General features: G+C 37.0%; 2 pseudogenes; one reads left to right on the top strand and one right to left on the bottom strand.

Annotated features, from left to right (window-relative positions):
- Nucleotides 1–33,808: 33,808 nt before the first annotated feature.
- LOC111761858 (alpha-internexin pseudogene) lies at nucleotides 33,809–34,452 on the bottom strand (annotated as a pseudogene).
- Nucleotides 34,453–38,128: 3,676 nt separating this feature from the next.
- LOC101446290 (NADH dehydrogenase [ubiquinone] flavoprotein 2, mitochondrial pseudogene) lies at nucleotides 38,129–65,852 on the top strand (annotated as a pseudogene).
- Nucleotides 65,853–72,089: the final 6,237 nt, after the last annotated feature.

Below are 72,089 nucleotides of genomic sequence, written 5' to 3'. Positions count from 1 at the left end.
TGGCCCTTACCTAATCTAACATAATCAAATGGTCACAATATGTTCAATTTAAGAATATAATTTTGTGGGTCCACATAAAAGTCTCAAACCAACACAAAAGGAATATTAACCCTTCTATGAAATGAGCAAACTCATAAAGTTATAGTTCAAAATTCTGGAATATTTATGGTAGAATATTAGTCCACTCATACATCTTTGATATCATTTTAAGTTGATGGAGCTCTTTTGACAAGCAAGTGTCTAGAAAAAGTGTCTAGTGTCATTTCTGGGATGCTCTCTTAAGGAAATAACTCAAATAAGGCTAAAATATTCAAAGCATGGAAATTATCATTAAAATATAACTCAAATAAGCATAAAATACTCAAAGCATGGAAATTATCATTAAAATATTAGTAAGTATTAATAGGAAAATGGTGAAGAAAAGTGTTAAAATATTCACTTAAGGAAATATATCACAGATATTAAATAAAAATTAAGACTGAATAATGACATAAGAGTATTTGACATAATGCTAAATGAGAAGCAAACTGTATAAATGTACAGAGTTCATAAGTGAGTTAAAATTGCTTGTACACATTGACAAGGATTAGACCAACAAAAATGGAAGTAATTCATCTGGGAAGGGTGTATGATTATGGGTGAATTTATTTTCAGTTTATTTCTTATTAACCTTAGTAATTCTATAACAGAGATTTGTTTGTGTACTGTGTCATGCACAATATCTCATTTATAGGTTGCAAGGCTTTCATTGTATTTGCCATAACCACATTTATTGCCTCGATACTCCTAACCACACACTCTGGTTACTGCAAAAATCCACCTACTGATTCTAAAGTTTCAATTCCCTTCACTTTCACTTCTTACATTAATCATGCCCTTAGACATCTTTAAGGCAGTTCAGAAATGCTTCCCCACAGAACATCTACTCTGCAAACTAACTTAAAACTTCTGCCACATTCTACCAAATTATTTTCACCGCAATGAGCCAACGGTGGATCTGCTAACCAGATTTCTGGTCCACATGTCCATTGAAGGACAGCCCAAAAGAGTCATGAGGATTTGCATTTATTTCATAAGAAAATAGAGATCCAATGTCTTCTCTTTAAATCAAGACAGTAGAACTCAGTTTTATTATGTTGTGTTAATTCTTCCATACATTGCCTTTCATTTCCTAGTTTTTCTAACAATGAAAGTTTATTGGCTTCAAAGTCGTCTTGCATAAATAAGACACATTTATTGGAATGGCATTTCGAAGCATTAATAATGCTACTGCCTAGATTATCTTTATTTTTCAGTAACAATTGAGCTCCGTATTTGTTCTATTTCACAGTGCACTAAGATTTGTGGAGTTTTTTGTTCTGTTTTGTTTTATTTTGTTTGTTTTTTAGGAAGTACCTAGGATTGAACCCAGGACCTCACATATGCAAAGCAGGTGCTCAAGCACTGAGCTTGCTAGATTTGTTTTGGACAAGATATAGAGAAAGAAAAGAAAGAAATGTACTTTTATGTATTGTCTGGACAGAGTAAATATAATTTGTTATCTAGGCAATCTATATCTTTTACATACCGTCTATTTTTACTATAATTTCTCTTATGTGTATTTTTCAGTCTTCTCTAATGGAAACTTGTTGAGGGATAGGACTGAGTCTTGCCAAAACTGTAAACAATATCTGATCATCTGGTGTTGAGATCAGATATATTTTTTTTAATTACTGGGGCCTTTCATAAACTGAGTACTAAGCCTGTTGCAATGAATACAAAGATGATTAAAACTCTACCCATAAGGATTTAAAATCTAGATAGGTAATTAGACGATAAAAATATAATACCTAAAAAGATGCTAAAGCAGGATGCTGTGGGAATACAAACAAAGGATATTTCCAGGAGAAACAAGAAAAATGTATTAGAAGTGAAAATTTTTAAACCAAATCTCTGCAGGGACCTCTCTTGCATGATCAAGTATAATGAATAATCATATTTCATCTTCTACATTGATTTAGGAGTTATTTTTATTATACATATTTAGAAACACATTGTTCTTCTGCAAATATTAGACAGCTATTTGTCTGTTGTGGTCTTAATTCAGAAAGTGAGTACAGAAGTTTCATCTTGGTTATGTGTGACCTAAAATGTATGTTGATAAATGATCCAGCTTAATCAGTAGCACCATTTAGATAATATAAATATCTTTTTTTTAATACATGAAGTAGCTGCACTGGCCATAGTCACACAGGGTTCAAGGATTGGCCAGCATTAAATACTACTAAAATAATAATGAGAGGAAAGCATGCCAAATAAAATTCCTCCTCTGAGTGCTTCAATTCATAAGAGAGAGAAAATTACTTATGTCACAAAAATTCCTATGGAAAACTTTTAATTCAAAAAAATATTTGTAAATGAGAATTTAAAAAAAAAAGTGAAAGGCACTAAACTCAAAGTCTAAATTTATTATTGATTAAAATACTGGGCCAGCTCATCCACCCACCTGTACTACAAAAGGAGTGAAAACTGATTTGCAGGAAGTCATTTATGATCTTCACAATAAATACCTGAAATTTCTTGCTTACTCTATTTTTCAAATTTTTATTTTTTCCAGATTACATGAAACATAGATTCAAGACTGAAGTAGGCAAAGCTTACAGTACCTACTTGACAGTACATGTAAAATGATGCAGCAGATTAAAAGTCACAATAACTCTGAAAGCAGCTAAATGTACCAGAGAAGAAAGAAAGAGAAAAAAATGATTAAATCATTCAGAAAGAACCTTAAAGTAGAGCTCATTATGCAAAGCCACAGGGTCCAGTGATCACCATGGGCATTTTTTTTATTCATTACCTTGATTTCTTTAAAAAAAAAAATTGTCTTTTTTTGAAAGATACATAGATTACAAAAAATGCTACATTAAAAAATATAAGAGGTTCCCATATACCACACACCCCACTCTACCCATTCCTCCTACATCAACAACCTCTTTCATCATTGTGGCACATTCATTGCATTTGGTGAATACATTTTGAAGCACTGCTGCACTGCATGGATTATAGTTTACATTGTAGTTTACACTCTCTCCAGTCTATTCAGTGGGTTATGGCAGGATATATAATGTTCTGCATCTGACCCTGCAATATCATTTAGGACAGCCCCAAGTCCAGAAAATACCCCACATCACATCTCTTCTTCCCTCTCCCTGCCCTCAGCAACTACTGTGGTCACTTTCTCCACATCAATGATACAATTTCTTCCATTGCTAGAGTCACAATAGTTCTAGAATACCAGCAAGTCCACTCTAACCCATATTTTCTTTCTCCATCCTGTGAACCTTGGGATGGTGATATCCCCTCCACCTCTAAATCGAGAAGGGCTTAGATCCCACATGGCTGATGGATGAGATTCTCCTGCTTACACTTGTTGGCACTCTTGGGTCCCTGGTTTGGTGGTTGACCATCTTCACCTCCCTGTTTAGGTGATCTAGGCAAGTCCAACAAACCAGAGAGCAGGATTTGCAACTCTGCTGAGGCTCAGGGCCCAGCTGGCACATGGCCAGTCCAGAGATTCAAGCCCCCTGAGTATACACCAACTCTAGTGCCAACCATAATATCAGTAAAAGTGACAGAAGAGGCATATGTAGAAAGGTCACATCTGAATTCAACTCCATCACACCCAGGAGCACAAATTCCAAAGTAAGGCCCACTGACAAGGCACTGAACTCCAGAACCATTGCTTCCACAAATAAAATTCTGTCATTTTCAACAGTCTTCCCTTCTAAACAGGATGAATACCAAAAAAGTTACATCAAAAATATAGGGGGGAGACAGCAAGATGGCAGTGGAGTAAGGAGCTCCTAGAGTCAGCTCCTGCTACACGGCAGTTAGTAAACACCCAGAGCTCTCTGGAGCTAGCTGAAGCACCTGTTTGGGGGCTTCAGGAGACCAGAAGAGCATCCTGCAACATCCCTGAAGGAAAGGAAGAAGGAGGTTGCCCATCTGCAGAGAATACTCATAAGTAAAACACTCCAAGCTGCAGAGGCTGTTGCCCATCCTCCACCAGAGGCCGCCTCGGGAGCTGTTTCATGGCTGGAATTGAAAGCTCCACTTCCCAAAAATGGGGAGGAAGAGACAGTTGGGCATTATCTTCAGCTACTGATGAGTAAATTCAGTGGGCTAAAGTATAACCCTGAGAACAGCTAAAATTTGAGCCTGTCCAAGTCAGAAAAAGGCAAGGAGCCACCATCTTAACTCCAAACCTGGCATGAGGCAAAGCAGGGTGGACTGAAAATCCCAGTGCTGGTGGCAATCTGCTTCTTTCAATCCAGATCTAGCCTAAGACCCAGTGCCACCTCCAATAGGGAGGAAGCTGCAGGGACCTGAGTCAGTCTCTCTGGGAAACAAGCCACAGAGGCTGGTGATTGTCCTACTCTGGTGATGCAAGCCACCCCAGGGACTGTTCTGTGACCAGAAGTGGAAGCTCCCTTTCCCAAAAACTGGGGAGAAGGAGACGGTTGGCTGCCAATTTTCAGTTACTGATTGGTAGATTCAGATGGCTAAGAAATAACCCTAGAAACAGTTGGGGTGTGAATTTGTACAAGTCAGAAAAAGGCCAGTGTCCACCATTTTGACCCTGTCCCAAGCCTGAGGGGAAGCCAGCCTGACAAAATATCACAGTGATGGTATGAACCGGTTTCTTTAACCTGGATCATTCTGTAGCCCTAGCCTGGGCTTCAGTCCCACCTCAGCAGGGAGGAGGCTGACTAGCTCAGCACCAGTCTATCCAGATGACTGAGGGTACCTTTGGCAGGTACAAAGTGAATAATTTAAAGTCTACTGGGGCAACTGCAGTCATCTCGGACCTGCACTGCATAGATTGCTCCCCACACCTGCAGCTCCATCCATGCCCCAGGCAGGGGAGAAAGGGACATGAAGTTTCATCAGTCTCTCTGGGTAACTACAGTCTAGACCTGCACAACTTGGATTATTCCATGCAACTGTAACTCTGTCCCTATCTCTGGGAAAGGAGAAAGTTGGGAGAAGCTTCATCTGTCCCTGGGGCAATGAGGACAGCTTCAGCCTCCATGGTTTATAACACCAGTTACATCCTTGGCTCCTACTGCACAACCAGCAAGGGAGAAAGGGCAGGAAGCCCTAAACTAAAGAGAAAACTGTACCCAGAATAAATACTCTAGTAAGCCAGATGCCAAGACACCAACCAAAAATTACAATCCACAACAAGGAACAGGAAGCTATGGCCCAGTTAAAGGAACAAGATAAGCCTCCAGATGACACAAAGGAGTTGAGAAAATTCATTATAGATGTTCAAACAAATCTTCTTAATAAATTCAGTGAGATAGCTAAGGAGACTAAGGATATTAAGAAGACATTGATTAGCACAAAGAAGTATTTGAAAGCATGCATAGAAAAAAAGCAAGATCTTATGGTAGTGAAAGGCACAATAAATGAAATTTTAAAAAAGCATTGGAATCATATAATAGTAGATTTGAGAACTCAGAAGAAAGGATTGGTGAGCTTGAAAAAAATGGCCTCTGAAAGTGAACATACAAAAGAACAGATGAAGAAAAAATTGGAAAAAATTGAACCAGGTGTCAGGGAACTAAACAACAGCCAGAGATATACAAACATACATGTCATGGATGTCCCAGAAGGAGAAGAGAAGGGAAAAGGAGCAGAAGGAATATTTAAAGAAATGATGGTAGAAAATTTCCCAACCCTATTGAAGGACATAGATATCCATGTCCAAGAAGCACAACATACTCCCACCTGAAAAAATCCAAATAGACCAACTCTGAGACACATGCTAATCATAATGTCAAATGCCAAAGACAAAGAGAGAATTCTGAGAACAGCAAGAGAAAAGCAATGCATAACATATAAGGGATACCCAATAAGATTAAGTGCTGATTTCTTACCAGAAACCATGGAGACAAGAAGACAGTGGTGTGATATATTTACGATACCATGAGTAAAAAACTTCCACCCAAGAATTCTGTATTCAGCAAGACTGTCTTTCAAAATTGAGGTCAAGATTAGAATATTCACAGATAAACAGAAAATGAGAGAATTTCTAAGCAAGAGACCAGATTTTCAGGAAATACTAAAGGGTGTGCTAGAGCCTGAAAAAAAAAAAAAAAAAAGACAGGAGAGAGAGGCCTGGAAGAAAGTCTAGAAATGATGATTATATCAATTAAAGTAACTAATAAGTATCAAAAGAGTGGTGAAAATAAAATATGACAGATAAAACACAGGTAGTCAGGAATAAACATAACCAACAATGTAAAGCACTTGTATTCAGAAAACTGCAACCCGATGTCAAAAGGAATCAAACAAGTCCTAAATAACTGGAAGAACATTCCATGCTCATGGATTGGAAGACTAAATATTATTAAGATATCAGTTCTACTCAAATTGATATAAAGATTCAATGCAACCCTGATAAAAATTCCACCAGCATTTAACAAAAAGTGAAAACACGATTAGCAAATTTATTTGGAAGAGTAAGTGGTCCTGAATAGTCAGAAACATAATAAAAGGAACAGCAAACCCTCATCTCTGAACTTTAAATCATACTACCAAGCTACAGTGGTTAAAAACGGCATGGTACTAGCATGAAGACAGATACATAGGCCAATGGAACCAAAGTGATGGTTCAGAAACAGGCCCTCATATGTATGATCAAGTGAATTTTGACTAACCTGTCAAACCCACACAGCTCGGGCAGAACAGTCCATTCAGCAAAATGGTGCTGAATGAATTTGGATATCTATAGCCAAAAGAAGGAAAGAGAACCTTGATCTCACAACTTATCCAAAAATTAATTCAAAATGGATCAAAAACCTAAAAAAAAAGCAAGAGCCATAAAACTTCTAGAAGAAATTGTAGGAAAATATCTTCAAGACCTGGTGATAGCGAAGCAGATTTGGCCCAATGGATAAGGCATCCGCCTACCACATGGGAGGTCCAAGGTTCAAACCCAGGGCCTCCTGACCCATGTGATGAGCTGGTCCATGCATAGTGCCGATGCGAGCAAGGAGTGCCATACCACGCAAGGGTGCTCCCCGCACAGGGGAGCCCCATGCGCAAGGAGTGTGCCACATAAGGAGAGCTGCTCAGCATGAAAAAAAAAGTGCAGCCTGCCCAGGAATGGCACCACACACATGGAGAGCTGATGCAGCAAGATGACGCAACAAAATCAAGACACAGATTCTGGATGCCACTGACAAGCATACAAGTGGACACAAAAGAACACACAGCAAATGGTCACAGAGAGCAGACAACTGCGGGGGTGTAGAAGGGGAAAGAAATAAATAAAAAATAAATGTTAAAAAAAAAAAGACCTAGTGGTAGGTGGTGGGTTCTAAATGGAGGTAAGAGAAGGACTGAAATGGACTACTGATGTTTAATGTATGTAGAAGTTTTAATTAGCTTTACTGTAAAAGTGTGGAAATGTATAGAAAGGATGGTAAAAATGGTAACAGCTAGTTTATAAATAAGGATCTGGCTGAAAATGGTGTTTAGGGATGTAAGTGCCAATTGAAAGAATGCTAGAGAATAATCTAGGAACTGAATAGCACAATAAACCAAGAGGAAGATGAGAACTGTGGTTGATGGTACTGATGCAAGAGAGTCCTTTGTGAGCTACAGCAAATGTATATCACTACTGCAGGGTGTTGGGAACACATGGGAAAAATACAACCGAAATGACCTATGGAGTGTGGTTAGCAGTAATGATATAATATTCTTACATCAATGACAAAGGTATACTGTGTTGATAATGGAGCGGTATGGAAAATGTGAGCCAAATGTATACTGTGGACATGGTAACAATCAAATGATATTTTCTTATCTGTAACAAACATTCCACCACAGTGTGGTGTGTTGATATAGGGGTGTTGTTTGGGAATTCTGCATATGTGCATGATTGTTTTATAAGTTTACAACTTCTGTCATAAAAAATATATTTTAAAAAAATAATAAGGTGTGTTGGGGGAAAAACACACCAAATGTAAGATAAGAACTATAATTAGTAGTTAGATTTTGATAATATTCTTTCATAATTTGTAACAAATTTCTCACAACAATGCAAGGTGTTGATGGATGGTTGATGTATGGGACCTCTGTATGATGTTATGCATGTTTGCTTTGTAATTCACAACTTTTACTATACAAAATATATATATAGGGAGTGGAGGAGCAGATGTGGCTTAAGCAGGTAGGCACCCAACTCCCACATTGGAGGTCTCATGTTTGGCTCTCAGTGCCTCCTAAAGAAGATGAACAGATGCAATGAGAAGATGCAACATGCAGACACAATGAGCAGGGAATGCATGTGGCTCAAGCAGTTGGGTGCCTGCCTCCCACCTGGGAGGTCCTGGGTTCAGTTCCCGTGATTCCTAAAGAAGATGAGCAGATGCAATGAAAAGACACAAGAAGAAGATGCAACAAGCAAATGCAATGAACAGGAAGAGGATGTGGCTCAAGTGGTTGGGCACCTGCCTGCCACATAGGAGGTCCCAGGTTCAGTTCCCAGTGCCTCCTAAAGAAGATGAGCAGACAACAAGAAGACACAAAGAGCACATACAAGGTGCAGACAGTGAGCAAACACAGAAAGCAGACACAGCAAGAAGAAAACAAGTGGAAACAATGAGCCATCTCAGGGAGGGGGAGAGGCAAAAACATGGTATGCCAAAAATATAGAGAGAGAGAGGATTCCCATATACCTCACCCTCTCCACCTCTCACATTTTCCCATATTAATAACATCTTTAATTAGTGGGTTCATTTGTAGCAGTTGATGAACACATATTAAAGTATTGCTACAACCATGGTCTATAGTTTACATTGTAGTTTGCCCTTTTCACTCTGCAATTTTATAGGTATTGACAAAATGTATAGTGGCCTGTATCCATATTTGCAATATCATTGAAAACAATTCCCAGGTTCCAAAAATGCCCCTTGTTTCACCAATTCTTCTCTCTCCCTCCCCTCAGAACCTCTGGTAACCACTGTTTTTACATCAATGATACAAGTTCTTTCATTTCTAAAACAATAAGTCTACTTTGGAAAATAATTGCATTCTCCCCTTTTGTGTGTTTATTCCTCAATCTTGAGTATTTTGGGATGGTGATGCTCAATCTGCTTCTCATCAAGAGGAGGTTTAGATCCCATGAGACAGATGGATAGAAGTGACTTGCACACAATGTTTTTTGGGATGGGCATTGTCCATCATCATCCTTTTGTTCATTGCCTGGGTGAATCTGATGAACTGAAGAGTAGTGTTGGCTACAACTCTGCTGAGATTCAGGGCTCAACTGGCATAGAACAGATGTAAAATTTAAGTCTCTGTGACATATATTTAATGGGTATATTGCTAATTATAAGCTCAAACAGAAGAAGCAGAAGAACCATTTTCAGGGAAATTATGTGAGTGCAACTACAAAATACTGGGGAAACACATATATTCCAATGTAAGGTTAGGCTCACTGACAGGATGCTAATTTCCTGGGACAGTCTGTCCTGCCAGATTGTCCAGATGTTTGTAGAGCCCTCAGGAGCTCCTTTGCTTAAGGCATTGTTTACTGCGGCAGTTGGTGAGATCCTTCTGAGATATGCATAAGCATAACTTCTGCAATGACCTCCTGACTCACTTTGAAATCTCCTAGCCATAAAAATTCTTTTGTATTTACTAGTTCCCTTTTTTGGTCAAAGTCTTCTTCCAAAAGCCTCACTAGTCAGTGCTTGGTAATAAGTCCTCAGTGCAAGGGAGGCTCATCCGTGGGAGTCACGTCCCATGCCGAGGGGAAGACAGTGAGCTTATATGCTGAGTTTGGTTGAGAGAGGCCAAATTTGAGTAACAAGGAGGTTTTCAGGAGGTAATATATATCAGATGATATATATTATTAGGCTATGTTTCAATTTTACAGGAGTAAGGTTCCTAAGTATAAGCATTACTATCAAGGGCCTGACATATTGGTTTGTCTTCTTTCACTAGGCACTGCCACATCAGGTACTCTAGAGATTCTTGCCACATTATTAGAGAATGTAGCAGGACTCCCCAGGATGGGAATTTTAATATTTTATTGGTTATTCAGTGCATCTCCACCACTGAGACAACACCCCATGACATGAACACATTCATATTCTATAGGGGAATGTCCTGAGTACATTCTTCCCCACATATCTTCTCACCACTGACACTCTGCACTAGTGGTCGTCCCCTGCCACAAGTGTAATTTTTCTGTAATCCAAACCTCTCCCAAAACAAAAACCATGGGCATTCTTATTTTACAGCCCGGACCAATAAATGGTGTTCAAAATTGAGGTAGAAAATGGAGGAATCTATCTTATATACAATGTCTAAGGAAACTGAGGCATACCTAATTCACATTAGATTTATTTCTGTAGTAGTGATCAAATGCACCAAAGATGTTTGGAATATAAAGAGAAATTACAGTCATGTGAAAAATTCACTTCAATGTACCATCTCATTTTACAATATCAAAAATAAAATTTCTGTAAAATTATATCTTTATGTTTTCTTTAAGCTTTAGTAATTTGTATCTTAGCAAGTTATCATTTATACTTTTGAAATATATATATTAGAAATTTAGAAATTTTTGCTGATTTACAATAATGATCCTTTGAAGAATTTTGTCATCCAGGCTAACTAAAAAGTTATTGTCTGTCAGATCTTTTCTATATCTACACATAATATATTATAAATCTATAGTGAAATATTTTAATTAAATAAACTACAAAGTTAGTGATTGGCTCCATAAAACTCAACAAAACAGGCCCATAAAAATTAGCTTTTTGATCTTACAATGTCAACATGTTTTCAAGAAAATTTAGTATAATTCAATTAATATGTTGGTCATTGAATTCATTTAAACTTTGTCATCTGGGTATCATTTTCCCCCTATTTTTTCTTACAATAAGTATCTCTTTTAAAAATAAAATTTAAATATTAACTGGAATAAAATTAAAATGAAGTATTTTATTTGTAAGACATTTTATTAAAGAGCAGAATAAATCAATTAGAAAGATAATCTTTAAATAATAATATTTAACACTGTCCTTTCAAAGATGTAAAGAGTGTTATTGATACCACTTAACTTTGCACATTATGCACATTTATTTTATTCTAAGATGTGTGCACTTTAAATAAATTCCTTTGGCTCAGAGTGTTGACCAGTTAAGAACTTAATATATATCATATTCCTAGAAACCACTATGGGTTAAACTTACTCTAGATCAGGGATTCTTAACAAGGGGCCTGTGAACTTGAGTTGAAATTCAAGAAAACCTTCTTTTTGTGGGGTTGTATTAGTGTGGGTGTGATATATTTATTAAATAATACACAGGGAAGTGGATGTGACTCAAGCGATTGGGCTTCCAGCTACCAAATGGGAGGACCTGGGTTCGATCCCCAGGTTCTCCTGGTAAAGGTGAGCCCCATGCTCACATGATAAGTTAGGCCCACACAGAGAGTGACACAGCAAGATGACAATGCAACAAAAGAGAGATGCAAGGCAAAGTCAAGGTGAAATGCAGCAGAAACCAGGGTCTGAGGTGGCACAGGTAACAAGGAAACTCTCTCCCACATCAGAGGTCCCCAGGATTGAATCCCAGTGAAGCCTAGAGTAGAAGATGAGAAGACAAAAAAAAAACAGACACAGAAGATGACACAGCAAATGGATACAGACAGCAAAACAGCAGGGTGGGGGTCAGGGAGAGAAAAAATAATAAAATTAAAGTAATAATAATACACAGTATAGTGTGGACTTAGTAAAGGGTCCATGGAACAAAAAAGATTAAGAACCCCTGCTCTACATAAAAAGCAAACAACAATTATGTTCAGGTGTTTTGGGTGCATGCATAGAAAATACAATAATCCCAGTTTCCCCCTAATATCATTATCTGGCATAGCAACTTGATCATAAGCTTATCAGATACACTCTTTCTTTTATCATATTTAAAGACTACACCCATAACAGTGATTTGTCTCACTAACAGTCATGCCCAGGTGGCTCAGCATTCTAAGTAAACCTATATAGCATTACAATGATGCCATTTAATGGCAGGAGTTTAACAGTGATTGAAATTCCAGGTGAATCTAATTAAGGGCCCATTTGCTCTTTAATTAGAGACCTCAACCACTATATATTATATTAGAATCCATTTTATTGAGTATTTTACTGGCCAAAACAATTTAGTAGTAGGACAACCAAGGCACCAAAGAGCTTCATATTGCTTGACTGAATTACAACAAACTATTGATCCTGCATATATTCAATTAGAAGAGACAATAAGCCATTAAATCAAGCCCAGTAAATTGAGGTATATGAAATATATCTCATTGTCTCAGTGATACTTACGAGCAGAGTTCTCAGTTGATGTTTATTGTTGGGTGATTGGCATGTTACCACATCAGGAAGATTGAGGGTTGATAATGATGACTTTTTTTGTTAACAATTTAGATATATTAAAGTATGATAAATTATGTCAGAATACTCATATTAAATAAGTCATGACAACCTGTTTTAAAACACACTAATTTGTAATTCACATTCTTATTTGCATTTGCTGTCTTCCAAGGAAATTTCACATTTTCAATTGAGTTACCTACTCCTACTAATAAATCCAAAAGAGATAATTCTTGGAGCCAAACAAAATGGCATATCTGATGGTAGATCTACAGCAGAGGCTCTTAACCATTTTTGTTCCATGGACCCCTTACTAAGTCCACACTACACTGTGTACTATTTAATAAATATATCACACCTGCACCAACATGTCCCCACAAGAATAATGTTTATTTGAATTTCAGTTCAAGCTTATGGGCCCCTTATTAAGAACCCCTGATTTACAGTGTTTTTAAAAATTTACATTCCTTTTTAAAATATCACTTTCGGATTTCAAAAACTTTGATAATTTATTTTAATCACAAAAAGATTCCAAGGCCTTCCACCATCTGGGGTAATTATTTTGCCTCTGCTACTTATCCCATAACTAACTGTTCCTTGAATCTGATAACCTCTTTAACAAGAGGGAAAGAGGAAAGTAAATGTGTATACAGGCAATTTTAAAATAAATAAAATTATTCACAGTATAATCTTGGTGCTAATTAAGATATCATATAGCCTTTAAAAATTTATTTACTTTGAATCTATCATTTTGTATCTGCTGATTCTTTTTGCTTTTCTATATGATCTTACCTTGGAAGAATCCCTCTCTCAGACTTTATACACAATGGATGGATAATGGATAGATGGATGGATGGATGGCTAGATGGATGGATGAATGGATGGGCATAGAAGGGTGGAGCTACAGATGGGTGGATAAATAGATATGCATTTATACATATACATATGTATTGAGTAAATAAAATGCAATATTTACCTGCAAAATGAATGATATGCATTCAAATTATTTTAATTTCCCAATTAAATCCCTAAACATCTGCACAAATAAGTAATAAAAGTCAGCACTACCAACTAGATATACTGGGGATTTAATTAACCAGTTTAAAAGGCTGTCTGACAAGCACAAGACCTAAAAATGGCCAGAATATTTCATTTTACTAATTAGGGGCAAGTTCCCATTGTTGATGCTTGTGAACTGAGTTCCTCATCCTCAGCAATCTAAAATAACAAGTGGTGCATATTTATTGACAAGCCTGCAGAGGAAGTTTGAAAGCTGGAAAATTGAACTTTCCCCTCACATCCTTGAAACTCAAATATGAATGTACCACTAGACTGTTTTTTTATAATTACAAATACCGATCAGTATTTAGTACCAACTGCTGATGTGCATATTTTCATCTTAATTAGCCAAATAATAAAAAACTAGATTCCATTTTAATAGATTCAAACTGAGCTGGTTATTAAATACTGTTAATTATGAGATTTATTCATCTAGAAAGAAGTTTATTATAAAGACTATACACTAAGGAGAAAACACTACAACAGATTTATTAAGAAAGCAGATATGGTGAATCCACATGATTAAAATCTAATTGTAAATATAACAAAAGTTCTATTAATATTATATATTCACATTATCACAATTTTGAAAGAAATGTATTTTAGCATTGTTTTCAACATACAAATCTCATTTATTTCAAGCAAAAAGAAATCCTGAGAATGGAAAGTACCTTACAGGAGTGTCTAATATCTTTAAAATTATAAATGAATTCCAGCCTTCTAGAACATTAACTGTCAAATTTATTATAAATCAAAGTGAAGGGATTGCATTTTTTATTACTGAAGATACTAAATAGATCTCCTGTCACTAAAACTTTAATTGTAAAAAAAGTACTCTAAATTTCCTACTTTTCCTAATGTGTTTATTGGTATGTCTGAAAAACTTCAAAGAGAAGAGTTTTTCAGAATTTCTCTGTTAAATATCTATGATAAGTTTATTGGACAATATCACATTCTACCCTCTGATTCCACAAAATACATGTTCTTTCCGTACCCTAAATACATTCATTCCATCATATATTGTGAAAAGCTTTAAATCATTTCAGTAACAGTATTAAGTAAAAGTCTCATCAAAATCAGTTACAGGCATACATTCTGTCCTGGGGCAAAATTCTCCTCAGACTGTAGACATGAGAAACTGAAAACAAGTTATCTGCTTCCAATGTACAAAGGAGTGGCAGTCATAGAATAAATGTTCCCATTGCCATAGGGAGAAACAAGAAGGAAAACAGGGGACACAGGCCTGAAGACATGCAGAGCATATTCCATTAGGTTTCAAACTCTGAGAGTCATCTATAGAGCCACGGTTTCTTGTCTTCCTGGTGGCCCAGTGGAGCGGTAGCCTTACGCTTTTCTAGTGCTTGCCCTGTGGCTATGCCCTAGACTCTACCTTCATGAAGCATCAAGGTGGCCCCCAAACTCTGGGTCCCACCCTCACAGAACACTGGGGTGACAGCCCAACTCTCCCCAATCTCCAGGGCAGAGGCTCATTCCACTTATAACAGTGGAGACGGTAGCCAAACTCTCCCAAATCCCCAGAGAATGCACTCCACCCTCTCAAGTCTGGTGAAGTAACACTTTCTGAACAATGGGGCAGAAGGCTCACCTTCTCCAAGCTCTGGGACATACTCATCATTTCCACACCAATGGGTAGGTTAGCTCTCTGGGCCCAAGAAGTTGTGTTCAGTCCAGACTTCAGCATCTACAGTTCTGCCTTTGAAACTATTTTTCCTTCAGTGTCCTCCCTTTTCTGTCCCTTTTCGTCCAGCCTGGCAGTGGTTTCCTTCATACAGATCTTACAAAAAACTTATTGTTTTCACAGGAAGAAAACAGGGATCGAAGCCTTCAGACAGTAAGACTTTCCACAGATCCTTCCTGGATAATTGCACTTCTAAGTCTGCCTTGCAAGAAAATGTCTGTCTGGTTCCATGTTTAGTTAAATCCACACACAGGGCACTATTGTCTGGGGATTCACTTCCTGGAAGCTAAATTACAATCAATTTCTGGTTTCTTTGTGACCAGGAATTCAGGTCTCAGCTTATCCCTTTCCTCTCACATTTTACAATAAGCTGCAAGGAGAAGCCAGGCTGTTCTTTCCAGATTTTGTTTGGAAAACTCTTTGGCTAAATGTCCAAGCTCATCACTTTCAAATTCTGCCCTCCATATAACATTAGGGGTCAATTTTGCCATGTTCTTTGCCACTTTAAAGCAAGACTTGTCTTCCTTCCAGTTTGCAATAACACATTGATTATTTCTTTTTAAGTCCTCATCAGAAGTATCTTTAGCATCTGTATTTTTACTAACCATCTCTTCAAAGCAATCTAGTTTCCTATCAAGCATCTCACAATTCTTCCCACATAGCCAATAAATAAGCCATTTCCATGTTTTTGGTATTTGCCTAGCAGCACTCCACTTTCCTATTACCAATTTCTGTTTTAGTTTGCTAAAGGCTGCCAAGGCAATATACCAGCAATGGGTTGGCTTTTAAAATGGGATTTATTAACTAATAAGCTTACAATTCCAAGGCCATGAAAATGTCCAAATCAAGGCATCATGAGGAGGTACTTTCTCCCCTTGCTGCAGCTGTAGGAGATTATGCACTCATCTCTTCTCCCTTCTTCAGGTCTCTGCTTTCAGCTTCTGGCTTCAGTGTCTCCAATCAGCTTCTGTGTTCTGTTGATTTCATCCTCTGACTCCTGCGACCTTCTCTCTTCACTTCTCTGTATTTCTCTCTGTTTCTGTAGCCTCTTTTCTCCTATTTATAAAGGAGTCTAGCAAGATGACCTAGACCCACCCAGGGCTATGCGCTCCTGAAGTAATCCCATCAAATTTAAATGGCCCTCAACTGAACCCAATCCAATTAAAGGGTCCCATACCCACAAGAATGGACCAATTTAAGAACATACTTTTCTCAGGTCCACAAAAGAATCAAACTACCACAGACAAATTTAGATTAATAGTCACACCTGGAAATTTTTAAAATATTAAATCTGTTCCAGTATATATTTCATAAATGTCTGCAAAGTTTACTAAACAAACATGTGTAATGAACAGAACATTCACATGTGAAATACAACATTTGGTGAATTAAATACACAGAGGAATTGTAAATAGAGTCCATTTACTCTTTGCCAATAATCAAGGCAAAATCTTTTATTCAAATATAAATATTAGCAATGGAGTAAAGAAAATAAAATTCATGAATTAGCCAGCTGTTTCTTTTTGCTTTGAATATCAGCTGTGATTATATAAATACACTGCAAGGAGACTTTCAAAAGTCATTTTGAGTGAACATTGTGTGTTAATATAATCCAAACTGTCTTAGGAGGAAAACTTTACAAAAATAAGAAGGGCTTACTTTCCTTTTGATATCAAAATTAGGAAAAAGGTTGGTTACATTAACTCGACATTAAAAAAATCACACAGTTGAAGAGGACAATGAATGAAGGTATATATATATATATATATATATATATATATATATATATATATATTCATGCATTCTATCCTATTAAGGTAAAATATAGTCATGGAAATAGACTGTAACATATTGTGTCTTAGCTTTCTGGGATTTCTTCTCAAGAATGGTGATTTTGAGGCTAGCATATTGGAACATCCTTTGCTCAGGTATAAATGAAACCAATGCTTAATAGTAGAGCTGAGGAAACAGAAAGATATGCATTCCTAGTAGCCTTAAAGTACATATGAAGTACTGATTAGCAAACAGACTGTATTAAATCTCCTTGAAAGAAAAAAAGAACCGTTAATAAAAATGTGCATATATGTGACATGACGCACCCACTGCTATGCAATTTTATCCCAACATATATGTGTAAATTTTAGTACACAGATTTTGCCTGTATGATGGTAAATTTATCTCAAAACACTTTAAATTTTTGATATTATTTTAAATGGCATTTTAGCATTTCCACTTCAGTTGCATATAAATAGAATATAAAAATATTGTTATTTGTGTATATTGATGTCGTGTTCTACAGTCCTCCTAATATCAATTATTATTTCTATTAATTTTGTGTAGTTACTTTGATGATTTTTTCCTCTTGTCTGGAACTAAAAAAAAGTTTTAGTTCTTCCTTTCCAATCATATTGCTTTATTGATTTTCTTGCCTCATTGCATTAAGACCTTCAATATAGTGCAATACAGAAATGACGAGTCTGGCTATACTTCCCTCTTCTCTTTGCCTTAGTGGCAAAGCTTTCAATTTTTCGTAATTATTGTGTTAGCTAAGATTCTTCATTGATGCACATTATCATATAATGAAATTCCTTTCTATTCTTTAGTTACAGAGTTATTTTTCTTTCCTGAATGTATGTTGAATTTTCTCAAAAGTTATTTCTGCATTTATTGAGATGGTCATACTGTTTTCTTTCTTTTTAATTTTTTAAATAAACTTTAAAAATTTTTAAAGATACTTAGATTACATTAATGGTACATTAAAAAATATAGGGGATTCCCATATGCTCTGTTCCCAACCCCTCCCACATTCTCCCACATTAACAACATCCTTCATTAGTGTGATACATTTGTTACAATTGATTAACATATTTTGGAGCACTGTCACTAAGCATTGATTATAGCTTACATTGTAGTTTACACCTTCTCCCGCACAATTTTGTAAGTTATGATAAGATATATAATGTCCTGTATCTGTCATTGTAATGTCATTCAGGACAATTCTCAAGTCCCAAAAATGTCCCCATGTTACACCTGTTATTCCCTCTCCCTCCCCTCAAAAACTCCAGTGGCCACTGCCTCCACATCAATGGTAAAAGTTCTTCCATTGCTAGAATCACAATAAATCTATACCAGAATACCAGTAAGTCCACTCTACTCTATATTTTATTCTCTAAGCCTGAAGATTCTGGGATGGTGATGCCCACTCCACCTCTAATTGAGAGGGGGCTTAGATCCCATGGGGCAGATGGATGGAACTCTCTTGCTTGCAGTTGTAGACTCTCAGTTCCTTGGGATGGTCATTGTCCATCATCATCTCCTTGTTAGGTGTCCTGGGTGAATCCAATGAACTGGAGAGGAGGCGTTGCAACTCTGTTGAGATTTAGGACCAGCTTGCACATGGACAGTCCAAAGATTTAAGTCTCTTGTACATGCATTTATCAAGTCTAGTACTAACTATAGGTTCAGATAGAGAGGGCAGAAAGCCATGTGTAGGGAAACCACAAGTGAGACCAACTAAGTCACCCTGGGGAGGATAAATTCTCAAGTAAGGCCCACTGACAGGGCACCAAACTCCTGAGCTGTCTGTCCCGCCCATAGTGTCTGGATGTCTCCACTATTTGAGACAATATTTACTTCGGCAATTAATGAAATCCTGCTGAGATGTGCATAAGCATAACCTCTGGAATGACCTCCCAATTCACTTTGAAGACTCTTAGCCATATAAACTCATTTGTCTTTACCCTTTCCCCCTTTTGGCTGAGGACTTTTTCCAGTTGCATTGCTAGTTGGTATTTGATAGTAACCTCTCAGTGCCAGGGAGGATCATCCTGGGATTCATGTCCCATGCTGGGGGGCATGTAATGCATTTATATGCTGAGTTAAGCTTAGAGAGAGACCAAATTTGAGCAACAAGGAGGTTCTCAAAAGGTAACTCTTAGGCACCCTGTAATACTAGGCTAAGTTTCAATTTCAAAAAATTCATAAGTACAGTCTTCAACATCAAGGTCCCATCAATGGTCCATCCTCCTTCACTAGTCACTGTACTTGAGATATTTTTACTGTCCCATTAGAGAGTGTGGTAAAGCTACCCAGGATAGGAATTTGACATTCTTTCAGTTATTGTGTGAATCTCCATCCATCATGACAATGCCCGTGAACACTTGAACATATTTATATGCCTTAATCATATGCCCCAGGTGAACCTCCTCCCATGCGTCTCCCATCATGGACACCCCGCACTAATGATCTTTCCCCGTCACAGTTATAACCTTTCTGTGATCCAAAACCTTTCTGTGATCACTCTTCAAAAATGAGCTCAACAAAATAACTAAATACAATTAATAAGAAAATGAAATAATAATGATAGTTTAAAAAAATAACAAAATACAAAAAACTTATTAAATTTCATCAAAATTTATAAAAGTATATGGTCCAAAATGTAAAACATAATGTAAGTCATTGACCATACTTAGTAACAATGTTTTAATATTTGTACATCAATTGTAACCAATGTACCATCCACATGTAAAATGTTATTAACAGGGAAAAGGAGAAAGATGTTGGGTATGTGGGAATTCTCTATATTCTGTATGTGACTTTTCTGTAACCTAGAGCTTCTTTGAAGACAAAATGAAAAAAATAAGACACTGGGGGAATAAATGGAAGAAAATGTCACTGTACACAAAAGATAACATCTTACAGTGATGAAAGACATAATGTCAAAATTTCTAATGTATTTTTATTTATTTTTAAAAGATACATAGATCACATAAAATGCTACATTATAATTTTATATTTTTTATTATTGTTTATTAGTCCAAATTTTTTTTTCTTTTTAAATTATTTTGTTGATTTATATTCCTTGCATTCTTGATGTTGATATAACCTTACATGCCTGGGATAAACCTCACTTAATCTTGATGTATTCTTCTTACATATTTCTGGATTCAATTATAATAATATTTTTATAGGTATGTGTATCCATGTTCATGAGGAATATTACTCTGTAATATAATTTTTGTTTTGTTTTGGTGCTGTAATGTCTTTGTTTGTTTTGGTATCAGGATAATGGTGGCCTCATAAAATGACTTGGAAGTGTTTTCTCCTCTATATTTTGGTAAACTTGGTGTAGGTATAATATTATTTTTTAATAAATGTATGGCATAATAAACAGTTAAAATCTGGGCCTGGAGTTTCTTTGTGGGAAAACTTTCAATTACCTATTCAATGTCCTTAATAGATATAAAAATATATTCGTGTCCTAATTTCTTCTTGAGTGAGATATGATCATTTAATCTGGAAAGGAATTTGTACATTTTACCAAAGTTATCAAATTTGTTGGCATAAAGCTTTTCATAATATCTCATTATTATTCTAAAAAATTTGCAATATCTTTAGACATGTCTTTTCTTCATATCTGATATTGGTGATGTGTATCTTCTTTCTATTGTCTTGATCATTTTAGCTAGTTTTACCGGTGGTATTCACAGAACTAACTTTTGGCTTTATAGATATCCTTTGGGCATCTAATATTAAGCACAAATCACCAAACCAAATGTTCATTTATTGAGTTCTATTTAGGAATCTCTGGGTTTTTCTTCTACCAGGTGTATTTATTATGGAATATATCCTCCATTGGAAGTGTTAATAATCCCAAATCTTAAAAGTGTAAATGTCCACAGGAAACAACAGATTCAGTGGTGAAATATTACAGTTTCCTCTGAGATCAAAAACAAGACAAGGATGTCCACTATCACCATGTCTAGTCAATATTGCCTGGAGTTCTTAGCAGTGCTATAAGTCAAGAAAATGAAATAAAAGTTGAAGAGCTGGAAAGGCAAAAAAGTTTTGTACATACCATAATTTTGTACATCAAAAATTAAAAGATTCTACAAGGTACTAGAAATAATATGTGAATTTTTAGTATGGCCACAGAATACAACGTTATATAGGAATGAATTATATTTCTCTGAACTAAAAACAAGCAATTGGAACTTGAAAATTTATAAATTACACCAGTTATGAGAGCGTAAGAATACCACATACCAAGAAATATATCTAATGAAAAATGTTCACTGAAAACTACAAATCATTTGAAGCTGGATTGTCCAATACAGTAGCAACTTACTAAATATGAGTATTTAGAACAAATTCCTTCAATTTTTTTAAAAAAATTAATTCCTCAGTCACTCTAGCCACATTTAAAGTACTCACTAGAGTACATGTATGGGTAGGGGTTTCTATATTGGGCTTCATAAAAAGAGAACATTTCCATCATCACTGAAAATCCTATTGAATAGTGTTGATTTCATGAAATAAAAAGAACTTAAATAATTGGAAAGATAAAACAAACATGATTTGGAAGACTCAATTTGTAAATATACTATTTCTCTCTAAAACAATCTATATTTTCAAGGAAACAAAATCAAAACAAGTTTTTTGAGGCAATTGACAAGCTGATCTAAAATTGATGTGGAAATGCAAATAGTCAAAAATAACCAATGCCGTACTGAGGAAGAAGAACAAAGCTAAAAAGCTCATATTATAAGATATCAAGACCTAATAAGAAGACCTCGCATAGTATTGGCACAAAAGATAAAAATTTACTGCATAACAAAGTACCACAAACTATGTTATTTTCAATTTTCTGTGGGTCAAGACTCCAGCAGCACATTTTAATAGGATTTTCTGCTCAGGATTTCAGGGAGCTGCAATCAGGTGCTGGCTGGCCAGAGCCGGAATCTCATCTGAGGTTTGGGATATTCCTCCAAGATCACAGATTGTTGGCAGAATCCAGTTCCTTGAGACTATAGGACCAGGGTGCATGCATGTATGCTGGCCTTTCTTGCAATGTGAGGCCTCCCACAGCTTCCTGCCTGAGGCCCCTTCCATAAAATGGCAATTTCTTTCTTCAGACAGCAAGAGAATATAACTCCCTGTCAAATCTTTCAGGCTGACGAAGTTTCTTATAATATGACATAATCATGGGCGTAACTGTCCCATCATACTTGTAGGTCTAGCTCATATTCGACCGCACCATTTTAAGAAAACACACAAACAAAAATAAAAATAAACAAACAAAAAAACTTTTAGATGCATTTCCTCAACAACAACAATAACAGCAGCAAACAGATACCCACTAGTCTTAAAGCTTTATAACAAAAAGGATTAGGAACCCAAAATGTGATCCTTCCCAGATTCTTCCTCACCAGCCAGTCAAATTATATTTGGGAAATGAAACGATTTTTAATGTAATGCAAATTACAGGGAAAAAAGTTTACAAATATTTATTTTTTGGTGGTAGAGATCAAAAGTAGACTACCTTCTGCCGCTCCGAGTTTCTTGGAAGGCAGACATTGAAATAAACTCTGAGGGCAATGTATTTGAAACTGAGCTTAGAAGGAAACTGCAGGTTCATCGAAATCAGTATATAGTTTAAATAAAATGTTTGATAAGCACTGACCAAATCAATAGGTAAATCTTGCATTGCTCTATGTAGGCTTCATATACTGCAGGAAATTAAACAAAGCAAGGCAAAATTGAAGATAGCACTTTTAAGAAGGGCTATAGTTCTTTTTTAGGAGAAGATAGCATAGTCTACGAGACATTAAATTTCTTCTAAAATTTTTTCTCAAATTTCCCAAGTATTAAAATTTTTCTGGATTAAAAAAATAATAAACTATGATTAATTTATGTGAATTGACATTAATTTTTAAGTGACATATGTAAGGGACATGTACATTTCAGAACACTCTAATCATATATTCATCTGAAACAACACAGAAAGCAGGGATACATGCCCAGTAGATGTGCAACTTGGGGAGGATCATCCAATATTGTTAACATGTGGTTAAAGTGAATCAAAAGAAAACATTTAAAATTTAGACATTTTATTCTAAATATTTAGATTCTAAATGAAAGGGTGTATTTAAAAAGAAAAACCTATAAGCTCAGAATTGTGGAGGATGGGAGGAATTGGGGGAAAGTAGGGAAAGCATCTTAATAATTTGCATTTTTAACATCTCAGTGATACTTGAGCTCCTTCTGGCAGGTTCAAACTCTTGCTTTCTTGCGCACTACTATTCAGAACCCCTTGTCTAATCTTGAAAGCTGCAGCAATCTCCTGATACCTGAGGATATGTCACATAAGTATTTGTTTTATCCTGGGTTTACTTCAAGCAATAAAGCATGATGCTACATTTCACAAATGCCACATGTAACTGAGATATAAGTGGGACTTACCATTTAGAAACTTAAGAAAATATCATTTAAAGCTACAACTTTATTACCTGACCTAATTTGGCTTCCTCCCCCTAATTTCTACAATTCTAAACTTACTTCTGAGTTTTGTCTGTCCCTGCTCTTGTGTCTATAGCCAGATGTTAGCCCTTTTGCTGTTTTCCATAAAAGATCATCACAAGAATCTATTTGATAACCTCACTGAAGACTAGAATAGTTCACAGAGGAATTGGTCACACACTACAGAGCTTTCTACTCTTTCCTTGATTTCAATTCCTCATTCTGCTAACATCAAAAGAGCCTGTGCCCTACTTGCATTGCATACAACCCCCAGGGAAATATAGCAACCCTATCCCACCCCTGCCCCCCGCTCTCTTCCTCTCTCTCTCTGTCTCACTCACACCCAAACACACACAGACACTCCTCTGACTTCCGCTGCTCTATGCATTCCTTACCTTATTAGTGATTCCGCCATATAAGATAATTACCTACTTGTAAAAGTCACAACTATTTTCACAGGTGAAAATCTAATCTGTTTTTAAAGAACGCTGTGGGAAAGAAAATCCTCAATATTTTAATTTCACACTATTTTTTTTAGGGTAGGCAAGGGAGTAGAGAGTTTATTAAGATATAAGAAAAGAGATAAGTACGCAACGTAAGTCATGGGCTGCAGGTATGCTACAGGGAAGATGTGCACATGAGGCCCCAGGTCAGGCCTTTTTAAAGCCTTTCCTCCTGCCTTTTCCTAATGTTGGGGAAGGGCGCCAGCTGTTTGCTGTTCTGATTGGTTGCCCCATCTGTTAGCTCTCAGGGGGCCAAGGGGAGGCCTGTTGTTTGGAGGTATCTAGTGCTTCCCCTTGACCCCAAAAAGAGTTTCAAATGGGCCCTCAAAATTTCACACTAGTGAATCATTTTTGCTAGCAATTTTTCCTATCCTAATTAGTTACAATAAATGTTGATTCTGATTTCTGTAAGAAGGTTCATTTTTAAGAATGTGCAACAGTGATTTCAATGTTTTTTAAAAACCATGCAAAATTAGGAACCACAAAAAATTCATCCAGACCTATGTTTCACAAAGCCTTTCCTAAATTGTCATATAAGTAGGCATTCGTATTCGAATGAAACAAAAATAAATTTGATCTATCATAAATGCGACTCACTCCAGGCTTTCTTGCCAGATAATATGTCTCTCTCTGCATGCAATTTGAATAGTTATTGAATCTAATTTGGGACCAGTTTGTGATATTTTATCAAATAGCTAGACATTTTGTGCCTCCTAAAATCAGCACACGTATTTTGGATTCCTCCTTAAATTATTGTTAAATGAAAAGAATAATGTTTAAAGTGTTATGTTAAATATTTTTCAAAAGAACCTCTTATGTTTCTGGCAGTGCAAAGGCTGCTGGTTACCTCTGATTACTCTTGTAGTTCACCAGTATCTCATTTGGTTTTTAGTGATCCCAGCTCATATATCGGTCATATGGGGAAAGGTTAAGTAATGAGGAGTTAGTTTACAGTAAATAGCTGGAGGTGGAGACTGCATCTGTTCATTCAACATGTCTCTCTTTACAAGGAGATTAGCGATAGAAGATTAAAGAGAAGGAGGAGGAAATGTCAGGACTGTGCAGTTTTTCTTCTACCCTAAGCAATAAGTTCTCAAGCAGAAATTAACTTTACATCACCACAACAAGGGTTTGTATTTTGTTTTGTGTGGGTTTTGGATGTTTGTTTTTATCAATCGAAAAGCCTCTAGGGACAGTTACCTGGTAGTGCTCAGTATCTCCTTTCTGGCACATTGAGAAATCCACAGCCAACTCAAGACTGAGATGACTGTCAAAGTAAGGTAGAACAGTTGTCTTCTGCATGAAAATCAGAAGGAAAGTGAGTGATTGCCTATGTCATTATCTTTTATATGTGCCGTGCCCTTAGAATAAAGCAAAAGGAACAAAGAGTTTACTATTTTTAAATTATCTGTTCATTTAATTTCATGAAAATTTCTCCTGCTCAACAAACGTAAGTCTGGAATACAGTAAGTAATGATGGCTCACCAAATATTCCATGTGCTCTCTCATATTTCCTAGTCCTTTTGTGTTGGATGGAGCCACTTGACTAGTTCTAGTCAATGGTATTACATACATTTTTTCCATAGCAATGCATTATATTCCAGTGCAAGAAACCTTAGCACCTGTTGCCTGGATGGGGGAGTCCATATTTTCCAGACAGTTCAGATATAAGGTGGCAGGGCCTCCATCAGACAGGGTCCTGAGTGACCGTGATTCCAAACCCCACCTCACCACCAATTCCAGCCACTAATTTGCACTGGATATTTTTCATGAATGAGGGAAAAAATTGTGTTAAGTCACTGAAATTTCAGGGCTAAATAATTGTCTGAGATATATCATAACCTTTCCTGACTAATACATACATAAAAAAGTTTAATGGGGTTTATTGTCAGTATTTTAAGCAGTGATATTACATATATATGTATATATATATACACCAAAATTGCAATTACAATGGACAGAAAGGGGGTCTGCTGTCTCCACCTGCCCCTCCCCAAAGGGAACATAGCTTAGAAAGAATAGTCAATCAGACATAATTATGTTTACACAATATGTGAAGACAGTATTGATAATATGACCTAAGAAAAACATTTACACCTCATACATGCACATACATGTATATATTCAAACATATCCTAACTATTCTTTATTCTGTGAGACTGAAGATAAAGTAGTTAAAAATCAATATATATGACATTTCAGACCTCTTTCTGTGACTGAATTAAGCTCTTAAACAGTAATTACAGTCAGACTGTCCTTGAGGAGATCTTGTTTGGCTATCTTCAACATCATTTGAAAGTTGTAATTAATTACATGATGTCTAGAATTGTTATTAAACTCAGAATTATACAGGTAAGCCTCCAGGGAAGACTTCCCAGATGGTCTTTAGGGAGTGTAACATAAATTTTTCATGAAAAAATTTGCTCTGCCATCAATCATACATTCTTGACTATAATAAGTGCATCCTTCCCCTTGTCTCAATTGTTCTATTAATTATATGTCAGTAAATTCTCTCAGTGGATGTTATTTTTGAATGTTGACATGATTTATTATTGGAAAAGGCAGTTTATAATATATGGTAACCAGGGGATTAAAACACCGGTTACATTTGGAAGTGGGGATGAAATGCTCCTAATCCATATATCAAAAGAATAAGAGGATGAGTATAGGAAAGTAAGAACAATATATCTATCAATGACGGTGCTCTAAAATCAAAATCCCTGAACTAGTATACAATGCAAACCATATTTATTATTAATGGGTACTTTATCAATACAACTAGCTAAATATAATAATATTATCATACAAAAATGAAACATTTCATTAAGTAAAATGAAGAAGTAACCTTCAGAATTTTTGCTTCCAATGGACAACTAATTTCTTTTCCTAGTTTATGTTCTCCTAAGAATATATTACAATCATCATCTACAATTCTTTTCTTAAATTTTATTTTGAAAGAAGCTTTAGATTACATAAATGTTATATCAAAAATATAGGGAGATTCTCATGTACCCCCCATCACTCCCCCCCCCCTTCCCCATTAACAGCATCTTTCTTCAGTGTTGTATATTTGTTATAATTGATGGACATATATTGAAGCTCTGCTACTAACCATGGTCTGTATTTTACATTATAGTTTACACTTCACACCACACAATTTTATAAGTTTTGACAGAATGTTTATTGGCCTGTATTCATCATTGCTATGTCATTTAAGTTAATTCCAGTGTCCCAAAAATTTCCATGTTGCACCAATTCTTCCCTCTCCCTCCCTACAGAACCTCTGGTGATCACTATCTTTATATCAGTGTTACAACTCTTTCATTGCTAAAATAATAAGTCTACTTTAGTCTACACTTGCACCCCCCCTTATGTTTGTTCATTCCTCAATCTTGAGAATTTTGGGATAGAGATGCCCTCTCTATTTCTAATTGAGATGGGGCTTAGATCCCATGGACCAGATGGATTGAATTGTCTTGCTCGATTTTGAAGATAATCTCTGATTTGGGGGTGTTCATTGTCCAACATCATCATTTTGTTAGTTTACCTGGGAGAGTACAATGAACTGGAGAGTAGGTGTTGGTCTATTACTGAGGTCTAGGTGCATTCCTATCCTTGGATTCCATTATCCCTGTATAACTCAGATTTTAATGGATTGCCTCTTTCTTAAAATCTAGATAAGGGACTTGAGCCCTCTTTCCGCTATTCAATAAAACCTTCCAAGATTTCTCTTAATCATAAGGGACTAGAGTGTTGTAAATTCCAGCTTCTGCTGAATTAATTCTGTGAATGGTTTTTTTTCTTCTAACTAATGATGATGCCCTCTCTGATGTACATCAGTCCAATGGAATTCAGCCTCAATTTCCTTCTGCAATTGTTTGAAACAATTAAGCAAACGTCACAGAAACATACTCTGCCTCTCACATAAGGCACTTATGTGTTTCACAGATCCTGCAGAAGACCTGAAGAAGTCAGAATAAGATTTACCACACAGAAATAGAAACAACATAATTTTTTGAAGATTTATTCATTTTATTTATTTCTCTCCCCCCTCCACCCCCCACCGCAGTTGTCTGTTCTCTGTGTCTATTTGCTGCATGTTCTTCTTTGTCCGCTTCTGTTGTTGTCAGCAGCACGGGAATCTGTGTTTCTTTTTGTTGCGTCATCTTGTCGTGTCAGCTCTCTGTGTGCGTGGCACCATTCCTGGGCAGGCTGTACTTTCTTTTGTGCTGGGCAGCTCACCTTACAGGGCGCACTCCTTGCGTGTGGGGCTCCCCTACGCGGGGGCAACCCTGTGTGGCATAGCACTCCTTTAGCGCATCAGCACTGTGCATGGGCCAGCTCCATATGGGTCAAGGAGGCCTGGGATTTGAACCGCAGACCTCCCATGTGGTAGATGGACGCCCTAACCACTGGGCCAAGTCTACTTCCACAACATAATTTTTTATATTAAATTTATGACCAGTCCACTCCAGAAATTTGTTTACACTGATCCTGCTGCCGAACCTAGAATTTCTGCTTCTCCCAGACTTGCTGAATTCCTATCTTCTTCCTTCTTCATAATCTCTTCTCACCTTCTCCCTCTTACCTTCTCCCCCCAAGGAGAACTACAAATTCTTCTCAGAGCAATTCCTTATCCCATAGACCTGCTTTGAAATTTAGTTCAAAACCCAGATTTACATATTCAAACCCACTGAAGGACTAATAGGAAAAAAAACTTAACAATGTGCACCCTCCTTATAAAACCATTATTTTAGATAGCAAATTTTCCCACCATTACACCTACAATAAATTTGCAATTTTGCTTGTGCTATGTCAACCTTAAATGTACCAAACTCACAAATAGATGTAAAAAGCATTGGGGAAGGCCAATGTGGACTAGGAAACTATCTCACTTAGAGAACATTTAAGTGAAATTCTTTGTTTTCAAGTATATGCTGCACCACGGATGGAATAAAACAGTGTGGATTAGTAAAATGACTGTCTTATAAAATATTTCTATGAAATATCTTCACCTTCACATATATAGGACACTTCCAATCAGAACACATAGGTGGCAGACAGAGGTCTTTGGGGACTTGCTTTAATTAACAAGCATAACATAAAGTAGATAGAAATGCCGTAATCAAATTGAATGTTTCCAGAAGGCTTTAAAAAAGTTAGATGTTCTGCAATATTATTCAAAACTACTCACTTACTAAGTAAGTCTATTTTTCATTAAAAAATCTTTTTAAATAAAATGTAACCAGTATAGGCCTATGGTACTCATTAAATGAATTGTAGTAGTCTACACCAGAAAACAATCATTCTAGGTATCTAATAATTAGTATTTCTCTACGTGGACTTCCTCAAGCAAGCCATTTATTTCTAATTTGGAAATTTCCAAAATTTCTACTGTATTTTTTAAACCAATACCCCAGTTGCTTAAACTCTGCTTTGTAAAATGACTACAGCATTTAATCCCCTTTTTCCACACCTTGTATTCTCCCTGAAATCAAGAATTAAATGAATGAAAAGGCAAACAACAGGTTGGGGAAGGTCATACACTTGAAATCAATAAGATAAAGATTTAATCACTACTAATGAGTACATTTCCCCCTTGGTTCCTTCCTCTGGCAATATAATAATGACTGGCTTCTGTCCCTCCTGAGAGGTGAGGATCAGCTCCAGCAAGGGTAATATTTTAAGTTTCCAATTCCTGGATTTATCATTATAGTCAGAAACAGATTCAAAAATTAGAGTGAAAAATATATTTTATGTAAGGTGTGGCAGACATGATGAAGTGACCTGCAAATCCCCCTTCAAGAAGGAACTTGCTGCTCAGCTGTGAGAATGCAGTAAGCTGATAACCTTCACTGTTAACTCCTTTAAGGTCTGCCTCAGCTTCTGAGCGAAGGTCATGCTCTTCTCACTTTGGCTCCCAGCCAATGACTGATTAAAGCTCAGTTACAGAGACTGCACCCGAAGCAGTTTTCCTCTAATATAAATCTTTGCTTCAGGCAGGCTGAGATAGTCTTAGTTGTGCATGGCTGCCTGCCTCCTCCTCCCGCTCTCCAGTAAACCTTTTGCACTCCTAATTCTATCTTGTGTTAAGACTTCCAGATGTTCCAATGGGTGCAGTTGATAACACTAGTGGTCTGAGAAGGTAAACATTAAAAAGTCACCCACTACTCAGCTAGCAATGTAGACCTCAAGCTGAGTGGTAAGTGGAGCACAAGCAGTCTCCGGTAAAATGAGTGTTTGCTGGTTTAGGGGCATGCTTTAGATAGTGTGATGATTCAAGCATGGACAATGGACAATGGAATTGATAAATATAAGGATAAGAATTAAATGGTTTTTACTAATTTCATTGCTGCTCTAAAGGCAGATAATGAAAAGCTGAAAGTAACAAACAATTGAGAGCTAAATGTGAGAGTAAGAGAGTCAGTCTCTTTGACAGCTAACAAGAAACCCTTGTCTCATGCTGTGGGCAAGCAGAAAAAGATGAGACTCAAGAGAGTATCAAATCCTAGGGTGGGTGATAGAAATTAGTGCCACTTTTAAAAGCATAATGGATGCAGGGGTTGTGATTCCTACCATATGCCATTTATTAATAATTCAACATTATCCCCTCTAATAACTAGAGTGAATCTGGAGAATGATTGTAGACTCCTCAAGTTCAACCAAATAGTATCCACAATCACAGAAGTTATACCAGATGTGGAACTTTACTAGGACAAATTAATATTACTTCAGTTATATTGTAAGTAAGCATTAATTTGGAAATGGATTATTTTCTATCCTAAACAGAAAAGAGAAGCAGAAACAGGATTCACAAGCAATGGACAACAATATGCAATTAGAGTTTTTCTGCAGAGCTAAGATAATTCTCCCAACATTTGTCATGATATTATCTCAAGATATCTTGATCATCTATATATCCCCAATTACTTCATATTAATCTATTACATTTAGGCATAAAGCTGGTTGGGAAAGATGAATAACAGTTGGCTAGAATACAGGAAGATTTGGTAAAAGCACATAAGCTACAGCTTAGAAAATGAAATTTGAAGATACAGGATATTGCTACTTCAGTAAACTTTTAGGCCTCCAGTGGTCCTGATATGTTGAGACATCTCCTCCAAAATAAAATACCAACTGCTGCATTTTGCATCCACTATTACAAAGAAGGAAGCCTAGCACCTAATAGACATCTTTGGGTCCTGGAGAGAACATATTTCACATCTTAGAATACTTTTTGGACCATGTATTAGGTGACACAAAAAGATGCCAATTTTGCATCGGACCTTGCCACTCTACATACAGGACAACACCTATTACAGTGATTAAAGGCAAAACATCAAAAACAAAGTTTTCATTTTTTAACACCCCAATTTATTTTTTACTTTATTTTAGTTTTTCTAATTTAGTGTGTATTCTATTTCTAATCTTTAAAACTGCTATTACTATTTCATTTTCCTACTAATTGAACTTGGCAATATATTAGGCTTCATTTTTAAGAAGTTTTGGAGCACAGAGGGCCTCAACTATGACAGCGGAGGAACACTGGTGTGTGGTGTTATTAATGGGGGACACATGGTTGGGAGGCATTTCTCCAGGGCATGTATATAGGGTATATAAAAATGTTCAGATATTCATTGAGTATTTTCATAGTAGTTACAGTTACAAACACCTAGCCAGGGGAGCTCTGTCACATTCCCCAATGGAACAGCAACAATCCCCCAAGTGCAAGGTCAAAGACCAGTGTAGAAGAATGGTTGAATGATGAGCCCTTCATACTGATGATTATGCTTATGAGCCTGTGTGCCTGAAATTTCAACTAGACCTAGAGCTGCAGTGTGCCTAAGAGTTACCTCCTAAGAACCTCCATGTTGCTCAAATGTGGCCACTCTCTAAGTCAAACTCAGCATGCAAATGCATTACCTTCCTCCCAGTGGGGGACATGACTCCTGGGGATGAGCCTCACTGGCACTGAGGGATTACTACCAGTCAGTAGCTGGTGATGCAACTAGAAAAATGCCTTGAATAAAAGGGGGATAATGGTAAAAAGACAAATGAGTTTACATGGCTAAGAGTTTTCAAAAAAGAGTCAGGAAATCATCAGAGGGGTCACACTTACTCATGTCTCAGCAGGATACCAGAGACAGCCAAAGTAGATACAACCAACCCCAGGTACTTGTGCTCCTGAGGACTAGGGAGACACACAGGTTCTACGATCATGGCAGATGGCTCTGGAGTTCAGTGCCTTGTCAGTGGGCTCTACTTTGGAATTTGTGCTCCTGCGTGTGATGGAGTTGGACTCAGATGTGACCTTTCTTCACATGCCTCTTCTGTCACTTTTACTGAACCTGTGGTTGGCACTAGGGTTGGTGTATACTCAGGAGACTTGAATCTCTGGACTGGCCATGTGCCAGCTGGGCCCTGAGCCTCAGCAGAGTTGCAACTCCAACTCTCCAATTCATTGGATTTACCCAGGTCAGCTAATGGGGAGTTGAAGATGGTCAACCACTACACCAGGGAACCGAGAGTGCCTACAACTGCAAGCAGGAGAATCACATCCATCAACCTAACAGGATCTAAGCCCCTTACAGGTGGGGTGGACATCACCATCCCACGGTCCACAGGGTGGAGGAACAAAATAGAACTATTGTGACTCTAGCAATGGAAGAAACTTTATCATTGATGTGGAGACAGTCACCATGATAGTTGCTGAAGGCAGGGAGATGGAAGAAGAGATGTGATGTGGGGGCACTTTTGGGACTTGTAGTTGTCCTAAATGATATTTAGGGTCAGATGCTGGACATTATGTATCCTGCCATAACCCACTGAATGGACTAGGGGAGAGTGTAAACTACAATGTAAACTATAATCCATGCAGTGCAACAGTGTTCCAAAATGTTTTCACTAAATGAAATGAATGTGCCACAATGATAAATGAGGTTATTGATGTGGGAGGAGGGGGGAGTGAGGTGTGGGGCATATGGGAACCTCTTATATTTTTTTTCTTATATTTTTTAATGTAATATTTTTTGTGATTTTATGTATCTTTTTTTAAAAAAGGCAATTAAATTTTCAAAAATTAAAAAAAAAGGAAAAGAAAGAGTTCTGTGGGACGTGCGCTGTGGTTCAAGGAGTCTCACTGCTTGGGTTATACAATCCCATTGATTTTATGCTGAAAGAGTCAGTGGTAGATAAAGACACTGTGAAATTTATGGACAGTCCTAGTAGGAAAATTACAGGGTAGGCCACTGAGAATGCATGTATTTTTAAAGACAGCTTCTAAACCATAGTAGACTAATCAAGGGATACCACAAAGCCATGCCTCCATAATCGCTCAGCATAAGTTGGGTCCCTGTAAGACCTGACAAGTCATAAAGTCATGTGGCACAGCAACAACCTATTGTTAAGATGGAAGAGGTATATCTTGTTCAAGCACAAGCACAACCAGAAGGTGCATGCAAGCTGCAAGAGCAGATATTGGAAATCTGCATTTCATCAGCCATGGTTACTCGAGCTCTGCTCTCTCAGCTCACATGTGTGGCCATATGGAGGTTCCCATGCAAACAACTGAAGGAGGAGAAAAACATCAAGCTTAACTTATAGGTGAATTGGTTCATTATATGTATTCAGGACAAAGGTGGATAGTGGCTTACTCAGGGAAGGCTTTGAAAGACAGTGGCAGAGGATCTCAGACCTGGGCCTTGTTGGCTGGAGGTGCAGGGCCTTCCCAGTGCCTTGCAGCACTTCTCCCTCCTGGACTACAGCCTCTACATGACCACCCTGCTGCTCTTCTGCCTGATCTCGCTCTGCTTTCGCTCAGCAGGGGACCCACACACTTCCTGCTCGACCCATACCAATATCTAGCTTCCCAATGCTATGCTGGTAACCAAACAACTCAGTGCTGTTCCACTTCTCCAACTCCAGGATCTGCCTCTCCAAGGACTCAGTCCCACGCAGCCGCTCAGTCTCAATGGTACATATCTGCAGCTGACACTCATGAATCTCCTCTGGCCTCATCCAGATGGCCTCAGTGCTACATGCAGCCTACTCATTCATGTTGTCAACTTGGTCTTGTACCGTTCCTCATCTGATGGCAGGTTCTTGTCAGCCAGGGACTCATACTGGGTATGGATATTTCTCAGTGCCAACTTCAAATCTGACTTAGCCACAACCACATCCACCTTGGCCCACAGCCTGTGATCATGGCTGCAGAGTGGCCAGCAGCATTCATCATGCACCTGGTGCACAAAGGCGAGTTTGTCCAGCAGTGACTCCAACTTCTTCTCGAAGTCCAGGTGGGTCAGTGTGGCACCCTTCAAGTCAGGCTGCTGCATCTTCAGGACACTGGGCATTTTCATGCCCACAGCCAGCAGCCACTGCCTCTCCTTGGCCAGTGCTCTCAGCTTGCCTCCCCAGCTGTGCTTGCAAATCTTGCAACTGGCACTGGAAGAGCCAATCATGTGTGAAGTCTCAGTGTGGCACTACCATAGTGTGGTCAGCTCGGTTTTGAGCGCTTGGAGCTGCATCTCCAGTTCATGCGACTTCTCAGTGAGTATGACAATGTGGTCATTGAGGTCCTGCAGGTGTTCCTTCTTCGTTGTGCATATGATTTTGTACTCTTTGGTGCCTGCTGCCATTGGACTTAGGTCCAGGCCCAGGCTGAGCACTGAAGCTGAGGAGCAGGTGGTCAAAGAGGGCACATGACAAGGCCACATGGCAGTGGCACAGCAATTGCAAGAGGAAGCTGCCCATGCCGTTGGCCCTGGAGAGGTATGTGGACAGTGGATAGCCTTCTCTAAACACGTTGTGGTAGGAAGAGGCTGTGCATGGGTAGTGATCTGAGCCAAAGCTCATGGCGCTTGGACTAGGACTGGGTGCATGGCTGTGACTGGAGTTACAGCGGAGTGGAGAGCTGTGCTAGATGGGGCTACATTTAGTTAGTAATGGTGATTTATGGAATAATTTATAGTTTATAGAAAATTAATGCTCTCACTCACACACACACATACAATGAGAGAAAGAAAGGCAGGAACATTGGTTCAAATGATGGTTAATTCAGGACAGGATTTCAGAAGCCACTTTTCTAAAACATCAGATTCTATGGTTTCTGAGTCTCCTTACCTTATCAGAAAAGGACAAAAACCTTGTGACCCATATGCTTCTGCTACATTCTGATGCAGAACATATTTTGTTAAATTATTTTACTAGAGAAGTTGTAGCTTACAAAAGAACCATGCATAAAATAGAGAATTCCCAAATACCAACCAGTTATTAACACCTTGCTTTGGTGTAGAACATTTGTTAAAATTGATGAGAGTAAATTGTAACAATTGTACTATTAACTATAGTCCTTGGTTTAATTTAGGGCTCATTCTGTTACCATATACACAATGTAATATTCCCTCTTTTAATCAAATTCAGACATATATGGTAGTGCTGTTGTGTTCACACTGGTGTGCTATCATCACACCATCCACTACCAAAACAATTCCATTATTCAAAATAGAAACTTTGTAAACCTTAAGCCAGAACTACCAATTCCCTATACCCACCCCATCCTCTGGCAACCTATATTCTAGGCTCTGACTTATTCTCAATATTTTAAATCAGTAAAATCATGTGATATTTGTCCTTTTGTGTATGGACTATTTCACACTTTATATCCTCAAGGTTCATCATGTTGTTGCATGTATCAGGACTTCCTTCCCTTTCATGTGGGAATAATGTTCCATTGTGTATATATAGTATATATATGACATATTATTTATCTATCCATCAGTTGTTGGACACTTGGGTTTCTTCCATCTTTTGGCAATTGTGAATAATGCCACTATGAACTTTTATGTGCAAATATTTGTTTGAGTCCCTGTTGTCAAATCCTTTTTTGGGTATATATCTGTCAACTTCAATGAATGCATATTCTTATTTCTCTGCATCTTCTCCAACACTTGTTATTTTCTGATTTTCTAATAACAACCTTTCTAATGGATATGAAATGGTATCCTGTTTTTATTTTAATTATATTTTACTTTTTTAAAGTTGTTTTCAGGGAAGTTTTAGAATACAGAGACGTTACATAAAGAATGTGGGGGATTCCCATGTACCCCACTCCCTCCCCAGCTCACATTTTCCCTTATTGATAACATCTTATATTAGTGTGGTACATTTGTTACAGTTGATGAATAGATATTAAGGCACTGCTACTAGCCAAGGCCTACAGTTTGCATTATGTTTTACACTTTGTGCCATACAATTTTATAGGTTTTGCCAAAATGTATAATGACCTATATCCATCATTGCAATAGTATGTGGAGCAGTTCCAGTATCTCCAGGATGCCTCATGTTTTACCTGTTCTTCCCTGCCATTCCCCTCAGAACCTCTGGTAACCACTCTCTTTATATCAATGTTACAAGTTCTTCCACTACAGCAATAATAATGTTTACTTTGATCAAAAAAAAAAAACAAACAGCATCTTTAAAAATTTTTAATGTATTAAAAATTATTAAAAATAAAAAAGCAATGCATAAAAATATATAAATAAATTAAAAAGTGAAAAAAATACTATCAGAGGAAGAACAGAATAACATATTAAGAATTTGTCTAGATCAAGAGGCAAAATCTATACTGTCTGTATTCTGGAGAAATCCTTTCCAGAGAAGAAGGTGTGTTCTGTTGTTATTATTGATTTCGTTTGTTTGTTTTGTTTTTTCTCTAGAATGAACTCAAAACAATCCCTAGGACTTTAGGCCTAGAATAAAATATTTTGGTAAGTCTTCTTAGTTTCAGCATTTTTACTCAGGAATTAGATTTGGATTTAAATAGACATCAATTGCAACCTTGAAGAATAAAAGAAACCACAACAGAACAAAGAACAACATGTAGCTGGCACCTAGGTAAGGAAACGGGATTCCTTAGGAATGTCATACTTTGTGTGAAATTCATATTAATAGATGTGGGTGGTGGTTCTGGCCAATTACCTCCGACACACTAAAACCCTACAAAGCCACACTTAAATAAGCACTAATGCTGCAGTCAACCTTGCTGTTTCATGAGCCCCAAAGCCCCCCAGAAAAAAATTCATCCAGACCCCTCCCTGGGTCCTGAGTTTTAGAGCACCCCATGTGTTTTTAAAACACACACCCATCAGCACACATAGTAAAGAGCATACAGGCACAGGTCCCTCAACGGTGAGAACAAACATACAGGAACCCTAAACATCTGCTTTCAGTCCCCAGGTAGCTGCTGCTCCCAATCCCTCCTCGCCCTACAAACACAAAACTAACAGCAGCTGTGTGTAGGTTTCTTCACAGCTTAACTTTTTAAGTGGTGAAGGTTTGAGGGTCGTTCTTATTCCAGTATGAGACTCAGAAACTGCTTCTGAATGCAGGCAGGACTTGAAGGATAGAAGGACTTAGACAAATTAATTTTCTTGCTGACACCTTCTTCTCAGAGTGAATGTAATAGATTCATGCATGATGAAATATTATTTCCCAGCATTATTTTCCCTTCTCTTTGTGTTCCAGTTTACAAATCCAGTGACACTCATAAATTGGCATGGCATTCATTCATATTAGTTACACATTTCAGATAAATAGCATGTTGCAATAACAAACAGTTAATATTACTTTAGAATATGATTTATGGAGGCCTAGATATATCCTTTCTTTACATTGGTTACTAAATGAACATCAAATGCTATATTTGCAAATAATTTACTTTTCATAAAATTATATAATAAGATGTAATTACATTTTTAAAAATTAAATAAATAAGCCAATCTTAATTTTTTAAAAAATAACTGTATAGACAGTCACTGTAAATACTCACTTTTGTAACTATTTGGTATTTCGTTTGTGAATGTTCTGGGCCTAGTCGGGGACATAGAAGGGAAAAGATTGGAAGATCAGAGACAAGGATATTTGAAGTATGTGTATATGAATAGACATATGAGAGTGAACATGATATGTAAAGAATTGTGTATCATACATTAACTCCCATCAGAAACATCGATGATGGAAAAGGCACTAAACAAACAGATAAACAGAAACCAGTTGATGGCATCCAGGTTTTCTAAATAACCTCCTCACCACCACCACCTACCACCCAGGCTGGGATGATACATACACAAAGCGGCCATGGAGGTTGTATATGACCCCAATATCTTACTCTATACCAAGGCAAATATTCCCAACATGTCAACCAAAGAGACCAATGATGAGTCCCCAGTATGGCACTATTTGAGGAGACCCAACTGACCCACTGGTGGCAAGTTAACTACATTGGGTCCTTTTTGTCCTGAAAGGATCAACAATTTGTTGTAATAGGAATAGATCCTCATTCTGCTTAAGGATTTGTCTTTCCTGCCTGCAGGGTATCAGTCAGCACAACTCCTTGGGAGTTTACAGAATACCTGAACCAACATAATATAGCATTCGATTAGGAAACCAACTTTACAACCACACAAGTATGACTACACTTATGACTATGGAATCCACTAGGCTAATCACATATTGCACCAACCAGAAGATGCCAGCTTAATAGAGCATTGAAATGAAAGTGCAGCAGAGGCAGTAGCTCTGAGGCATTACTCAGTGGGAATGGGGCATCTTCTTCCAAGATGCAGTATACACATTAAATTAGAGACCTTTGTACCATGTTGTGTCCCAAATAGGAAAGAAACATGGATCTGGGAAACGAGTGGTTGCAGGAATGGCTCCACTCACCATCACTTCCATTGACCACATTCCCTACAACTTAGGACTCCACATGTTTAGAGCTGAAATCCTCAGAGGAGGTTCATTCTCACTAGGGGACACAAATGTCCCCATTAAACCAGATATTATGGCTGTAACTTGGCACTTTGGCCTCCTTGTAGCCAGGGATCAGCAATCAAGAAGTATCAACAATGTGTCAAACAATATTGACTCTGATGAGTAGGAGGAGGTGAGGCTACTTTTACAAGCGGGATCATGGAGGGTACTTCTTGGTAACACCTTGCCAATTGTTATGATTGGACAAGTGCAGAAACTCTTGCCTGAGAAAATACGGTTGTTAGGAGCAGAGATCTGCTAAGATCACAGCTTTGGGTCCCAGCAACAGGCAAGTCACTAGGATAGGTTTCAGCTAATGACTCAGGAAAGCAAAGATGACAACTGAGAACAGGTGTTAGGAAAGTAGAAATGGTAGCTGAGTACAAAAGGAAATGTGAACAGTGGAAGGGAGTGACAAACACCTGTTGCATTCCTGAGTCCAACTTCAGTGACAGGTTCTATAGTTCATCCCTGGAAGCTCCCTCTTCTACGTTTCCTCATAGGAAGGGAGACCCACTAGAGCCTTTGAGGAGCTGTTCCCAAAGTATATGGATAAGTAAATCTGCATTTTTGACATGCCTTCCCAATATATTCTTGTACTTCTCACTCCATCTCAACACATGCTTTCTAGAGAACAACTGACATAACAATTTGTACTATTGTGTTTCAGCCATCAAGAAATTCAATGCTAGTAAATTCTGAAAACTGCTAGATGGATAGCTTCACTCAGCCATTTGATAAACATTTGTCATGATTAAAAATACCACGAGGATCTAAGTCATTGCCCCCAATATTAAGGAAGTCACAGTCTGTGCTGGCCCTTGACATATATGCCCTCAGATCCAATATTCACTTTTACCTTCTTCTGTTCCATAGTTAAGAGGCACCCCTTGCAGGTTGTATTGTGTTTCAAGCATCAGCTGGCTAGATTTATCAAAGAGAGGGAGAGCAGAGAGTAGCAGAAAGAAGAAAGAGAAAATCCAGGCCATTTCTCCCCTACAATCTCCCCAAAATTTTCTCATAATGGAGATTGACATTGAATCAGAAATAAGCCTTGAAATTGATTCTGTTTTGTGTCTTCAGGCACCATAATATCGAAATCATTGAAAATAAATTAATTTGATTGATTATCTCTAATAGAGGAGAAAATGCAAGATCTCAGCATCCAGTTTCATGAATTGTCACCCTCTTTTTTTAATTTTTTTTTTACTTTTTCTTTAGTAGAGAAGTTGTGAGTTTACAGAGCAATCATGCATAAAATACAGAATTCCTATATATCAACCCACTACCAGCACTTTGCATTACTGTGAAACATTTGTTACAATTGATGAGACCACATTTTTAATTGTACTATTAATTAAAGCCCATGGTTTACCTTAGTGTTCACTGTGTAGTGTCGTTCCATGGATTATTTATTTATTTTGTCTTTTTTTAAAAGATACATAGCAAAAAAAAGTTAAATTAAAAAATATAAGAGGTTCCCCTATACCCCACTCACCCCACTCCACCCATTCCTCCCACATCAACCACCTCTTTCATCATTGTGGCACATTCATTGCATTTGGTGAATACATTTTGGAACACTGCTACACAACATGGATTATAGTTTACATTGTAGTTTACACTCTCTCCCAGTCCATTCAGTGGGTTATGGCAGGATATATAATGTCCTGCATCTGTCCCTGCAATATCATTTAGGACAACACCAAGTCCAGAAAATGTCCCCACATCACATCTCTTCTTCCCTCTCCCTGCCTTCAGCAACTACTGTGGCCACTGTCTCCACATCAATGATACAATTTCTCCATTGATAGAGTCACAATAGTTCTTTAGTAGAATACCAGTAAGTCCACTCTAATTCATATTTTATTCCTCCATCCTGTGGACACTAGGATGGTGATGTCCACTCCACCTCTCAATCAAGAGGGGTCTTAGATCCCACATGGCTGATGGATGCAATTCTCCTGCTTGCAGTTGTAGGCAATCTCGGTTCCCTGGTGTGGTGGTTGACCATCTTCACCTCCCTCTTAGCTAGCCTGGGTATGTCCAGTGAAACAGAGAGTAGGAGTTACAACTCTGTTGAGGCTCAGGGCTCAGCGGGCTCATGGCCACTCCAGAGATTCAAGTCTCCTGAGTATACACCAACCCTAGTGCCAACTACAGGTTCTGTAAAAGTGACAGAAGAGGCATGTGAAGAAAGGTCACATCTGAGTCCAACTCCATCACACTCAGGAGAACAAATTCCAAAGTAGGGCCCACTGACAAGGCACTGGACTACAGAACCATGCACCATGACCATAGAACCTGTGTGTTTCCATAGCCCTCAGGAGCACCAGTACCTGGGGTTGGTTGTATCTACTTTGACTGTCTCTGGGATCCTGCTGAGACATGCATAAGCACCACTCCTCTGATGACCTCCTGACTTATTTTGAAGTCTCTTTTCAGCTGATTTAAAAAAAAATAGGCAGGAAAAAAGCACGATGAAAAACACAATGAATATCAAGTAAATAAAGGACTCAAAAACATAAGAAAGCAGAAGATAAAATATTCTTGCAAGGATGGCTATAGACTAACTGTATCAAACCTTCCAAGCAAAGAAAATGAAAGAATCTGTGTAATATGATTTAATATATTACTCATAGTGTTAAGAGGTAAAAACAGATAAAGAATTTGGGGCACTCATAACTTTACTAAAGTTATAAAGGATGAACAGTGTGAGTCATGCCAGTTTTTCTTAATCACAGTAGGTATATGTGGTAAAATAATAACATTTATCAACCACAATATTTCAAAACGACAAAAACAACATCTACCCAGATTTTGAATGGTGATAGTCTAAAAATAATGCACTTCAATATTCTTTTTATTCTTCTAAACAAGGGATTAGCTTGAGAATCAAATCTGACTGCTGCCTGTTTTTTATGCAATTCATGAATTAAGAATGATTTTACATGTTTAATTATTGAAAAAATCAAAAGAAAAGTAATATTTTGTGATGCATGAAATTATAAAAGACTATTTCTATGGCTGCTTTGTAGCTACAATGACAGAATTCAGTTGTCACAGACACCACACAGGGATTTCTTGGAGCTTTGCACTACTACTCAGCACTCTACAAATCACAATGATATAATTATAATATGGCAAGTGCCACTTGTGTATCCATACCCCTTTTTATTGTCAACGCTTTGACACATGAGTTATTAGAAGTATATTCTTCATTTTTCAAATACTTGGAGATTTCGCAGAGTATTTGATTTCTAATTTAATTCCATTGTAGATGAGAAAATACTTGCTATATCTCTTTTCACCTTTATTTAAACTTGTTTTATGGCATAGAATATGTTTTACTGTGGTAAATGTTCCATGAGCACTTGGAAAGAATATATATATACTCTGTTGGAAATAATTATACATATATATATATAAATAAATTAGATCAAGTTTATTCACAGTATTGGTAAAGCCTAATATATTCTTACTTATTTTCTATCAATTATTGAGAGAGGGGTATTAAAATTTCCAGATATAATTGTGGATTTTTCTATTTCACTTTGAAGTTCGAACAGTTTTGACTTCATGTAGTTTGAAGTATAAACGTTTAAGATAGTTAGTTCCTTTTGATGAAAGGGCCCCTTTATCATTTTGAAATGACATTCTTTATAACAGGAAATATTATTTACTCTGTAGTCTACTTTGTCTGTTATTAATATAGGCATCCCACCTTTCTTTTGAGTAGTGTCCACATATCACGTATTTTTCTACCTAATTTTTACTTTAAATCTATTTCTGTCTTTATTTTTAAAGTGTGGTTTTATAGACAACATACTATTGGGTCTTGCTTTCTTATCAAGTCTGAAAACCTCTACCTTTTCAGTAGAGTATTTAAGCCATTTTCATTTCATATGATTATTGTTATTATTAGGTTTATGTCTATCATCTTGCTAGTTATTTTCTATTTGTCCCATATTTTCTTTCTTCCCTTTTCCCTCTGCTTCTTTCTTTGTTATTACTTTTTATTATTCCATGTTTTACCCTCTGTTAACATTAATGATAAATACTTGAGTATTTTAATGATTGTTTTAACACAGAGGTAGGCAAACCTCTTCTTAAAGAGCTAAATAATAATTATTTTAGGCTGTAACAACCACTCAATTCTACCATTGTGTCCCAAAAGTAGCCATAGAGATTACATAAAATAATGGGTGTAGCAGTATTCCAAGAAAACATTTACAAAAAGAGGCAGGGGACAGGATTTGGTCTGTAGTCCCCAGTTTACTGATCCTAGTTTTAGGATTTAAGCATCACAATCTAACGTCCAGTGATATTATGCTTCTTGGAGTAAAAAAGCCTTACAATAGCATACTCCTATTTCTACCCTCCATGCCTTTATAATATTGTTGCCACACACTTTTATCTACATATGCCATAAACTCACACTAATTGATTTTTCTTAATTATTTTTGAGATATTTAAATAAAAAGAAACATTTCTTATATATTTACTTTTGTAGTTACTATTTCTGTTGCTCTTTATTTGTGTAGATCTATATTTCTATCTGGTTTCATTGTACTTCTGCCTAAAGAGTGTCACTTAACATTTGTTAATTTTTAAAATGTGAGTCTACCAATGACGAATTTTTTCAGTCTATGTATATTTGACAGATATTTTATTTTGCTTTAACTTCTGAAGATTGTTTTTGCTGGCCACAGAATTCTATGTTGATTGTCCTTTTCTCTTTCAGTATTTCAGAGATGCTGCTCCATTGCATCTTATTTACATTTTTTTCCAACTAAAAACATGAAATATTATGTCATCCTTATATTTTCACCTCAGTAAGTAATTTTTTATCTGGCTATTTTTAAGATGTTCTCTTTATCATTTATTTTGAGAAATTTCATTGCAATGTATCTTGGTTTAATTTTCTTAATGCTTCCAGTGCTTGGGTTTTGTTGAGCATCTTAAATATCTTGGAACTCTCATAGATTTTTATCAAGTTTGGAAAATTTGGAACATTATGTTTTCAAATATTTTCTCTGCCCTTCCTCCTTTGGGGAATATAATTAAACAAATTTATGTCATTTGAAACTGTCCAACAGCTCACTGATGTTCCATTTTGGTTGGTTTCTGTTGTTATCTTCAAGTTCACTACTCTTTTCTTCAACAATGTCTAGTCTGACATTATTATACTATCCAAAGTATTTTTCATCTCATGCAATGTAGTTTTCATCTCTGAAATTTGACTGGATCCTGCTTCTATGTTTCTTGTCTCTAACTTTACACTAATAATACTGTTTTGTATTATTAATGTCTGCTAAGGTTAATGTATGTGATGGTTCTGAGTCCATTTAGATGGGTTCATTCTTCTCCTCATTATGGACTGTGTTTTCCTGCTTCTTTCCATGCTGGAAAATCTTTTACTGGATGCCAGATATTGTGAGTTTCACTGGATGTAGATATCTTTGTGCATATAAATATTTTTGAGCTTTGTTCTGAGATACAGTTAAGATACTTATAAACTCTTTGTTCTTTCAAATCTTGTTTTTAAGACTTTTTAGGAATGAGGGAGCTGTGTTCAGTGTAGAATAACTATTTCCCATCACTGACTCAAGACCTTTCTGTACATAGTAACCAATTCTCTATGAAACATGAGGTTTTCTATTTGGATCGGAGGTAGCAGGCACTATTTCTAGCCCTGTATGAGCATCTTGTTCCATTACCTCTATTCTTTTGGTGTAGTTCTTTCCCCAGCCTTGGTAGCTTTCTCAGGCATACATGCTGATCTGTACTCAGATGAATATTGATGGAGAACTTTCTGCAGACCTCTAGAACTTTCTCTTCATATTTCTTCCCTCTGATATTCTGTCCTGCAAAATCTAGCTGCTTTGGCCTCCCAAACTCTTAGCTACATCTTCTTAACAAGAGTCTGCAAGGCTTCACTAGTGGTTCTCTCTCCCACTACCACATCTTGGAAACTCTCTTAAGGCAGTAAGCTGGGGCACTTATATTTCTCACCTGATTTATTGCTCATATCTCAAGAATCACCATCCTTTTTTGAAAACCACACATACACACACACACACACACACACACACACACCAGCCCTCAAGGTGCTGCTTAAATATATATTTTTGTTTGTTTGTTTGTTTCTTTTGGGAGGGTAAATCCTATCCCTATTTTTCCATCTTGGTCAGAAGCAAATGTCTTCTTGCACTTAAATATTTTAGAAATACTGATTTACAATTGAAATGCCAGTTATAGATTTTCTGTTACCTCTTTATCAAAGTAAGTTTCTAAAGATCATGTTCCATTAACATTGTCAGCTCTGTTTTTCACCTTATTCTATAAAGTGAAAAGTGAAAAAATTAAACCTCTCTAAGCATAGAGAGATACTTTCATACTCTTCAAATTAAGACTCTTCTTAAATTATGATTGAATTTTGAGATTTTCCTGCCCAAAGCACATGATAACTTATGAAAAGTTATTGTGGAAGTATTTACAGTGGGTCCATCCTCCTCAAAAGAGAGTAAAGGCATTTTCCCCAAATGAATATTTATAAATATGTGTTCTAAGCTAGGGAAGGAATATTTCCAAAGCTTCTGGCTCACTGTATAAATCATGTATGAAAACCTAGAGAACTGTCAAGACCTTTTGCTATAGTACTTAATTCAAGCTTTACAATAAAGTTAGATTTAACCAGCTGCCACTTGGTTTTAATTTGATATATTTTATATGTGTGCATGCATGTGTATACCCACACACATACACCGAGACTCTACTATGTGCAGAAACCCTCAAAATCATGACAAGGAGGAGGAGGCAGGACAGCCCTTAAGGAGCTGATATCATTGCTGTATAGTAACTTAGACCATCTTCTAAACGAGAGGATATAGTAAGTGCCATAAATGGTAGTTTTGAGAAAATCACCTTGAGGATCAGATTAGCTTGTGAAATGTGAAACCTGAAGTGTGAAACTTGAAACGTGCCCTAGAGAGTTTCAATTAGAGAGATAACAGGATAAAGCTATTGAGAGAATGGGACCAAAATCATCAAAGAAAAAATATGAGATTGCCATGAATAAATTTAGAAGAAATATACAGATGATTCATATTGGCAAGCGTGTCCCCTACACGGATGAGAGCCATGAGCAATAAACTGGGAAAATGGAGTTGAACCGAGTTTGTTGGAGGCTTTTCTTGGCAGACAAAGGAGTTTTTATCTAATGACAATAAGGAGTCTCTGAAAGATTTTGAGCTGGAAAAGAACTTTGAAAACAAAATAAGTAATAAGTAATGTCGAGCATAAGATTATAAATTAGAGAATTGGGCATTAAAAGAATGTGTAAGCGATATCAGGAAACAGAAAAATTAAGACAAAGCAGATATGTTTTACAAAACATTTTACATAACATGTTTCTTTTAAAGGGTAAATTAAAATCTTAAGTACAAGAAATCGCATCAGTCCAGGAAAGAGATGTAAAGGAAAAGTAGTCATAGAAAGTATATGAAAATTTTCAGAAAACAAAATGCAAATGTCTAACAAACTTGAAAATTGCTCAACTTCAGGAAAGCAAATTAAAACAATATATATTTTTACTTGTAAAATTATCAAATATTGAAATATGACAAGAGACAAATTTTTTAAGGACACTTTTGGGCAATACATATCAAGAGATATAATTAAGTTCACATCTGTTACTGAAGCATTTTTCCTTCAAGGTAACTACTCTATGACATATTTACAATTCTGTGATGTTACCTAAACTGAGAAAAAAATGTATGTACAAAATAGTAAACACTTTTGCATGCATTCTTGAAGCTTTCAAAATTGTTTTAATGTACAAAGGAAATTAATATTTTAAACTACAAAAAAGTAATTCTTCACCTTTATCCCCAAGTCCCAGAAATTTACCTTCACAGTCCCATCCATCTAATCACATTTGAATAAATTGTAATCTATACTAGACACATATTAGAATGGAAAGATATCTCCTTTCCAATAGATTACATGATATGAAACATAAAATCTCTCTGGTACTGCAGAAATCATAAAACATATATATGTTTCAGAAATATAGAAGATAAAATGATGTAAAAGCAAAGGAAAGTATGATGAATACAAAACTACGATTATAAGGTAGGTATCTTTGGTAATGATTTGAAAAAATAAAACCTACAAATTAAGATCTGCCCATGTGATTTAAACATTTTTTTTCTGCCAAAAAGAGCATGAAAGGGAGACAAATGCAAATATAATCTTTACTTTAGTGGAAATTCAAAAAAGCTGAAATATAATTACTTTATATACTGCCAGTAAATGTGTTCCACTGAATAGGTCAAGCTCACTGTACTCTATATTATTCCTCATCAAAAAAAAAAAAAAAATCAAACAGCAATGTTTTAAGCAATTCTAAATGAATAGTTGGCATATGCTACAGAGAAAATCAATCATTTATAATTTAGAACTAATTTTAATATACAACTGGAATTTATGGCTACAAGTGAATAAAAACCTTTTTATAAAACTTTTCATTTAAGTTTAGGTCCTAAATATAAATTGGTAAGAAACTTTCTTTTTTCCTTTTAAAGTAGACACAATTTTGAATTTTTTCAAGATTTATATTACCAAGGATCCCTGAAAACATGTCTATAGTTTAAATCAGGAAATATGTTTTTAGAAATATTGTTTAACCAACTGTTAAGCAGTTAATCTTTGAAAAGTAGACTACTTAAGACAGTTTTTCCATGTCAAGGAAAGACTATCGGAATTTTGCCGATAGATTACTAATTATTAGTTGATACCAACATCAGGTCATGAAGTTAAATGATTGTCACTGAAATAACTGAATGTTGCAATACTCACTTACCTAGAATACCATGAAATCAAAGTATTTATATCATATAAAATTTTAATACAAACATTTTATAGATAAAATATGTCATAAGGAACTAAATTTTTACTGTTTCTGAACCCACATATTAAAATATTTACAATCTGTGATGTTACCTAAGCTACTTTTTAAAAATCAATTAATGTTTAGTATTGAATTTACTGTTAGAAGCATCACTCCAATTTGTTCTCCATAACTGACCTATCTTTATTGGAAAAAAAACAAAATACATAAAAATATTGGAACTTTAAAACACTGGAACCCATTCAGAGATCTAGGAACTAGAAAGGTATTTAAGACAGTGTCTTAGGTCATTATTCATGTTTAGGTCAGGAGATATCAAGTGATTATTTTAGAGTCACAAGGTTAGGAAGTGCACAGGGAAATCAGCGTTTCATTTCTTTTTTCCTAGAATATGATGCTTCCCAGAATTAAGGAGGAACTCCATTTTAGCCTATATTATTAAATAGACAATTACAATTTTTGGATAGACATTCAACAAATTAGATAATAATGTTAATAAATTATTATTATTTATTCTTACTCATGTAATTTCTTGAATTGTATAATCACATATATGTGCTCTCAAATCACATGACATGTGTTGATACATGATCTCTGTGTTTTAAAGACAACATATGGAAACCAATTGTATCTCTAATTTCAGTGGAAATTAGAGATACACACTATACTAAAAATTGACTAAGCAGTCAGTACATCTAGTCAACATTAGTAACACTCAGAGGAGATATTCTCCAGTGCTGCATTACTTATCATGCCAGCTAATTCTAACGGTAATTGGAAACCAAAGAAGAAGGCTGGTTTAAGCAATTAAATTACAGATACTATTTACTAGTTATGCTTTGCTCTATTAGGAGATCTGATAATGAGTTTCAAATGATACACCCAGAAAGCAGTAAAAGAAGATATATAAGGGTCTTTTCTTATCAAGGTATTGTCCTAGATGGTGTACAATATTTATGACAATTTTTAGATATCTATGACAGTTTTACTTAATTTTTAAGTGTCAAAAACAACCCAATGTCATGTACAATGTACTTCAATAAAAATAAATAAATTTAAAAATCAAAGAAATTTTAAAAATAATTAAACTTCCCTTTACATAAAGAGATAAAAAAAAATGATCTCCCCAGTTAGATCAATAAAGTATACACTGATCAAATACTTAAGATATAAGCCAGTCAGAAAAATAGAATAATAAAGCTTTACAAAAGGGAAAAAATCCAAAATAAAATAAGCATAATATTTTAGAATTGAAAAAAAATTGTATAGAAGCTGTTATCCGAAAAAGTATTTGTTTCAATGTAATGATATTAAAATATGAATAAAATATTTATGGGAAAAAAAAACCCAATACCTTTTAAAAATTTCAGAAAGCATTGTTTATTCACACATTTAAGGGTTTTGTTGTGTTTTCTTTCCTTTTCTTTTGGCTACTTGGATGCAGTTATATTATCACACTTGCTTATTATATCCCATTAATATTTCACTCTGGGTAAAACAAAATAGTGTCTATATACATACATATATAAAAAGAAAGTACAGAATGTGTTATCATTAAAGTTTTGTAAAACTCTACTGTTTTCCCCAAATATTATAGACATATATTGTTCTACTAAATCATGGAGTGAGCATTGTTAGATATTTTAAACTATTTCAATAATACTTTAAAATATTTTGTCATTGATTAAATATAGTATAGGGAAGCGGGCATGGCTCAACTGATAGAGCGTCCAACTACCATATGGAAGGTCCAGGGTTCAATCCCCAGGGTCTCCTGACCTGTGTGGTAAGCTGGACCATGTGCAGTGATGCTGTGTGAAAGGAGTGCCATGCCACGCAGAGGCGCCCCTGCATAGGGGTGCCCCAGGCGCAAGAAGTGCACCCCACAAGGAGAGACGCCCTGCATGAAAAAAGCTGCTAGGCATGGCACCACACATATGGAGAGCTGATGCAGCAAGATGACACAATAAAAAAACAGATGCGGTTTCACAGTGCGGCCAGATAATTCAAGCAGGCACAAAATAACACACAGTGAATGGACACAGAGAGCAGACAATGGGGAGGGAAGGGAAGAGAAATAAATAAAATTAAATTTAAATTTAAAAAAATATAGTGTAAACACATACATTGCATGTCGTAATTTATGTTATCCATTTTAAGTGAAGTGACTAACTAGGAATAATGTTTAATCCAATGAGTTTTGAATTATCTCAAACACTTGTTCCTCCTCCTTAAATAGGAGCCCTATATTCCAACATGAGCCTCAGCAGAGTTGCAACCCCTACTCTCCAGTTTATTGGATTTACCCTACTTTGGAATATGTGCTCCTGAATGTGATGGAGTTGGACTCAGATGTGACCTTTCTACACAAGCCTCTTCTGTCATTTTACTGAATCCATGGTTGATACTGGGGTTGGTGTACACTCAGGAGACTTGAATCTCTGGACTGGCCATCTGCCAGCTGGGCCCTGAGCCTCAGGAGAGTTGCAACTCCTACTCTCCGGTTCATTTGACTTACCCAGGTCAGCTAAGAGGGAGGTGAAGATGGTCAACCACCACACCAGGGAACCAAGGGTGCCTACAACTGCAAGCAGGAGAATCACATCCAGCATTGTGGGATCTGAGTCCCCTCTCGAATTAGAGTTGAGCGGACATCTCCATCCCAGGGTCCATAGGATGGAGGAATAAATTACGGATTTAGAGTGGACTTACTGGTATTCTACTAAATAACTATTGTGACTCTAGCAATGGAAGAAATTGTATCACCGATGTGGTGACAGTGGCCACAGTAGTTGCTGAGGGCAGGGAGAGGGAAGAAGACATGTGATGTGGGGGCATTTTCAGGACTTGAAGTTGTCCTAAATGATATTGCAGGGACAGATGCTGGACATTATATATCCTGTCATAACCCACTGAATGGACTGGGGGAGAGTATAAACTACAATATAAACTACAGTCCATGTGGGGCAGCAGTGGTCCAAAATGTGTTCACCAAATACAATGAATATGCCACAATGATGAAAGAGGTTGTTGATGTGGAAGGAGTGGGGGGGAGGTATACGGGAACCTCTTATATTTTTAATGTAACATTTTTTTATGATGTATGTATATTTTTTTAAAAGGCAATTAAATTTTAAAAATTCAACAACAACAACAAAAAGAAAATCCAATAATCAGGATAGACCAAATCCTGGGTCCCTTCCCAGACCTTTGTAGGAGAAATACTTTTGCTTTAATTCATAACTCCCCCAAAATTAATCACCTCAAGTAGTTCTTTCTCATATATATATATATATATATATATATATATATATGAAGATGAAGAGTTGCATTTTCTAATGCAGATGTAGAAAAATAAAAACCTACTGTTGAACTCCAGTGCATCCCAAACATTAATGTACATATGAATCACCTGGTATTGTTGTTAAAATGCAGCTCCTGATTGAGGAGATCTAGGGTAAGCTTGTGATTCTGCATTTCTAATAAGCTTCCAGGTAATAGCGATGCTCCTGATCTATGAACCACATTTTGAGAAGCAAGAAGTAAAATACAGTTCCCTCCCTCTTTCCTTTAGCCATTCTGCAAGCCATTTGAGTTCCAAGAGCCCTTGAAATGTATTTCTGGCATTAAGCAATTTTAAATCAGAGTGCATTTTCTTAGGGAAAATGACTAACTGTCCATCCTTCCAGTGCTATGATTTTATTTTAAATAAAATTCGAATAGTATCTTTGTACCATATTTCCAGTTATTACAGGTTAAATAGGCTCTGTTTGACAACCTTGCAATTTAATCACCATTTATAGTCTTTGTTTTTTGGAAACATAAATTCTAACATCAAAACAATGGACTTATAAATGAACTTTTGGAACAATGCCCATTTATAAATTTGGATTCTACTGTATTTCATAAACCCAACTATATCAAGGAAACATTACATTGGGCCTGGTAAAATACTATGATATATGGTAAGTATTTTAAAATATAGCCTTTGGGCGGCGGACTTTGCCCAGTGGTTAGGGCGTTCATCTACCATATGGGAGGTCCCTGGTTCAAACCCCAGGCCTCCCTGACCTGTGTGGAGCTGGCCCACATGCAGTGCTGATGCGCGCAAGGAGTGCCCTGCCACACAGGGGTGTCCCTGCGTAGCCCCACGCGCAAGGAGTGCGCCCCGAAAGGAGAGCCACCAAGCGAGAAAGAAAGTGCAGCCTACCCAGGAATGGTGCCGTCCACACAGAGAGCTGACACAACAAGATGACGTAACAAAAAGAAACACAGATTCCCGTGCCGCTCACAACAACAGAAGCGGACAAAGAAGATGCAGCAAATGGACACAGAGAACAGACAGCCAGGGTCGGGGGGGAAGGGGAGAAAAATAAATAAATAAATAAATCTTTTAAAATATATATGTATATATACCCTTTGAACTGCACTAAAGATAATTTATTCATATAATAGGGAGCAAATTATGGAAAATAACAAAAAAGTAATTGATTTATAAAGTGACACTGAGAAAGCTTATAAAATGCAATTGATAAGACAATAAAGTAGATCACATTTCTCATGCATATTCATAAAATGTTTACCATATCAAATATATTCATTAAGCAAATATTTATTGAATACTTCCAATCTAGACAATGTGAGTATAAAAATAAAGATAAAGCACAATCCACTGTCTCGAGAAAAACAGTCTAACAAAAAAATTTATAACAAAAAAATACCAAAGTAATTTAATAAGTGTCCTTAGAGAACAACATACTATAAGAGTACACAGGAGAGGGTGGTGAACTTAGCCCAGTGGTTAAGGCATCTGTCTACCACATGGGAGGTCTGCTGGTTCAAACCCCGGGCCTCCTTGACCCGTGTGGAGCTGGCCCATGCTCAGTGCTGATGCGCTCAAGGAGTGCCCTGCCATGCAGGGGTGTCCCTGGATAGGGGAGCCCCAAGTGCAAGAAGTGCGCCCAGCGCAAAAGAAAGTGCAGTCTGCCCAGGAATGGTGCCATACACACTGAGAGATGACACAGCAAGATGACGCAACAAAAAGAAACACAGATTCTCGTGCTGCTGACAACAACAGAAGTGGACAAAGGAGGTGCAGCAAATAGACACAGAGAACAGACAACCGGGGTGAGAGGGGGAAGGGGAGAGAAATAAATAAATAAATAAATAAATCTTAAAAAATAAAAGAGTACACAGGAGAACTGCTGTTTCATAAGACAGGGAAGGCTCCACTGAGGAGGCATCACATGAGCAGGATCTTGAAGGACAGGTGGTTTACTTAACTGAAGATAGAAATAATATTTGCAAGGACACAGAGACTGGAAACAGTTTTTCATGCTTAAGAATTAGTTAATAGGTCACTGAGACCCATCCCTGGACACCTGTACTGTGCAGGAGGAGTAAGCTGGTGAAGTGGATCAAAATGTGATTAGGAAGAATCTGTGGCAGATTAAGGAGTTTACACTTGATACTCTAGTCCAGGGGTTCTTAACCTTCTTTGTTCCATGGGCCCCTTTGCCAGTCAGGTGAAAACCACAGACCCCTTACTAAGTCCACACTATATGTGTAGTATTTATTAAATATATCACACCCACACTAACACATTTCCACATGAATAATGTCTTTTGAATTTCAGTTCAAGCTCATGGATCCCTTGTTAAGAACCCCTGCTCTAGTCTGAAACACTGGTCTTCACACTGGGTAATGGATTACACCCAGAGAACACAAAAAATTTTTCAAGGGCATACCAGTAAAATAATTAATGTTGTATACACTCTTTTCTAAACTTGATATACCTAAAAAAAAAAAAAAAAGACTAAAATCCATCATAGTCTTCTTACTTTTCTCTCTCTTTTAAAGCCATAATGTTCATCCACCTAGATGTTAATATGGTACATTGGCCCAGGGAGTAAAACCTTCCCCCAATCAAACAAAGGTGACATTTGATATAATTATCTCAATATTAGTAACTAACAGCAATATAACAAACCCACCATCAAGTCATATGCTCTCCATTTCTTTGCTTTCAATAATATTAAAAGAGAATCTGAGTTGTCACCTGGTAGATCATTAAAAATATTTGATAGTAAATTAACAACTGATTTTTGGCAAATTCTAAATGAATTGCAAAAATTGAATGATAATGCCAAGAAAAGAAAAAAATTTTTTTCCATTTCTATCTACTTGTGTTTTAGAACACGTTTCCTCAGAGTTTCTATCTATACAAAAATTATAGGGAAGCGGACTTGTCCCAATGGATAAGGCATCTGCTTACCACATGGGAGGTCCGTGGTTCAAACCCCGGTCCTCCTTGACCCGTGTGGAGCTGGCCTACGTGCAGTGCTAATGCACGCAAGGAGTGCCGTGCCATGCAGGGGTATCACCCGCGTAGGGGAGCCCCACGAGCAAGGAGTGCACCCCGTAAGGAAAGTTTGAATGGCGCCACATGCACAGAGAGCTGACACAACAAGATGATGCAACAAAAAGAAACACAGATTCCCAGTGCCACTGATAAGAATAGAAGGAGTCACAGAAGAACACACAGCAAATGGACACATAGAGCAGACAACTTGGGGGTGGGGAGGGAAAGGGGAGAGAAATAAATAAATAAAAATAAAAATAAAATAAATAAAAATAAATAAATCTTTTTTTAAAATTATAGAAAAATATATAGTAGATACTGTCTCTTAGCAATGGGTACTATTTACCCATGACTATATGAAATAATTTTTAAAGCCTAATTAATTTCTCTGAGATAAATTACTAATAATACTAAAAAATACATTAATGACTTTTTTTTAAAGTGTGAAGATTTCTTTACTGGTAAATAAAGACCACTAAATATGTGCAGTTCCAGATATGAGTTTCAGAAATACAATTCTGGAGGCAATATTAAGGATTAAATGAAGAAATTAGAAAGAGATTGGCTAAAAGCCTATTGCAAAACCTCAAATCAGTTTTATTCAGAACTTTTAACAGAATTGGATAATAGTTCATTAACTTAAATGAACTGTTTGATTAACTTATTAATTCTAATAACAACTTTTTTATTCTGATCTGATCAACTTTGGGACAGAAGTGGAGAAATAGGAGCTATTTGCACAGGTAGTTAGACAAAGACATGTTAGGAGAAAAACTATTACTCATAAAGGAATTGTCAAAATACTTCCTTTAAAAGTAAGATCAGAACAACCAGCAAGATGCCAGCAGAGTAAGGAGCCCCTAAAGTCAGCTCCTGCTACAGGGCAATTAGTAAACATGTAGAACTATCTGGAGCTAGCAGAAGCACCTGTTTAGGGGCTCCAGGAGGCCAGAAGAAATGGAAGGAGGAGATTTCCCATCTGAATTGAAGGAATAGAAGGAGGAGATTTCCCATCTGCAGAGAAGATTCATACGTAGAGAGCGCCATGGCACAGAGGCCACTGTCAATCCTCCACTGGAGGCACAAGCTGCCTTGGGAGCAGTTCCATGAGTGGAACTGAAAGCTCCACTTCCCAAAAACTGGGACAGAAGAGACAATTGGGTACCAACTTCAGCTACTGATTAGTAAATTCAGCAGGCTAAAGTATAATCCTAAGAATTGCTGAAGTTTGAGCCTGTCCAAGTCAGAAAGAGGCCAGTGGCCACCATCTTAACTGTGCTAGGCACAAAGGGACGCAGGAAGGACTGAAAATCACAAGGCAAATCACAGTGCTGATAGGAATGGATTCTTTACATCCAGATCAGATTGTAACTCTAGCCTAAACCCCAAACCCACCTCTGGCTGGGGGGACCTTCACCAGCCTCTCTGAGAAATTACCAGCCAAGCCACAGAGGTTAGGCTCCATGATTATCCTACTTTGTGAGCACAAGCTGCCCCAGGAGCTATTCTGTGGCTGGAATTTGAAGCTCTATTTCCAAAAACAGGGGAGGAGGAGACGTTGACCACCAATTTCTGCTACTGATTAGTAGACCTGGCTGGCTAAGGTTTAACGCTAGGAACAGCTAGGGTATGAATCTGTCCAAGTCAGAAAGAGGCTGGTGGCTGCCATTTTGACTACTCCCCCAACATTAGGGAAGCAGGGCTGACAAAAACTCACTGTGACAGTAGAAACCAGTTTCTTTTACCCAGATCGGGCCTGCAACCTTAGGCTAGGCTTCGGTCCCAGCTCTGGCAGGGAGAAGGCTGGCAGACCCAGGTATCTTTGGCTGCCACTGACTGAATAATTAGAAGTCTACAGGGGAAAATGCAGTCATCTTGGACCCACATTGCATAGATTGCTTCCCACACCTATAACTCCATCCCTGCCTCAGGCAGGGAAGAAAGGGACATGAAGCTTCATCAGACTCTCTGGGCAACTACAGTCTAGGCCTGCATGACTTGGATTATTCCACATAGCTTTGACTCTGTCCCTATCCCTGGCAAAGGAGAAAGTCGGAAGAAGTATCACTGGTCCCTGGAGCAATGAGGGCATCTTGAGCCTCCTTACCTTATAGCACCAACTACATCCTTGGCTCCTACTGCACAGCCAGCAGAGGAGAAAGGACTTTGCACCCTTTCTAAACTAGATCAAAGAGAAAAACTGCACCCAGTATAAATACTCTAGTAAGCCAGATGCCAAGACACCAACAAAAAGTTACAATCCACACCAAGAAACAGGAAGCTGTGGCCCAGTTAAAGGAACAAGATGAGCCTCCAGATAACATAAATGAGTTGAGACAACTAATCATAGATGTTCAAACAAATCTCCTTAATAAATTCAATGAGATGGCTAAAGAAATTAAGACTAATAAGAGATTGGGTGAGCACAAAGAAGAATTTGAAAGCATGCATAGAAAAATAGCAGATCTTATGGGAATGAAAGTCACAATAAATGAAATTTTAAAACATTGGCATCATACATTAGCAGATTTGAAGCGGCAGAAGAAAGGATTGATGCGCTTGAAGAAATGGCTTCTGAACGTGAACATACAAAATAACAGATGAAGAAAAGAATGGAAAATATTGAGCAAGGACTCAGGAAACTAAATGACACCAAAAGACTTGCAAGCATACATGCCATGATTGTCCCAGAAGGAGAAGAGAAGGGAAAAGGGCAGAAGGCATATTTGAAGAAATAATGGTAGAAAATTTCCCAATCCTATTGAAGGATATAGATATCCATGTCCTAGAAGCACAACATACTCCCATCTGAAAATATTTGAACAGACCAACACTGAGACATATACTAATCATAATGTCAAATGCCAAAGACAAAGAGAATTCTGAGAACAGCAAGAGAAAAGCAATGTATAACATATAAGGATACCCAATAAGATTAAGTGCTGATTTCTTACCAGAAACCATGGAGGCAAGAAGGCAGTGGTATGATGTATTTCAGATACTATGAGAGAAAAACTACCAGCTGAGAATTTTATATCTGGCAAGATTGTCTTCCAAAAAAGAGGGCGAGATTAGACTAGTCACAGATAAACAGAAACTGAGAGAATTTCTAACCAAGGAATCAGATTTTTCAGGATATACGAAAGGGTATGCTAGAGCCTGAAAAGAAAATACAAGAGAGAAGCCTGGAAGAGAGCCTAGGAATGAAGATTACATCAATAAGAGTAGCTAAAAGTGTCAAAAGAATGGTGAAAATAAAATATGAAGAAGAAATGTGATGTGGGGGCATTTTTGGGACTTTGAGTTGTCCTAATGATATTGCAGGGTCAGATTATCGACTTTACATATTCTGCCTTAACTGACTGAATGTACCAGGCGAGAGTGTGAACTACAGGGTAAACTATTATCTATGTGATAGAGCAGTGCTCCAGAATGTGTTCACCAAGTACGATGAGTGTGCCACAATGATGGAGGAGGTTGTTGGTGTGGGAGGAGTGGGGTGGAGGGTATATGGGAACCTCTTATTTTTTTAATGTAACATTTTTTTGTGTGAGTATATGTCTTCAAAAAAATAAAATTTACAAAAATGATGGGGTGGAGAAAAGGGAGGGGGTATATGGGAACCTCTTATGTTTTTTATGTTTTTAATGTACCGTTCTTTGTGATCTATTTTCTTTTAAAGATTTATTTTTATTTATTTCTCTCCCCTTTCCCCCCCGCCAAGTTGTCTGGTCTCTGTGTCCATTTCGCTGCATGTTCCTTGTCCGCTTCTGTTGTTGTCAGAGGCATGGGAATCTGTGTCTCTTTTTGTTGCATCATCTTGCTGCGTCAATTCTCTGTGTGGGCGGCACCATTCCCGGGCAGGCTGAACTTTCTTTGCACTGGGCGGTCTCCTTACAAGGCGCACTCCTTGCACTAGGGCTCCCCTACGTGGGAACACACCTGCGTGGCAGGGCACTCCTTGTGCACATCAGCACTGCGCATAGGCCTGCTCTGCACTGGTCAAGGAGGCCCAGGATTTGAACTGCTGACCTCCCATGTGGTAGACGGACGCCCTAACCACTGGGCCAAGTCCGCTTCCCTTTGTGGTCTATTAACTTTAATAAAAAAGTGTAAAAAACAAAAAAAATAAAATATGACACATAAAACGCAAATAATCAGGAATAACTTAACCAATAATATAAAGCACTTATATTCAGAAAGTTGCAACTCAATGTTAAAAGAAATTTAAAAAAGGCCTAAATAACGGGAAGAATATTCCATGCTCACAGATTAGAAGCCTAAATATCATTAAGCTATCAATTCTGCTCAAATTGATCTACAAATTCAATGCAATCCTGATAAAAATTCCACCAGCATTTTTTTAAATTGAAAACACGATTATCAAATTTATTTGGAAGTGTAAGGGATCCTGAATAGCCAGAAATATCTTAAAAAGTAAAAGTGAACCCTCATCTCCAGACTTTAAATCATATTACCTAGCTATGGTGGTAAAAACAGCATGGTACTGGCATAAAGACAGACATATAGACCAATGGAACCAAATTGATGGTTCAGAAATAGGCCCTCACATGTATGGTCAAGTGATTTTTGACTAGCCTGTCAAATCCACACAGCTCAGGCAGAACAGTCCATTCAACAAAAGGTGCTGAAGGAACTGGATATCCATAGCCAAAAGAAGGAAAGAGGACCCCTATCTCACGCCTTATCCCACATTAACTCAAAATAGATCAATAACTTAAAATTAAAAGTAAGAACCATAAAACTTCTAGAAGAAATTGTAGGAAAATATCTTTAAGACCTGGTGATAGGCAGTGGATTCTTAAAGGAGATAAGAGGAGGACTGAGATGGACTAATGATGTTTAATGTATGTAGCAGATTTAATTAGCTTTATTGTAAACGTGAGACAATGTATAGAGTGGATGGTAACACATAGTAACAGGTAGTTTATAAATGGGGATGTGGCTGAAAATAGTAGTCTAGGTATATAAATGCCAACTGATGGAATAATCTAGGACCTGAAGACCACAGTAAACCAAGAGATGGATGAGAATTGTGGTTGATAGTACAGATGCAAAAGTGTCCTTTATTAGCTAGAGCAAATGTACATCAATATTTCAGGGTAGTGGGAATGTGGAGAAGCATGGGAAAAATACAGCTGGAATGATCTATGGACTGTGGTTAGTAGTAATAATATAATATTCTTGCATCTATGCCAAAGATGTACTGTGTTGATAATGGGGCAGTATGGAAAATGTGTGCCACATGTACACTATGGATATGATAATAATCAGATGATATTATCTTATCTGTAACAAGGTGGTAAGACTATAGAGTTGCATGGGAATATACAATTACTGTAGTCAACAGCAATACTATAGTTAACAGCAATACTGTAATATTCTTATATCAATGCCAAAGATGTACTGTGTTAATAATCAGGGGGGTTGGGAATGGTGTTGATAAAGGGGTATTGTTTGGGAATTCTGCACAGGTGCATATTGTTTTATAAGCTTACAACTCCTGTCATAAAAATATATTTTAAAAATAATAATAGGATGGGTTGGGAAAAAACACATAAAAGTAAGATAAGGACTATAATTAGTAGTAAGATTTTGACAGTATTCTTTCATAATTTGTAACAAACATCTCATCACAATGCAAGGTGTTGGTGGCGGGATGATGTATGGGACCCATGTATGATGTTATGCATGTTTGCTTTGTAAATTCACAACTTTTACTATACAGTTATTGTTTATGTATGTCCATGTATAAATGATAGAAAGATAATAATAATGGGGTGGATTGGGGGAAAATACTTTGGTTAGTAGTAACATTTTGACAATGTGCTTTAACCATTAGTTAAAAAGATTTAACAACAATACGAGGTACTGGTGGTAGGGTGAGAAATGAGAGTCCTGTATGATGTTATATATGTTTATTTCGTAAGTTCACAACTCTTACTATACACTTATTGTTTATGTATGTTTATGTATGAGTGGTATACTTCAATAAGTTTTTAAAAATATGAAAAAAAAGTAAGCTCCAAGTCCAATTAATTTGACCTTCTCTTTCTCCGTTTGATGACTTGGCCTGGCAACCAAATGGGTGATATTCAAAGTTTCCAAGGCATTATAACATAATTTTTCTTTCTTGAACTTATCTCAATAAATTTTTTTTTCATTTTCACTTTAAGTTTCTGTGTGAAAAAGATTGTTTCAATTTACTGGTAATTACTTTGTGTTTATAATTAATATCTATCAATTTATACTCAAATTATCTTTAAAATTATAAGCTTTATAATATCATGTCTGCAGAACAGTACTGTGTGGTATACAACTTACGGTAATGCAAAGTTGGAATAGAGTTAATGAAATACTTTTAGTCTACAAGTTATAGATAGTTAGACTGCCAACAATTTTAAGCTTGCTATTAAATTTTCATTTGTAATTAATTTAGGAAATATATAGTTTGAAGCATTTGGCTATATTTCAAGTGTTTCTGTCAAAGTTGATGAAAATTGCTTATTGAGGTTTCTTCCACATGCATCCTGCTTTATTACTACATGATTTGTGGGGAATTTTTCTAAACAATTTGCCACTCAAGATATAAATTCAGCTTCATTTTTAAAAAGTTATCCTATAAACTTGGAGAGAAAAATTGAGTGATACAAACATCCACAGCTGAAATTTATATGATTGGCAATTTAATCATAAAATACATGTGTTGACATAAATTACTTTTGGGGAGATATGGCAGAATTGGTAGACATTATTAGCTTACATAAAAAAGAGAAGGTAGAACCACTACCAGGTGAAATCCACACACAAAATAACAAATTTTGTGTCTAAGAGATGGACTCAGGTTTGGTTTACTGCTAGGCCAGGGAAGATACCCTCTCAGCAACCTCAGAGCAGTTACCCTCTCAGTAACATCAGATGTTCAATAAACATTGATTAACTTGAATTTTATGTGAAGTTATGCATCATATACAGTTGTTCCAAACCACTCTCACCTTTTTCACTGGTGCCACTGATAACAAGTATAACACAAGTCACAGTTATTTACATTCTGAGTAGGCTGTCATAGAAATGATCACACCCCACCATTGGCTGAAATTAACTCAGGAATGAATACTCAACTTCAAACTCATGAGTCCCAAGTCCTAACCAGTGAACTGGAGTAATTCCACTAAAGCATTCAAATGTCAATTAAACTACACAAAAAGCAGTTTAAAGAAAATAGCTCCCTTAAATATTTAAATAACGTGCCTACCTTTATTAACTACTTTTACATCACATTTCATATACTCAGGAGATTTAACAACACAAAGAGATACTCTTGTCTAATCATGCTCTCCTACGTAAACATCAACATCTACCCTTCATCCACTCAACCCCCTCTCTCCAATTAGAAATGAACAAAATCAGTTAATAATCACTGAGGACCTACTCTGTGCCTGGTTCTATGTTAGTTACTGGGAACTCAGTAGGAAAATACAATTCCTACCTTCTTGGCATTTATATCGTAGCTCCCAAAGCAGGCAGTAATTAAGTAATTAGTTATTTAATTACAGTTTTTATAACTGCTATGAAAGACTAGATTTGCCATGAGGATGAATTACAGGGGCATCATCTATTTAAGGAATTATGGAAGGCTCTCCTTGGGTTTAAGTTGATGTCTGATGGAGGAGGAGTTGGTTAGGCAGAGGATAAGGATGGCAGAGGCTCACAGGAAGTATTCCAAGCAGAAAATGAGATTTCTTGCAAAAAATATTCTCATATGATTCCCTGGAATAAAAGTCCATTTCACAAAGTGCAATTTGTAAGGGAACACATAAGTAAAATGATAGAAATAATAATAAAGTTTTGCCTGAAGGAATTGAAATAAAATACTTAAAAATTTGTTTTCATAATGTAACAATTGCTTGTCAAAAGTTCTTTCTCCTTATAAATGCTTATCCACTCATGAATACAAATCTGTCTTTGCAAACTATATGTAATGATTAAGCTTTGTACTCTGTCAGCTGTTATTCATATACAACTTGCACTAATTTCAGTAAAATTCATTTTTATAGCAATGTGTCACTGGTAATTTGATCTCCAATGAAAATTATGTATACAGGAAGAATGAGGATAATCAGAAATCATTATTCTAATTTTCAGGTTTTTTATAGACACAAGAATAATACAGTTACTACAATTGTGAAAATCTCATCTCCTTTCAGGTCTGTTTTATACCAATTCAAAGATGACATTAAGAATCACTAAAACATGAGATTATGAAATTATAATAATCAGGAAAGGTTTTAAGTAAAAAAGATTTTGACTACAGATATATAGTCAGATTTAACAATATATTTATGGAGCATTCTGAAATTCATTTCTTTGATATATCAATTTTATAAGAATATGATAAAATTGATACAAACAAACAAAAACTAAGCCTATTTACAATCAGTTACCTCCAGGTAACGATGTGTCATAGAAATATGATAGAAAATACCACAAGTCCAAGATATATACCATATTTATTCTTCTTTCAGATGCACCTATTTATACACTTATGTACACCTACAAATAAAATCACTTTAAAAACATCTGTACAATGATAAAATAATTTTTGCAAAATGCAAAATTCCCTGAAATATTTTGTTTACATATTTCAAAAGGACCGGTTTGATTTATTTTTATTTAATTGAAATATACCTTTAAAAATTCCAAGAATCCCATGGCTTCACTCATTAATGCGGAGCAAACAAACCTCCATCCAAATCTTATTGCTCCAATATTGTCTCTTGACAAATATTTAGTGCTAAAGTTGCTAGTGTCTGAAAGTTTTGTTTTCAATGTTATTCCCTATAGAAAATATTGTCATTAGTATTAGGAGATATGAGATGATGTGTATATGGTTGATTAGGCCAACCCTCTCAAACCACAACATCACTCAAAAGGTCTGATTAAGTAACGAACAACAAAAAAAATGTAATACAGGGAAATGAAAGTTATAAATAAGGTGAGTGCATGACCTGATTTGGTCAGGATTTTTCCAGGTGGTACCTGTTTTCCCAGAAAAAATTATTAATAGCAAATCTTTTACTCTCAAAGGTGTCCTTGGTTTGTATAATAAGTCATATAGTCATGGAACTTATGAGCTGGGATACAGGAAAAATTATGCAACCAGGTGATATGCCAACCCCCTCCAACCTAAAATGTGAAATAAAAGATGCCCAAAGATCTGGGCCTCTGACCTGATAGATACCTTAAGGTGCCTGACCACCTCTAAAATCACATTAAATGTGAATTGTTTAAACACCCCAACTGAAAGGTGGAGATTGCAAGACTGGGGCGGGGGGGGGGGGCGGGGTGGATCCAAATATATGTTGCCTATAAGAAACACAATTTAAATATATAGATAGAAAGGATTAAAAGTAAAACTATGAAAAGTGATATACTATGCTAACAATAATAAAAACAATATTAAATGGCTATATTATTAGACTAAGTACATTTCAGAACAAATATATTAAGAAATTCATTTCATAGTGAAAAATTAGTTATAAAGAGGACATAAAAATCCTGAACATTTATGTACATAATAACATAAACCAAAGAATAATAGCACTTCAAGGAATGGTTTAGCTTTCTAGGCTGCCCAAATGCAATATACCAGAAATGAATTGGCTTTTGCAGTGGAGGTTTTATTTACTTGCAAATTTACAGTTCTGAGATCATGAAAATGTCCAAATCAAGGCTTTGTCAGGTGATGCATCTCCCTGAAGACCAACTTCTGGTGAGCCTGGACTCCTCTGCCATATGGCAAGGTACATGGCAGTATCTGCTGGTCTTTCCCTTCTCTTCCATATTTCATTGCTTTCAGCTCCTTGGTTCCATGGCTTTCTCTCTCAGCTTCTGTGTTTCTCTCCATGTTCATCCTATTTATAAAAGACTCCAGTAAGAGGCTTAAGGTCCACCCCAGGTCAGGCCTTACTGAAGTAACCTAATAAAAAGGCCCTTAACTGAGGGAACCTAAGCAAAAGGTCCCTCCTACCGTAGGTTTACCACCCACAGGAATTGATTAGCTTTAAAGACATGATTTTCTGAGGTACATAAAGTCTCAAACTGCCACAAGGAGAAAAGAGACAAATCCATAAATAAAGTCACAGATTTCAATAACTTGTCTCAATAATTGACAGAACAATCAGAAAATCACTAGATATATGATAATTTAAACAATATTAACACAGCAAATTTTACCTAACTTATGTTTATAGACCACACCTCCAACAACAGAAGAATACACATTATTTTCAACTACACAAAGGAACATATTCTGGTTCACAAGACAAGTCACAATAATTGATAAAGATCCAAGTTAAACATTGTAAAATCTGAACAAAATGGAATTAAATTAGAGATAGTAATTGAAATATAACAGGAAAATACACCAACATTTGGAAATTATGTAATACTACATAATGACACGTAGGTTAAATAAGAAATCAGAAAGGAAATTACAAAGTATTGCAATCCAAATGCACATGAAAACACAACATATAAAAATGTATGAGAAACCACTTAAGAGGTATTTAGAAGAAAATGTGCAGTACTAAACATCTGTATCAGAAAAGAAAAAAATCTCAAAATCATGGTCTCATCTTCCACTCTAAGAAATTTGAAAAGGAAGAACTAAGAAAACATAAAGTAAGTGGAGGAAATGAAATAAAGAACATATTGGAAATCAGTGAAATAGGGAACAGAAAAACAATAAACAATAAAACTAATAGTGGTTCTTTGAAACCATGTATGAACCTCTATTCAGGAAGAAGTAAAACTGCTTATTTGCAGTTAACCTGACTGTCTATGCAGAAAATCCAAAGAAATCTACAAAAAAAATGTTTCTGGATAGAAATGTTTTGGTTATGGATGGTTGTGATAGTAACACAACATTGTGAAAATAATTAACAACACTGAAATATATATCTGAATGGGTAAAAAGGGAAAATGTTAGAGTGCATATATGGTAATAGGATTAATTTTTTTTTACTCCATGGAACCACACAGCACAATGAGCCTTAAGTTAAACCATGGAGTATGGCTAATGCATAATTACAAAAATGTAATTTCATCAATTATAACAAAAGTACCTACCATTCCATTGAAAGGTATTAAAAATAAGGTGGAGTTTTAGTTCCTTGGGTTATTCAAGCAATACTGTGCTTTCATAGCACAAGATAAGAGGATAGAGGAAATTGTAAAGAACTATCCAGATGGGCATAACGCAGCAGGCTTGCTACCAGTCCTGGATTTAGCCCAAAGACAGAATGAATGGTTGCCCATCTCTGCTGTGAACAAGTTTGCTGAACTTGTATAAGTGCTCCCAATGAAAGTATATGAAGTAGCAATTTTTTATATAATGTATAATCAAAAACCAGATGGAAAGTATCACATTCGGGTCTGCACTACTACACCTTGCACACTTTGAGATTCTGACAGCATACTAGAGGCCATTCAGAAAAAGCTTGGAAAAAAAGTTGAAACTGTTCACTCTTAGAGAGGTGGAATGTTTAGGGGACTGTGTAAAGGCATCAATAGTTCAAATAAACAGCAACTACTTTGAAGATCTGACTCCAAAGGATATTGAAGAAATTATTGATGAGCTCAACACTGGTAAAATTCCAAAACCTGGGCCAAGGGATGGACTCTTCTCTTGTGAACAGCCTCTCAATGAACCACCCAAAGGACCTGGCTTTGGTGTACAAGCTGGCCTTTAGTTTATATCTAACTGTATATATTTATATTATGTGAGATTTGACTCACCCACCTAAAAAAAAGCACAGTATTTTTTGCATATTTTTGTATAATTTAATAAACAACTTTTTAAACATTACAGCTTATGTTTGCATTTTTTGCTCTTTTGTTTCTTTCCCTCTGAGCTGTTGGTCTTTTTTCTGTTCCTGTTATTATTCTTCACCTTGTGTGTCACAGTACCACACACTAAATTTTCTGAGTTGTTGCTGCCCTGCCTCTCACCTCCATTACTTAGATGTGAGCATCCTGCAAGTTTCATTTGAATGTTCCTCTTCTTTCCTCTGTGCCTTTCACTTCTTTTCCTTCTTGGTAGATACTATTTCTTCTTCTACATCTTCTTGTTCTTCAGATTTTGCAAGGACTTTTTTGCTTAACCCCTTGGATATTCTGGCTCCTGAAAATTTTTGTCTTTGGACTTGTTTAAAAACTTTCTGTTATTTAGCAATCTTTTCCTCTAGGGCTTTAATAACAGTTTTATTATTGTTTTCCACATGCTCTTCCTGGGACTCCTGGCAAGATTCTCTCCCATCATCCCTCTATGTTTTTTGTTCCTCTTCCTCTTCCTCCCCTGCAGAAAAGTTCTCAAGTTCCTCACCAATTATGTGACATCTCCACAGGAACTAGGTCTTCCCCAGAAAACTGAGGCTTAACAATGGGAATTTATTATTCACTGTTTGAGGATGGGAAAAAGTCCAAATCAAGGAGTCATCAAGGCAATGTTTTCTTCCCAAAGACGGTGTTCTGGGGCTGACTGCCCATGATCCTTGGTTCTTAGTTTTGATATACAGCAAGACACATGGTGGGGTCTATGGGTCTCTCCCTTCTCTTCTGAATCCTATTGAAGTTGAGCTTCTGACTGCTCCCTCTGGTTTCTTCCTGTTTGTCTGAATCTTACTCTTCTTATAGAGGAATCCAGTAATAGGATTAAGACCCATCCTGATTGGGATGGGCTACAACTTAACTGAATTAATCTCATCAAAAAGTCCTACTTTTTGTAGGACTTACAGGATTAGATTACATTGAAGATCATGGGGTTTTTTGTGGCATACATACAGCTCAAAGCAACCACATTCCATCCTCTGGACCCCAAAAGGATATGTTTTCCATATGCAAAATACATCCCATGACAACATTTCCAAAAAGTTAAGATAGTTCAGTAACGATGTTAAGTACAAAGTCTCAGAATCAGTTATGGGTATGGTCTGTCCTGGGGCACAATTTCCCCTCTGCCTATGGACCTAGGAAATCTAGAAAACATGTTATCTCTTTCCAATATACTATGGAGGTATATGCGTAGAATGAACATTTCCATTTTGGAAGAGAGAAACTGGAAGGAAAAGAGGGGTTACAGTTGTCAAACAATTCTGGGCATACTCCATTAGATTTCAAGTTCTGAGAGGCATCTATGGAATGATGTTTTGTCCTCCATGCCTGGTGAAGTGACAGCCACACACCATCCAAGTGCTTGCACAGCAGCATGTTCTGCTCGAAAACTAAGTTGAAGGCTTCACACTCTTTGAGCCCTGGGATGGCAGTCAGGCTCTCTGTGAATGCCAGGGCACAGACCCAACCATCTCTGAGCATTGGGAGTGGCAAAACTCTTCTTCAACAAGGGACAGAAGGCCCATCCTCTCCAAGCCCCAGGATAGACTCACCCTTTCCACATGAGTGGGCCCTCTCTATTGGCCCAAGGAGATATCTTCCATCGAGACCTCAGCTTCCATGGTTCTACCCTTGAAGCATTCAATTTTTCCCTACACTGTCCCTTTTAGTCCAGGGTGGCAGTGATTCCATTCATAAAAGTTATACAAAAAACTTGTTGGCCTTGCATGTAGTGTACATAGGTCCAAAACATCAGACAGTAGGGCTTTCCATAGATCCTTCCTGAATAACAGTTGTACGTTCAGTCCTGGCATGCACAGAAATCCATGATAAGTTAAAACCCTACATGAAGCACTATTCTCTGGGGACTTGCTTTCCAGAAGCTCAAATTTTTCCAAACCATTGCTTTCTGTTTGTTTGTTTGTTTTGTTTTGTTTGCCTAGGAGTTTATTTCTCAGCTTATCCCTTTCCTCACTCATTTCACTGTAAGTTGCAAGGAGAAACCAGGCTGCACCTTCCATATTTGGCTTGGAAATCTCCTCAGCTAATTATCCACGTCCATGTTTTCAAGTTCTGCCTTCCATTTGACATCAGAACACCATTTTGCCAAGTTCTCTGCCACTTTAAAACAAAGATTGCCTTTCCTGCAGTTTCCAGTAACAATTATGATTTCCTTCAAAGGCCTCTCCGGAAGTAATTTCAGCATCCATATTTCTACCAACAGTCTTTTCAAAGTAATCTAGGTTTTTTCTACCAAGCACCTCACAATTATTCCAGCTTTCGCTGACTGCCCAATTACAAAGCCATTTCCAATATTTTTGATACTTGCAATAGCAGCACCCCACTCTCCTGGGATCCAAATCTGGTGCCCTATCCCACTCTCCCAGTATCCAAATTGTTTAATTTCCCGAGCTACTCAAGCAAATACATGCAAGAGTTCAGCTTCAACAATGGTGTTTTACTTTGCTAAAGCTGCTGAAATGCAATATATAATATACATTCTAATACAACAGGCAATTTATAATCCTGGACAAAATGGATTGAATTTCAATGGAGATTTATTGGCTTACAAGCTTACAGTTCTGAGGTCATAAAAATGTCAAAAATAAGGCATCATCAGACAATACTTTTTCCTCAAAGACTGTCTGCCAGTTATCCTAGACTTTTCTGTCATATTGCAAGGTACAGGGAGGCATCTGCTTGTTTCTTCTTTCTCTTAAATGTTTAATTGTTTTCAGCTTCTGGCTTCCATGGTTTTCGCTCTTCACCTGAATTTCATTCTCTTATAAAGAATTCCAGCAAGAAGATTAAGATCCACCTTGCCATGTATTACTGAAGTAACCTAATAAAAAAAACCCTTCTTGCAATAGATTCCCACTGAAAGGAATGGATTAGCTTTAAGATGATGATTGTCTGGGGACCATATAGCTTCAAACCATCATAAGTAAGAATTTATACACTCACAGTTTGTGCCTGAATAAAAGCCCAAATCAAGGAGTCATCAAGGCATTACTTTCTTCCTGAAGACTGGCATTCTGGGTCTGGCTGCCAGCAAATTTTGGCTCTTAATTTATCACATGGCAAGGCAAATGGTCATGTCTCTGAATCTCTCCCATCTCTTTCAGATTTCATTGACACTCAGCTTCTGGCTGCTCCCTCTGTGGCTTTCTCTGTCTAACTGTATTTCATTCTGTTTCTAAAGGTATCCAGTAGTAGGATTAAGAACATTCTTAATGAAGTGAGTCACATTTTAACTGAAGTAAGTTCATCAAAAAGTTCTACTTACAGTGGGTTCACACCCAAAGGAATGGGTTGAATTTAAGAACATTTTTTCTAGGGTATATACAGCTTCAAACTACCACGGGTGGTATATGGTAATCCTGTATTTTATACATGATTTTTCTCTAAACTTAAATTTCTCTAATAACAAAATATTTCCAGAACAAATAAGTAAAATTACCAATGTGGCAGGATCCAAGCTTAATACACAACAGTCAATTGTATTTCTATATAATAGCAACCAAAAAAAAGAAATTGATTTTTTGAAAAGTATCATCAACAAATACAAAAATGCTTAGAGATAATCTGACAAAAAATGTACAGAACTGTATACAGAAAACTATAAAATACTGCTGAAAGAAATTAAAGAAGACCTAAATAAAATGTGTGATGATTGTGTTCATGGACTACAAGACACAACATAAGATGCAAACTCTCTCCAAATTCATTTCTACCATTACTGCAATCCCAGTCAAAGACCCAGCAGAATATTTTGGTAGAAATTGATAAGCTGATTCTGAAATTCATATGAAATTCAAAGGACTTAGAACATCAAAAATTACTTTGATAAAGAACAAAGTTGGGTTATCACTATGTGCTTTCAAGACTTTTTATAAAGCTACAATAATCAACATAGTGTTGTAATGGCATAAGGTTAGGCAAATAGATCAATGGAACAGTGTAAGTCCAGAAATAAACATACAATATATACACAACTGATTTTCAACAAAGGTGAAAAGGCAATTGAGTGAGGAAAAGATAGTCTTTCAAACAAACAGTGCTGAAATTACTGGATATCTATGGCAAAAAAAAAGCTCTTCAATCCATATCTATGCTATATACCAAAAATTAATTCAAAATATATTATAGATTGTGGGAAGATGGCATCAGATTACACAGACAAGTTTCAACACTCTAACAAAAACAATGGAGAAAGACTCAAAAACTGACCAAGGGACTGCTTTGGCATCAGTAGACCAGGAGAGTGCTTCACAGCACCAGGAGGGTGAGGAACAGAGACAGAAAGAGCCCAAAACAACCAATTGTGAGTTACTAAACTTCCTGGCAACTGGGAAGAGTTCCCTTCCCCATCCCAAAGATATTAAGCAGGGATAAAATCCCTCTCTCACCACAGCTGACAGAGAAGGGAGTAGAATCCTACTTCCCTGACAGCTGTTACAAGGGAAAACGAAAGGGAAGCTAGCCATCAGAGCCTGCTTTGAATCTTGGCTCTGGCCAGACCGAAAGGAAAACAGAAAGACATATAACTCCATGGAAAGGTGTACAAATGAGCTCCATGTTCTGGCTGATCTGGAAATTGCATGGACAAAAACTGCACTTGGACTCTGTTCACTTACTCAAAGGAGAAAATACATGCCCCATTAGTGCCCCCTGGCATGATTTTTGATAACTTAAGCTGGACAGTATTAGGGACTTAGAATAAGTTGAACCAAATATCAAAGAGAAGTTGTGAAAAAGGAATAAGAATAGGTAAGAGAGAGAAACTGACCATGAGAGAAAATTCACCAACATATTCAGATGTCTAGACATCAGCAAAAAATTACAAGACAAGAAACAGCAAGATGGTGGCGGAGTAAGGAGCTCCTAGAGTCAGCTCCTGCTACAGGGCAGTTAGCAAACATCCAGAGCTCTCTGGAACTAGCTGAAGCACCTGTTTGGGGGCTCGAGGAGGCCAGAGAGCATCCTACAATGTCCTTGGGGGAGTGGAAGGAGGAGACTTCCCATCTGCAGAGAAGACTCATAAGTAGAGTGCTCTATGCCACAGAGGCCAGTGCCCATCCTCCACTGAAGGCACGAATCATCTCAGGAGCTGTTCTGCACCTGGAATTGAAAGCTCCACTTCTCCAAAATGGGGGAGGAAGAGACGGTTGGGCACCAATTTCAGTTATGATGAGGAAATTCAGTGGGCTACAGTATGATCTTGAAAATAGCTAAGGTTTGAGCCTGTCCAGGTTAGAGAAAGGCTGGGAGCTGCCATCTTAACTCTACACCTGGCATGAGGGGAAGTGAGGCGACTGAAAATCCTAGTGCTGGTGGGGACTGGCTCCTTCCCATCCAGATCAAATTGCAGCTGTAGTCTAGGCACCAGTGGCACCTCCAACAGGAAGGAAGCTGCGGGGACCTGTGGCAGTCACTCTGGGAAATTACCAGCCGAGCCATGGAGGCTGGTGATTGTCCTGTTCTGGTGGCACTAGCTGCCTTAGGAGCTGTTCTGTGATAGGATTTGGAAGTTCTATTTCCCAGAAACAGGAGAGGAGGAGATGGTTGGCTGCCAATTTTGGCTACTGCATGGGATATTTGGCTGGCTAAGAGATAACCCTGGGAACAACTGGGGTGAGAATCAGCCCAAGTCAGAAAGAGGCCAGTAGCCACCATTCTGATTCTGCCCCCCATCCTGAAGGGAAGCCTGGCTGACTGAAACTCTCAGTGTCAGCAGGAACCAGTTTCTTTCATGCAGATCAGCCTGCAGCCCACCAGGGTTTCAGCCCCGCCTCTGGCAGGAAGGAGGCTGAGGAGCCTTGCACCAGCCTATACAGGTAACTGAAGGGAACTCTGGCTGGCATAGACTGAAAATCAGCAGTCTGCCAGGGCAACTGCGATTATCTTGTACCCACGCTGTATTGATTGCTGCCCACATCTTCAGCTCCATCCCCACCCTAGGCAGGGGAGAAAGGGATATGAAGCTTCATCAGCCTCTCTGGGCAACTGCAGTCTAGGTCTGCATGTGGATTATTCAACATAGCTGTGACTCTGTCCCTACCCTTAGAAAAGGAGAAAGTTGGAAGAAGCTTCATTGG

This window comes from Dasypus novemcinctus, chromosome 5, assembly GCF_030445035.2.
Source record: "Dasypus novemcinctus isolate mDasNov1 chromosome 5, mDasNov1.1.hap2, whole genome shotgun sequence".
NCBI classification, from domain to species: domain Eukaryota; kingdom Metazoa; phylum Chordata; class Mammalia; order Cingulata; family Dasypodidae; genus Dasypus; species Dasypus novemcinctus.
The sequence above is the reverse complement of the archived record's forward strand: the minus strand, read 5'-3'. Positions and strand labels throughout refer to the sequence as shown.